Below are 72089 nucleotides of genomic sequence, written 5' to 3'. Positions count from 1 at the left end.
GGGAGCATCAAGGATAACCATTAAATAGCCTATGTACTCCATTAGCGTCCATGCAATATCAAGGAAAATCTGAGTTCAAATCCTGCCTCAGACATTTACCAGGACCCTGGGCCAGTCGCTTTCGACTCTCAGTTTCAGTTTCCTCATCTATACAATGGAGATAATAATAGCACCTATTTTGCAGGGTTGCTGTAAGGATCAAATGAGATAACCTATGGAAAGTTATTTCCAAATTTAACATGCTATATAAATGAAGACTGTCAGCATGCTGTGGGGACCTCCAGGGGAGGATTGATGGGAAGTCAAGGACAAAATTTGTGCAGGATGGCAAATGCATGGATGAGTTCTCTTCTGCAAATACACCTGGATTTCAGTCCTCTTCACACCTAGTTGACTTGATGAAGAAAACTTTGATAGGATAATATCATTATCAAATAAATAGCCCTTGTCTCTCCTCCTACCTCATCTTAAAGTAGAGTAGAAAGTTGAATGCTGCTATTCAAGAGGATACATGATAACCATAGTTAGAAAGAAAGCAAACCAAAGGAGTACTGATGAAACATACTATCCACCTCCAAAGAAAGAACTGATATTGATGCAACATAGACTGAAGCAGGCTATTTTTCACTTTCTTTCATTTTTTCTTTTATTCAAGTTTTCTTGTACAAAATGACTAATATGGTCATGTTTAACATAATTTCTCGTGTATAACCCATATCTAATTGCTTACTGCCTCAGGGAGGGGTGAGGGGAGGGAGGGAAGGAGGGATAAAAATTGGAACCAGAAACTGTAAATAAAAATGTTTATTACTTTTTTAAAAAGGAAGGAAGGAAACAAATGTGTATTATGTGCTAAATGCTAGGAATGCTAAAGCAAGCAGAAAGAAAGACAGTCCCTGACTTCAAGGAGCTTATATTCTAATGGAGGAAAATAATATAAAAGGGAACTAAAAAGTAAGGGGTTGGGGTTGGGGTGGATATAAATGTACCCAGAATGGGGAGTGGGTTTTTTTTTTGTGAGGCAATTGGAGTTAAGAGATGTTCCCAGGGTCACACAGCTAGTAAGTGTTAAGTGTCTGAGGCTGGATTTGAACTCAGGTCCTCCTGACTCCAGGGCCAGTGCTCTATCCACTGTGCCACCTAGCTGCCCCCAGAGTGGTTTTAAAGTAAGGAACAGAGCCAGGAAAGGAATGAAGGTGGGCCAGCCTGAGCCCATCCAAAAACTGGTGGTACCAGGAGCAATTCACCAATGGGAGAAAGAGGCTGGCTTTGTGGGGAGGTATTTCAGGGTGAGAAGGTAGCAAAAATAGTTGGATATTAAAAGAAGAGGTGGCCTCAGGCTCTTAGGGAAGTTCCAGCTGGGGCATGGTCTTACAGTCTATAGTCAGGAGTAGAGCTGAGAGGGGAATGAAGTTTCAGAAAGCATTTTATCAACAAATGTAAAATGTTAGGGCAGAGATTAGATTCATATGTTCTGGGAGGATGCTGAGTAGAGAAGTGGTCACAGTGGGATGTAGTTAATTAGAGAAGGTTTCATAGAGTAGGTAAATCACTCCAGGTTTTGAAGAAGCAGATAGATATGGATTGGTAGAGAGGAGGGAAGATATCCCAGGCAAGGGAGAAGGGGGCAGAGAACCAAGCTGGAGTTAAGGAGGTCTGGGTCCCAGTCTCAATATTGCCACTGGCTGGGTAGAACTTGGGCAAGTGATTTCTCTTCTCTGAGCACCAGTTTCCTTATTTATAATGTAAAGGGTTGGACTAGCTCATCTACAGTCCCATCCTGTGAATATAGGAATATGATGGACAGAGTCACAGACAGAGATGGGAATAAGCAAGTCATGTGTAGGGAACCAGATTAGCTTGACTGCGAGGAAAGAGAAACAAGGAGCAGTGGTATACTTCTGTGTTTCATTCCAGGGCTCAGAGATATCTTCGGTAGTTTTTGGCCACCTTGATATCAACATTTCTTTTTTGTTTGTTTTGTTTTGTTTTGTTTTTGTTGGGCAACGGGAGTTAAGTTACTTGCCCAGGGTCACACAGCTAGTAAGTGTCAAATGACTGAGGCTGGATTTGAACTCAGGTCCTCCTGAATCCAGGGCCAGTGCTTTATTCACTGTGCCACCTAGCTGCCCCCGATATCAACATTTCTATCATTCATTCAATAAATATTTTCATTACTCAACCAACCAACAACTATCTAAGTGCCTATTATGTTCTAGATACTGTTTTAAAAGCTAGAAATAAAAAAATTAAAATGGGCCATTTCCTGCCTTTTAAGAGCTTCAGGACAGGCATTTATATACATACACACATATAACTATGTATGTAGTTATATGTAGTTACAAACAAAATAAATACAAGATAATTCCAAGGTGTGTGTGTGTGTGTGGGAAAATATTAGTAGCTAGGGGGAAGGAATAAGAAAAAGCTTTATATAGACAGTAGCCCTTAATGGAAACTAGATTCTAACTGGTAGAGGTGATCAGGGGAGTTTACTCTAGTCATAAAGTATAGCCACTGCAAAGGCATGGAGATGGGAGATGGAGATGAGAGTTGGAGTGTCATGTAGGAGGAACAGTAAGAAGACCAGTTTGGCCAGACCATTAAGCGGGTGAAGGGTTGTAATACATAAGGCTGAGGAATTAGTTTGGGGGCAAGTTATCAAGTACATTGTGCCAGGTTTGGGAGAGAGGGCTACAAAATAGAGATGAGTCAGAGCCTTTGTCCTTGTGCAGCTTAGTCTCCTACTAACAGTAGCTCACAGGTATATAGCACTTTGAAATATACAAAGCACTTGACAAATATTATCTCACTTGATCCTCTCTACAATAACCCAGTGAAGTGGGTGGTCCTATTATCTTGATTTTACAAATACGGATATTGAAGGAGACATAGATTAAGCGACTTGCCCAGGGTCACATGCGATCAGAAATAGGACTTGAACCCATGCCTTGGTGACTCCAAGTTAGTGCTCTATCCACTAAACTCCCTCCCTTGGAGCTTACTGCTACTGCAAAATCTGGGTGAGTGTCCTTGTCTTGGAGACCTGAAGAGCTTGACAGTACCTTGGCCATCCTCCATCCCCATCCTCATCCCTCTTAGTCAGCTGCCTGTGTCCTAGGGCATGAGAAGGACCAAAAGAAGTATCTCTCCTGCAGCATGAAATCAGATGTGACTCTACTCAATGGCCACCTCCCCGCCTCACCACAGGAAACACTGACCAGCCGGTGGACCTGACACACGGCAATACTCTGAGTGACGGCTTCAATTTTGACTTTTTTCTCTAATCCAGGGCTGGAGAGCCAGTTACTTTAAAAGTGTCCCTGGATCATAGATCAGCCCAAAGAGACTCAGTCCAGGACAGCTAATAACCCTCTGGAAATGCTATCAATCATGGTGGGGGAGGAGAGGAGGAGACACACCTCATAGCAAACTCTGTAGTGCTTTCCGTGCCTACTCCTGTCAGAGATGGATGGGTCTGCAGTTCTTTGCAGTGGCTCTCAGCCCTCATTCTGCATTGCCTTCCTTCTCTCTCCCAGCCCTTGGAATTCATATCCTACCAAGGAGGAGCTGGGTGGGCCCTGTGCTCCGCTCAGGGTGAGAGCAGTGAGTAGCAAATAGGAGGCAGAGTTGAGACACAGAGTGCTCTGTTAAGGTCACTTATAGAGAGACAAACTAGTGAGACTCCCTATTTCTTCTTCTTCTTCTTCTCCTTCTACTTCTTCTCCTCCTTCTTCTTCTTCTCTTCTTCTTCTTCTTCTTCTTCTTCTTCTTCTTCTTCTTCTTCTTCTTCTTCTCCTTCTCCTTCTCCTTCTCCTTCTCCTTCTCCTTCTCCTTCTCCTTCTCCTTCTCCTTCTCCTTCTCCTTCTCCTTCTCCTTCTTGGAAATGAAGGTTAAGTGATTAGCCCAGGGTCACACAGCTAGCACGTGTCAAGTGTCTGAGGCTGGATTTGAACTCTGGTCTTCCTGAATCCAGGGCCAGTGCTTTATCCACTATGCCACCTAGCTTCCCCCTCTCCCTATGTCTTCTTAACAAGACTCGCTCAGTTTTCCTTCCTGACCCCAAACTAGAAAAGTTCTGGACTTCAAGCAGATCTCTGGACCCCAAATTCCCTGATTTCTAGGACCAGCTCAGCTGCTACCTCAGCCTTGGTCTGGGGCCAGTCAAATGGCTCCTATGCAAGTCACTACCATTCTTTCCCTTGGGAAGAAGGACATTCCTCTTAAGCAGTTTCAGTGAGGCATCAACTCATCTATTCAAAGGAAGGTAGGCCATGGAGTTGGAAGAGATATTAGAGGTTATTTAGTCCAATGCATTCATGTTTCAGATGAGGAAACCTCGCTCTAAGGTTTGGAAATGACTTTCCCAGGGTCATATAGATAGTAAGTAGTAGAGCCAAGATTTGAATCCAGACCAAATTCAAGATTTGCATCTGAAGCTGAAGTCAGGCTTTGCGTTATATTCCAAGGAAAAAGAAGAGATCTCCTATTAGCTGACAGTTACAAATTTGAATATTATGTTCTCATGGTGGCTGGACTGAGGGTCACTTTGGTCCTCACTTTAGAAGGAATCTGGCTTCAGTTTGTGTTTCCAGTGACTTTCTTTTCAATGCTCATTACTTCAGAACCATACTATTGAAGGAAGCTTATAACTGCCTCAGATATCTTCCCATCTCCAGTCCATTTGGCACATGGGAATCTTCCCCAAACACTTTCCTTCCTTGCTCAGAAAAGTTTCTGTGGCTCTGTATTGCTTATGGGCTTCTTAGCCCGGCATTCAATGCTCTCCATGATCTGGTAATCAACCTAACAGTCTCTTCTCTTGCTTCTCCTTTGTACTGGTTCTCCACTAGGGCTGCGAGAAGACAAATACCCCCTATACAGTGAAAGAAGCTGTGTACTGGTTGAACTATTTTAGCAAACAAATTTCAATTAAGATAAAAATGTGGCTAAAATGTCCAGAATCTTTGACCCATACATTCCACTGCCAGGCATATTGTTGTTCAGTTGTGTCTGACTGTGACCCCATTTGGGGTTTTCTTGGCAGATATTGCAGTGGTTTGCCATTTCCTTCTCCAGCTTATTTGACAGATGAGGAAACTGAGGCAAACAGGTTTAAAGGGTTAAATGATTTGCCCAGGGTCACACAGCCAGTAAGTGTCTGAGGTCAGATTTGAACTCAGGTCTTCCTGCCTCCAGGCCTGGCAGTCTATCCACTGTACCACCTAGCTGCCCCAACCACAAAGCATACCAAAAATGTAAATAGGGCTATACTGGTAAATGTTTAACAACTATTTTTCTGGGTGGGAGGGGAGGGTATATCCATAAACACAATACACTTTTAAGTTTGAAGTGCATTATTAATTTTTTCTATTACTTATTTAAGTCTAGACAACAAAATAAGAAATCGAGCTCTGATTTGTAGTATTTGCCTGTTTCTTTTTCTTTTTTGTGTGCGAGGCAATTGGGGTTAAGTGACTTGCCTAGGGTCACACAGCTAGTAAGTGTCAAGTATCTGAGGCCATACTTGAACTCAGGTCCTCCTGAATCCAGGGCTGGTGCTTTATCCACTGTGCCACCTAGCTGCTCCTGTATTTGCCTATTTCTAAGGTGTAAATACTCACACTGAAAATTTAACAATTGGCTTCTGACAGCCTGATCCATCTGGCTCTAGTATACTTCTGGATTTCAAACATTATAGATATATGGTATCCTAAAAGCCTTACCTAGTATTTCCTAGTACTGAACAAGAACTTTGGGGATACCCTGTATATGCAAATGAGTACAGAATGCACATATGGAATATATAAATATGTACACACATATGCTGACATATACTGAATATATATGTATATTTGTGTGTGAAATATTCATAGCATCACTCTTTCAATAGCAAAGAAATGGAACCAGAGGAGACGCCTGATGATTGAGGTATGTCTAGACAAAATAGTGGTACATGAATGTAATGAACTAATACAGCACCATAAGAAGTGATGAATGTGGAGAGTTCAGCGAAATGTAGGGTGACATATGAACTGATCTAGAGAGGGGTAAGCAGAAGCAGGGAAACACAATACACAATGACTGCGACAGTGTGAAAGGAGAGAGCAATAAAAACAAACCTTGACTGTGTTGCTATAATGAACATGATTGGTCCCAGAGAAGGATTGAGAAAATGCACCTCCCTCCCTTCACGGCTAAGGTGAAGGACTATGGATGGGAATATTGTACACACTGTCAGATTAGGATCTAAGTGGTAGCTGTTTTTTTCAGGATGCTTGTTTTCCTGTTCAGTTGCTTTTCAGTCATGTCAGACTCTTCACGACCCCATTTGGGGTTTTCTTGCAAAGATACTAGAGTGTTTTGTCATTTTCTTCTCCAGCTCAGTTTACAGATGGGGAAACTGAGGCAAACAGGGTGAAGTGCCTTACCCAGGGTCACACAGCTAGGAAGTGTCTGTGGCCAGATTTGAGCTCAGGAAGATGAGTCTTCCTGACTCCAGGCCCAGCCCTCTATCCAGCTGCTTGCTTTTACACTTCTTTTAAAATATCCATTATAAAAGAAGTCTTGCTTGATAAGGGAGGAGGAATGAATATATTAGGAAATCATTGTATTCTCAGCAGTTGCTCTAATGCTAAACTGAATGAATTGATAACTGGTCATTCTGGCCTCTCTTCCTAAGTAAATTTGGAGCAAACCCCAACAAAATCGAAAGAGGAAGGGAGAGACCAGCACAAATCCATCTGCTATTAAGAACAGAGAAGCATAACATTTAGAGATGACAGAGACCTCATTTTATAGATAAGAAGTGAAGTCTGGAACTGGACTTGTGGGCAGAGGACCTGGGTTCGAATCTCAGATCTGCCACTTGCTACGTGGGTGACCCTGGGCAAGTCACTTCCCTGCTATGGGCCTTAGTTTCTTCGCCTTTAAAATATGGAGATCAGACTAGATGACTGCTGGTATCCTTTTCCATTTAACTCCTCTGATCCTAAAACTACAACTCTCCCTACTCTTCTCCAATATTCTATCCAGACTCTCCTTTAAAAAGCCTCCGGGTTCTCCCCCAGGACCCGTGCTTTACTTTCCCCAGCATCTCTCTTCCCCTCTGCCTGCCTTTCAGAGCATACCAGGTATGGTGTGGTGACTGCAGAACCTTCCTGTGAAGCATCCAGAGTCACCCTGGCCAGATGGAACCCTAGGCTGAAGGCGGTAGTGGCAGCAGCAACAATTGCAGCTTCTGGCTCTCTGTGCACTGATGCAAATTGGGGCCAGACAGATTGCAGCTGAAAGTAGCCTCTGAGCTTCTGCTGTCTGGGGGGCAGAGGGAAGGGTGGGGGCAGACAGAGTGGGGCTGGAGAGAGGGGAAGCAGTGAAGCTGGGTAACTCTCCTGTCCTCCTATGCCATTGTCTGTTTTTTTTTAGGCTAGGTGTCTCAGGATTCACCTTGGATCCAAGGTTTCCAATAGCAATAACGCCAGGAGGGTTTGGTTTTCAAGAAGATTCCCTTCTCAGGGGCTCTGGTTCCCACAGTCAAATCAGCTGTGCCCTCCTCCCTGCTTTCATGACCTGGATGGAGAACAGAGAACTGAATGACTTTCTGGAGACTGACTTAGCAGACCCAGAACCAGAGAAAGGATATAAGGCATCACATCCATGTCCTGCTTGATGTCCTGAGTCTGGATTAAAATATACCCTTATCTGCTCTCCAAGAGGAGGGGAAAAGGATGAGCCAAATGAATAGAGCATAATCTGTAATACAGGGCAATCTTATACACACACTCACACACATGCACACACACAAGTGTGCAGACACAAAGAGGCAGTGTGGGAGGAATATGAGTAAGTAACAAACTCTCTGAGAGACTGATTTCTCTTTAAAATGGAGATAATACAAAGAGCACCTATTTTATGATATTGTTTTTAGGAAAGCATTTGACACACAGTTGAGTGCTGTGTAGAAATGTTAGGTGTGGTTATATAGGCTGTCCCCAAAGTCTTAGTGCAAGTTTAAACTATTAAAACTTAAACCTGCATTAAAACTTTTGGGGGAGAACCTTGTATATACACATATATTTAAATAAACACACACGTGCATATATATATATTATATATATATAAATGTGCAATCATATTGTGTGAGTATGTGTGTGCAGATGTGTTTTTATATCAGACTTGTGATTTCATTGGTGTAGGGAACTTTGATGAGGAAACTATATCATTGCAGACCCACAAGTACCTAGAGAATTCCCGCAGAGGGTGGTCTTGGCCAGCAGGACCATTGATTTAAAGTTGAAAGGAACCTTCAGAGGTTATTTACTTAAAACTTATTATTTTACAGGTGAGGAAACTGAGACTTGCAAAGTAGCAAGTAGCAAAGCCGGAGCTCAAAACTAGCTCTGACTCTATGTCCAGCACTCTATCTGCTCAAACCCCTCTGTGTCCCACAGACAGTGTGAGTTGGAAGTAGCACCCCCAGGCACAGACCATCCCAACCCTGAACCTGACTGGCTCATTCCAACACACTATGCTGGGCACACTCTCTCTCCACACGCATACATAATGTGTATATGTGTGCAGCAATATGTGCATGTGTGTATATTTATGTATATTTGTAGAGGAATATATATATACATGCATACATGCATGAAAGATCTGTGACTTCCTCAGTACAGGGAGCTTTCCATCAATACAGATCACAGACAATCTAGGACTTAGTAGATATGCAGAGATGTGACTAGCAATTCTGGCATCTAGGGCAAGCATCACAAATATTCTGGGGGCAAATTCAGGTGAAGGGAGAAGGTGGGAGAGAGGCAAAGGGAGGAGACAGAGATCCCAGGATACCAGTGCTCTTGTCTAGAGATACTAGACACATCACAAAACTGATGTTGAGGAAGTTGCTATGGAGGGGGATGGGAGCAAGGGGGCAGGGCTAGAAGGGCGAAGAGATAACTTGGATTGAATATGTTGTGATGGTGGGGGGGGGGAAAGAAGTCACCATCTTCTAGTTACCTATTTTAATTAATTACTCTGGTTTAGTAGGTGCCAAATCCAGCTGGTTTTGTCTGCATAAAGAATAACTCAAAATGTTGGGGCCTGGGGACAAAACTCTGATTGCTATGCCCTAGTTGAGCTGAGTCCTAGGGAGTTGTCTTAGGTACATAGAGCTCAATCGACCTGCTCAAATCTTGATCTTTCTCTCTTTTCCTTTCACTAAAGTCCCAACTTAAGGCCTCCTTGTGGCATGGAGGTCATCCTGGTTTCTCAAAAGTTAAATGAGTGACACAGAAGCTCCGGCAGATCCTCTCAAGCTGGAAAGCCTTCAGCCGGATCCTGGGGATAGACGATATGTCTGGAATAGTCTAACTTCAGAGAGGCTCATCAACAGAACAATGATCAGGAGGTGTCATAGGACACCTTGTCACATCCTTGTGTGCGCTGTGTTGTCTTGAGTGTCCTTGCAGCATAGAATGCTTGAGTTAGAAGAGACTTCACTAATCACCTCATAGAAACCCCTATCACATCCATCATCATATCATACCTCCATCATCATATCATTTACATAGCACTTTAAAGTTTGCAAACTGTTTTATAAATATCTCATTGATCCTCACAACAACCTGTGGAGTTAGATGTTCGTATTATCTCCAATTTACAGAAGAGGAAACTGAGGCTTCAAAAGCTTGTAACTTTAAATAAGAGGAAAAGAAAGAAACCCCCAAGCAAGCCCCTTGAGCTCGGTTTGGCTGTTACCTGTTATTGTTAGTATTCTCCTCCTCCACCCACATTTATTTGTTTGTTTACAAAAAGCTTTAAAGTATATAAAATGATTTCTATACATTATCTCCTTTGAGCCTGACAACCATCCTGGAAGGTAGGTTACTATATTTATTATTCTTCTCATTTTACAGATGGAGAAACTAAGGATGATAGATGATAAGTAACTTGCCCTTGATCACAGAAATCATGAGACAGAGGTGGGATTTGAACCTGGATCCAAGTTTAACACTCTCTCTGCTTTGCCATGGTGCCTTTGTTTTGCATGTGTAACACTAGGAACCAAGATAAAGATGAATAGTGATGGGGGGGGCAGCTAGGTGGGACAGTGGATAAAGCACTACGCCTGGATTCAGGAGGACCTGAGTTCAAATCTGGCCTGAGACACTTGACACTTACTAGCTGTGTGGACCTGGGCAATTCACTTAACCCCAAATGCCTCAAAAAAAAAAAAAAAAGATGAATAGCGACAACGTATCTAATTCTCCTATTTTACAGATGAGCAAACTGAGACTCAGAGAATGAAATAATATGCATGACATATGCTTTTCTCATCTCCCCTGCTGGATAAAGAAGTCTCTGAGCAGAGCATGTTATGTCCTTTCTTTGTCTCTTCATAGCATCAAGTGCTAGGCTCTGATGACAGATGATGTTCAGTTCAGGATGTTGACTAAATGCCAATTTCCTTAATACCTTTCTTTTTGTAGAATTCAAAGCCCTTTTCTACTGTGACAACTAAATGGTACAGTGGATAGGAGTCCTGGACCTGGATTCAGGAAGATTTTAGTTCAAATCTTGCTACTAATATGACCCTGGACATGTCATAACTTCACACAACCTCAGTTGTTTGGTTTTTTTTAATTTATAAAATGGAGATAATATTAGCATGTTTCTCACAGGGCCATTGTGGGGGAAAATGAGATGATATTTGTAAAGTATTCTGTAAACATTAAAACACTATATTAATGCTAGCTACTACTACTACTACTATCTTGGATCTCATTTATCTCTCCCTCAGCCTGAATTCACTTCCCCCCTCCCCCCCTTCCCTGCCCCCCCCTTGCCAATCCATGAGGTTTGAAAGAATAGGTAAGTGCTATAGCTGTTTTTGTAAGGGTGAGGGTCAATTGATCCAGTTAATCAAATCATTCCATCCCACTTAACATAAGCAGCAAAATGTTATATTTTGATACTTTTGTACGTCAGATGAGAAGACTCTATTGAATCAACCAATCAATCGTGGGCTATAGACTAAGTGTAAAAGAAAAGTTCTTGATTGGTTTAAATGTCCTTGAAAGCCACTGGTTGAACTCGAATGATATTGCAGAAAAAGCAACACTTGTTTTGGTTGAGGAAATTTTGTCATGCCCTGCAGTCCCATATAAAACAGAGGATGAGTTTGGAACCCAGAAACTTGAGTGCCTAGTGGCAAAGAAGATAAAATGCTATTTCTGAGAAGGAATTTCAGGGGGAGAAGGGAGTAGGAATGGTCTTGGCTTTTGTCTTTCTCTCCTTTCCCCCTCCTTGGCTAGAGAAGAAGCCTATGAACTTCAGAAAACTGTAGTATTTAGACTTTTCCATTAGTGTCCTAATTCTGGAAGCATCTGGAATAGCTGACAGTGTCCCCATTGGGAGCTGAGGACAAATTAGACACACTGAGAAAAAACATCTTCAAGATTCTACAAGAAACCCAGGAGAAAGTTAAAACCATGCCTAAGAGGAACTCCATGTGTTCCCCATGAAGGGGAGAAAAGAACTTCTAGAAACCAGGAGCTGTGTTGCAAATTTGCCACATGTAGTCTCCAACTTTGAATCCATTATACAATGGATTGTGTATATCTTGGTGGGGAAGAATATCACAGACTTTTGAGGGAATGTTTTGTGCCAATTTTTCTTACTATCCCACCTTAGTAAATACTCCTTTCTAAAATTCTAATTAAATCTGGCTAATTGATATAAACTGATAATCACTTGGGGGGGGGCGTGAAACACTGGTGGGGGCTCAAAAACTTGAAAAAGAAACTCCTAGCCACTTAAAGTCCCTAGAACCCTGAGGGGATATAGTAGCTACCCTCTGGGGACATGACCTGACAGTGTATGGGGGATTTGGAAGACTAGCTCCAGGGTTTATGTGTTACATTGATACATAATATAGCTGCTAAGAAATTTGAACATGAGTAAGGCAAAACCTCTTCTTTCTGTAGGAGGGAAGTAGGAGAGTGTGAATCATGGTGGAGGGTGGTAATATAGTTTTGACTCTCTCTCTCTTTTTTTGTGTGAGGCAATTGGGGTTAAGTGACTTGCCCCAGGTCACACAGCTAGTAAGTGTTAGGTGTCTGAGGCCGGATTTGAACTCAGGTCCTCCTGAATCCAGGGCTGGTGCTCTATCCACTGTGCCACCTAGCTGCTCCAACTCTCTTCTTTTCAATCTGGGCCCTATATTAGTCTAGATTTTAGCCTATGACTCTGAGGTTGAAATGACGATATTTGTTCTGACTGGATATTCTTTTTTGAGCCCACTACTTCTTAGTTGTTTGGATGTCAGGCATTGTGGTCAGAGTGCTTTGTAGAGATAGTGTAGTAGAGAGGGTCCTCTCTTCATGTCCATATGGCTCTTTGAGCAGCTACCTTGGTGCCACAATCAGAATGAGAGAGAAGTTGAGAAGGTTCTTTACAGATATATGGTAAGGCTCAGATATACTAAGTTTCTGGTTGTCTCGTGGGAGACAACCTTTTTTCTCAGATCAGCATAAAGGAGAAAAACCTAAAAGCCATTCCCTCCATTCTCATTCCCAGGGGATAGTGGTATGAGAGCTGGCACTGTTCTTCCAATCTAAATTGTATCTTAAATCCTTGATATTGTCCCAGGGCCAAAGACAAGATTCACACCCCACTCTTGATGCTAATCTGTGTTCTTACCCAGATCTGGCACTTAACACATGTGACGTTCTCTTCTCTGATCTTGGAATAGAGAAGAGTTACTACCTAGAACATCCCTTTGGAAAATAGATTTTATGGATAAAAAATATTGGTATAAAAGTCATAGAACTCATTTTCCTATCTAAAGGCAAGGACAATGTTAACATTTATCGAACACCTACTATGTGCTGGGTAGTAGGGAGATACAAATTTCAGATAAAGTAATTCTTGCCCTCTTGGACCTTACAGACTAGCATATATGAGCCATCAAGAAAAGTTGGTGCATTGTCGTTTTGGATTCCCAGAAAGAAGATTGCAGACTTCCCATTTCTCCCCTTCAAATACTCCCATATATTGTAGCCCCTGATGATATTAAGTATTGGAAAATCCTTCTCATTGTCTGACCTCCATTCTGCCTACTCTATTAGCCCATTTCTCTTATTCAGAAGGAGACTCCTGGTACTCTCTTCTGCATAGGCTGGCGCATGCAGCAGAGCTAGCTATGCCCACACATCTGCCAGTGCCCATTCCAGGCATTGAGTGAGTGCCTGATTATGGCTTTGTCTCCCTAGGCTGAGCTGGGAAAACACTTGTCTCTGTCTCGAGACTGCACCTGTAAATAAAGTGGGGGGATAAAAGAGGCCTTTCTATTTTGCAAATGGTGACAGGCACTTCCTGGTAAATTACCTTCATGCGTTTTTAATAGAAGTAAAAAGGTTTGGGTGGATTGCGTTGACTAATACAGAAGCACTTTTTCGTCATTTGAGGCTGCTATGGATGGGATAATGAAGGCATTTTATCACTGTCTCTAAACAAAACACAAAAAAGACCTAGATAGGGGAACTTTCCTTGTTTGTTTTTCTAGGAAAAATCTAGGAGAGGGGGCGAGGATGGCATTATGGGTCTTACCTCACCTTCTGCTGGAGAATCCAGCTTCATAGGGCAAATAGGTCCCCTTTTCTGACCACCTCAAAGATAAAATTAGGGAAGTCCTCGGTCCATCCTGTATCTGAACAAGAATCCCTTCTTTGGTATGCCCTACTAGGAGACATTTAGTTTCCAGGGAGGGGAACTTGACCACCTTTTGAAAACAGTCTATTGTTAGGGAGTTTATTAGCAGTGGTTATAGTGGCACAGTGATTGGAGTTCCAGCCCTGGAATCAAGAGATCCTGAGTCCAAATCCAGTCTCAGACACTTATTAGCTGAGTGACCCTGAACAACTCACTTCATCCTGTTTGCCTCAGTTTCCTCATCTGTAAAATGAGCTGGAGAAGGAAATGGAAAAGCACTCCAATATCTTTGCCAAGAAAACTCCAAATGGTGTCATGAAGAGTCAAATGTGACTGAAAATGACTTAACAACAACAAGGAAGTTTATAAGGGGGCAACCCAATCTAGTGGAATGGTATGCTGGCTCTCACTCTCCCATTCCTGTGCTTGTGTTCACACTGATCCCTGCACCTGAAATGTACTCCCTCCATCTCTTCACCTGTTCTATGCCAAGCCATTCTTTAACATGCATGTCCTCCAAGAAGCCTTTTCTGATAGCCAAGTAGAACAGTGGACAGAGCACTAGACTTGCCAATAGTAAGACGAGTTCAAATGCTGCTTCAAATACTTAAGAACCTGGGCTCATGATCCCGGGCAAACCACTTAAGCTCACCCAGCCTCATATTCCTCATCTGTAAAATAGGGCTAATAATAACACTTACCTCATACACCTATTGTGGGGACAAAAGGAAATAATATTTGTAAAGTGTTTTGCAAACCTTAAAGAAAAATGTAAATGTTGGCTGTTATTATCAGTAATTATTCTTCTCAGAAATGACCATCCCCTATGAACAGGCAGTTTTCAGATGAAGAAACCAAAGCTATCTATTGCCATATGAAAAAATGCTCTAAATCACTATTGATTAGAGAAATGCAAATTAAAACAACTCTGAGGTATCACCTTACACCTATCAGATTGGCTACTATGACCAAAAAGGAAAATAATAAATGTTGGAGACGCTGTGGAAAATTTGGAACACTAATGCATTGTTGGTGGAGCTGTGAATTGATCCAACCATTCTGGAGAGCAATTTGGTACTATGCCCAAAAGGCTATGGAACTGTGCATACCCTTTGACCCAGTGGTACCACTCCTAGGTCTGTATCCCAACGAGATCATAGAAGAGGGAAAAGGACCCACATATACAAAAATATTTATAGCAGCTCTCTTTGTGGTGGCAAAGAATTGGAAATCGAGGGGAAGTCCATCAATTGGGGAATGGCTGAACAAGTTGTGGTATATGAATGTAATGGAATTCTATTGTGCTGTAAGAAATGATGAGCAGGCAGATTTCAGAGAAACCTGGAAGGACTTACATGAATGGATGCTGAGTGAGAGGAGCAGAACCAGGAGAACATTGTACACAGTATCAACAACATTGTGTGGTGATCAACTGTGATAGACTTGGCTCTTCTCAGCAACACAATGATCCAAAACAATTTCAAAGAACTCATGTTAGAAAATGTTCTCCACATCCAGAAAAAAGAACTGTGGATTCTGAATGCAGATTAAACCATACTGCTTCTACTTTTGGGCTGTTTTTTTTTCCTTTTCTGAGGTTTTTCCCTTGTGTTCTGATTCTTCTTTCACAGTATCACTAATTCAGAAATATGTTTAATGAGATTGTACCTATATAACCTATATCAGACTGCTTTCTGTCTTGTGGAGGGGGGAGGGAGAAAAACTTGGAAATAAAAATCCTATGAAAACAAATGTTGAAAACTACTTTTACATGTAACTGGAAAATAATAAAATACTTTTATGATTAAAAAAAGAAATGACCATCCCCTTTAGAATTGCTATAGTGGTTTGTTTTGAAACCCCTTATCACACTTTTCATGTGCTATTGTGTGTGATAGTGGCAAAGACTGGCCAATGAGGGCCCAGTTGGAGAAGCATATGAAGGTAGTGATTTTGCTTCTGAAAGTCTGAGAGGATGTGGAATGGAAAGACCTGGCTTTCTACTTCGGAGCATATGTAGGTATTCTCTGATTTTCTCAGGAACTAGCTCTGTCATGAAGAAAAACTCTTTCTACTCAACAGGAAGGAAAGAGTTGGCTTCAGCACTGGGGCTTTTTGTATTCACTTTGTCTGACTCCAAATAGACTGTAAGCTTCATAGGGGGAGACCCTGTCTTATCCACATCTCTCCCAGTATCTAGCACCATGCTCTGTACATAGGAGGCACTGACCTAGGTCTTACCTAAACCTTATATCTCTCCCAGAACCTAGCAAAATGCCCTGTATGCTAAGTGCTTAATATTTGTTGAAAAAACGAATACCAATCCATGAACCTAGAGTCAGAAAACTCTAGCTCTGTTACATACTACTTCCACGAGTGTAGGTTTTTGTTGTTTGGTCATATTCAGTCGGGTTTGACTCTTTGCGACTGCATTTGGGGTTTTCTTGGCAAAGGTACCAGACTGCTTTGCCATTTCCTTCACTGGCTCATTGTACAGATGAGGTAACTGAGGCAGACAGGGTGACCTCTCCAGGGTCACTCAGCTGTTAAGTGTCTGAGCCTGGATTTGAACACAGGAAGATGTCTTCCTGACTCCAGGCCCAGCACTCTAACTATCCATGGTGCCACCTAGGTGCCCATGAATGTATGTAATTCACTTCATTTCTTGGCCCTCTTTCCTCATCCATAGAATGAAGGAGTTATATTACATGATTTCCGAGGTGTTTTTCAACTCTGATGATCTACAAATCTATTTCCAAATAAGGAAACTGAGGCAGAGGGAAGTTAAGTGACCCATCTTTAAGGTCAAATAAATAACATCATGGACAGGATTACAACTCCAATTTCCTAAATTTAGGTCATTTTCCTCCTACTATGCCACGTTATCTTCTCATTGTCCCTCTCAAGAGATTTTTTTTGGGGGTGGGGGTGGGGCAATGAGGGTTAAGTGACTTGCCCAGGGTCACACAGCTAATACATGTCAAGTGTCTGAGGTCAGATTTGAACTTAGATCCTCTTGAATCCAGGGCTGGTGCTTTATCCATTGCTCTACCTAGCTGCCCCTAAAGAGATTTTTTTTAAAATGACTCTTTGGTGCACCTAAAAAATATACCTCTTATATGGGAGAATCTCTGGTTTGGACCAGTTATACTGAAAGGGTAGTGAGTGCTTAGTGGCTATTTGCTGAGAAACCTCTGAAAGGTTCTACTTGTAGGGCATGCCCTTTATCCACAGGAGACCAACAGGAGTGTGTGAGCCAGGAGCTGAAGGCCAAATTCAAGGACAGCCAGAGCCCACCTTGCCACTGACTTACTTCCCTAAGTTCTTGGAGAATATGAATTCTGTTCCAGATGGAGCTGCATTTCTCTAGAAAATACAGTTCATCCGGGAATATGGTTCACTCCTGGAAATACGACGGCAGATTTTCTTCCTCACTGAACTTTGTTGGAAATAAAGGGCAATGGCCATTCGTATCTGGCAAGAAACCAGCCATTAAATGAGATTCCCTACCCTCTCCACTGTAACAATACAAACAAACAAAAATATCAACCTGCATTAAGCACCAGCTATGGGCATCAAAACGGTAACTGAGGCTCCATCTGGGAGAGACCTTGGGATGGCTGGCTGTGGTTTCTACAGCCTAAGGCCATGAAGGATGAGCTCTGACAGCAGGATGTACCTACAAAGCTTGAGAGGTTTCAAATGAAAGCTCGGTGACAGACTGTGCATGATAGCTTCTAAGGTCCCTAGATAATTATGCTTGGGACCTATCCCCAGAGATTTAGCCACAACAACCTGTGAAAAACATCTCTGAAGCATAGAGTGGTTGGGATCTGTGTTGTTGGGGGCAACCCCCCTCATCAATGAGATCTTAGATTCTTGAAGATCACTGAAGCATTGAACTATGAGCTGCGGATTCTTAGGAAAGATACATTCGATATTGCACAGTCCTTGTCTTCCAAAAGCTCTGAATCTAGTTGATACCTGTGTGACTTTGGGCAGGTCACTTAAGTTGTCTGGGACTCATTTTCATCATTTGTAGGATGAAAGGATTAGACTCAGTGAGTTCAAAGGTCCATTTAAGCTCTAAATTTATGATATAATTATAGGCTATATACACACAAAAAATTCAGTATTAAATGAATCATAGTAAGATCATGAGAGGAAACCAGTGGAGGGCCTAGCAAAGGCTCATTATCACTTTTCGTCCACCCTGACCGACAGTGTTTCTACTCTCTCCAGTACTGCTGGATCATCTTGTCTGGGTACCAACATCTGAGGGAGTTAATCCATCAGTCAACAAGCATTTATTTGTTAAGCACTTAGTATATGTTAGGACCTTGATGGGGTATGAAATGGTCTCTCTTTTCTGCCACTGGCTCAAGCCCCACACTGGCTGGTGTTCTCCCCAATTTAGAGGCCCAGCAACTAGCACCCCACCTGGATGGTATAGTGACGATAGAGAGAATGGGCCTCAGATTCAGGAAGATCTGAGTTCATATCCTGACTCGGGCTCCTGCCCCTGGAACAAATCACTTAATCTCTCAGTCTCAGTTTCCTAATCTGTAAAGTAAGAATGATGGGGATGGCACCTGCCTCATAGGGTCCTTGCAAAGAACAGATGAGGTAATATCTTCATAGAACTTTGCAAACCTTAAAGCATTAAACAAAAGCTAGTCCTGCTGCTTAGCTATCACTCTCTCCCCTGCATCAGAATTCTCTTTTTAGGTGTAAAATTCCCCATGACATTATCCCCCTTCCTGCCCAACTCCTTTGTCAGTGTCGACATCATTTCGGTTCAGCAGGGGTTGCAAAGGAAGGAGGCTCCCTTTGTTTAAATGAAGACTTACATCCTCGACTAGATGGATGATCTCATCTGGGTGGGTACTCCCTCTACTGTGCAGATGGTGATTCCGCCACATCTTTTCATCCTGGGCAAAACTTGTCCATGTTTCTGTAAATCCTCTGTGGAGGATCTGCCCAGTGTGCTGGAATCCTGCCACTGGTTTTTAAAAAATATTTCAGAAATAGAAAATATTAGACACATAATACTAAACACAATGTAATTTTGTTTCCAGGGAAGATGTGAGCCTGATAGCAAGTGGGTTAAGAGGAAAGAAATGAGTTGCTCTGTGTTGGCTGGTGCTGTTTATCAGTCTGCAAGGTCCACTCAGACGGCTGAGTGATTTCCTAAAGCACAGGTCCAAGTATGTCACACACACACACACACACACACACACACACACACACACACACACACACATGCCCCACAATGAATCCCTATCTCTTCCAGGATCAAATATAAATTTTGCTGGCATTAAAAATCCTTCATAACCTAGCAGCCACCCTGCCCCCTGCCCCTGCAAACACTTTTTTAGTCTTCTTACGCTTTATACTCCCCCCTTCCCTCCCCACATTTCTTTTGATCCTCTGACACTGACCTCCTTGCTGTTCCTCAAAAAAGACATTCACTCTCAGTTCAGGCATTTTCCCTGGCTGTACCCCATGCCTGGGATCTGTGTCTTCCTTATATCTGCCTCCTGACTTCCTTTAAGTCCCATTTAAAATCCCACCTTTTACAGAAAACCTTTCCCATTCCCCCCACATTCCAGTGCCTTCGCTCTATTATTTCCTATTTATACTAAATAACCTATTTGTCCATAGTCCTTTGCATGTTGTCATCCCCATTAGATTGTAAGTTCCTCAAGGGGAGAGGCTGCCTTTTGCCTTTCTTTGTATCCCCAGTGCTTACTTAGAACCTTGCCTGGTACATAGTAGGCACTTGATAAATGATTATTAACTGACTGAAGCATTCTATTCCCAGAAAGCAGTCTGCAATGAGAATAAGCTGTGGGCTGGGATGGGGACAGGAAAGTTCATGGTGAAGGTGGGAATATTTATTCAAGCTCCTTCAGAGTTAGGTCTTTACACTGTAGTTTGGTTACTTTGTCAGAAAGCATAAGCTAAGACAGTAAAGTGGTGCAGTGCATAGAGCACTGACCCTGGGGTCAGGAGGACCTGAGTTCAAATCTGTCCTCAGACACTTACTAGCTCTGTGAGCCTGGGCAAGTCATTTGACCCCATTTGCCTCCAACCAACATAAACAACAAAAAAGGACATAATATCAAAGGAATCCATATCTAGAGTTGGAGACAATCCTTAAAGATGATCCAGTCCCATCTTCTCATTTCACAAATCAAGTTAAGACCCAAGAGGGGGATTTGCCCAAGGTTGCACAGATCAATATAAGGCCCAGGCAGAGATGTAGCTAACAATTTCTGCACTTGGGGGAAATGGTGGTGATGGTTGTCTGAGTGAGAATAGGTATCTGGGGTGTGCTAAGGGGGAGAAAAATCCTTAAAGATTTTAGGAGATGGTCTTCATGGGCTGCTGTGGCTGAACTCTCTGGTGATGAGTCCCCCCAAATTTAGCTACCATGAGGTTTCAAAGCTGCTGGCAATGGAAGAAGGGCCGCTGGCACAAAGCAACTGCTGTCAGGGAGGTGGCACTGGTCGGAGGAGGAGGCATCCCCAAGACCATGCTATTGGTGCCCACTAAATTTCCTGCCCTTGGAAAAAAGCCCCACTCACCCCATTGTAGTTACAGCTCTGGAGACAGTATTGTGCATTTCCTAAGCATTAGATCCACCCACATTCAAACGAAAGGACAGAAATGCATTCTGTGGCCAAATGAAAATGAGTGTTGGATTATCCCCAGTTCAGGTTTCTCTGTGCCATGCTCCCTGGGATTAACTCTGGTCATGGATAGTTGCTGAGATGCATTTGCCTGGCTGGTTTAACCCCTCATATCCTGCTTCTTGATTCTTTCCCAAGGTTTTGCAATAAACCCAGGGAGGGACGCCTCGGCAGGCCACCTGCTTTCTGAAATGGAAATGTGTTTACAATGCAAGAAAAATGATTCTGGGCAGTGGAGTTGGCAAAAAGAGATAAAAGGGATTTGGTTAGGAGTGAGAGTTAAATGATAGTAAAGGTCTAGAGAAGCTCTGATCAATAAATATAAAGTTCAACCTCATTGCTTTCTGCCACTGAGGAGGGTGAGCTGAGTGCCTGCTTTCCAGGGCCGCAGGCTGCAGGTGCTGGAAATATGTTCAGCTGATGAAACTCCAAGCACTCACATTCATTTGGCTAAAATTCCACCCTCTCCAGTGAGAAGGCTCGAGGCTGGCTTTGCCGTCCTGCTGCCCTTGCTAGCCTAACAGAGCATGTCCTTAAGCATAGATAGGAAGGCGATGGGTGTGGGTCCCATAGGATTCAGTCTGGAGGTGCCATGGAACGAAGGGCACTGGAATTGGAGTCAGAAGATCTGGGTTCGTATCCAGCCTCAGCCTCCTGTCCTATGTGAACTTGGGTGCTCAACTTCTCTGGAACTCAGTTTCTTTGCATCTAAAATGGGGAGGTTGGGCTAGAATCAGCACCAGTTACAAAAACTCTCCAATTTGGGCCAGAACCAGATTAAGATGTAACTAGGAAATATTTAACAAAATAAATAAAAATAGAATACAACATAGACAATGTTAATTTGTGGTGTTCCAGGTCAACCATGTGGCCATCAGGGATCCCTTTCTATTTGCGTTTGATGCCCCTGGACAGATGAGGAAACTGAGACAAACAAGGTTAAGTGACTTGCTTAGGGTCAGATAGCTAATAAGTGTCTAAGGCCAGATTGGAGTAACATACCACTAGTCCAGACAACCCTTTAGGTATCTACCAGTTTTAAATTTATGATCCTTTGAACTCATCCACACTGGAAGACCATCACTTGGTCTTCATGAAATGTCTTCTATCTAAGATTGTCCAAATACATTCAACCATGACCCCAATTTTAGAGATGGAGAAGCTTAATTTCACAGAATAATAGAATGCTGGAACTTAAAGCGAATTTCGAGACTTTCTAGTAACCCCTTTATTTGACAGATAATGAAAACGAGGCCTAGAGAGGTTAAATAACCTTCCAGGAGTCACACAGCTAGTTAATTTCAGAGCTAGAACTTAGGTCTCCAGATTTTCAGTCAAATGATCATACTATGATTAGATCAAAGAGTCAGAGCCAGTGACCCTGTCTCTGAACAGGAGCATACTTAGCCATCTCAGAAGAATAACTATCTACATTTTATTTCTTAAAAATTTTTAAGAAAAGGAGATTTCCATAACCTTGAATCATAGAATACCAGGATTGGAAGAGGTTACTTAGCCAACTCATAGCTGAAGCATGAATTCCACTGACAGATTCCTTAAATTGTTACTCAGCTTGTTGGAAGACCTCTAGTCACAGGGAGCTTACTGCCTTATTCCAAAACAACCCATTTCAGTAGTCAGGTGGTTTTAACGAGATAATATATTTTTATAAAATATAGTTTGCAAAAATATTTTGCAAATATTTTTGCAGAAATCTACCTCCAGGCCACTTTCACCCAAGAAGACCTGGTATCCATGAAATGGTCCTGATCTTCAACCCATTACCTGTCCAAGCACTAGATGCATCTAAGATGGGGGAAAGGCATCCACTTTTTTTTTCCGCAGGGCAATGGGGGTTAAGTGACTTGCCCAGAGTCACCCAGCTAGTAAGTGTCTGAGGCTGGGTTTGAACTCAGGTCCTCCTGAATCCAAGGCTAGTGCCTTATCCACTTCGCCACCTAGCTGCCCCAAGGCTCCCACTTTTTATTGTTAATCCAAGGAAGGTGTCAGTTACCTTCTCCCATCTAAGGCAGTTGGTGGTGAAATGGATAGAGCCTGCGGCCTGGAGTGAGGAAAACCCAAGTTCAAATCTGGGCTTCCATTTACTAGCTATGTATCCCTGGGCAAGTTAGTTATTCTCTATTTGCTTCAGTTTCTTCATCTGTAAAATGGGGATAATAATACCCCCCACGGGGTTATTGTGAGGCTCAAATGAGATAATAATCATAAAGCACTTAGCACAGTGCACACACACAAAGTACGATATAACTGTTAGCTATTTATTATTATCTTTGTTTTGTTTTCATTTTTTTGTGGGGCAATGAAGGTTAAGTGACTTGCCTAGGGTCACACAGCTAGTAAGTGTCAAGTGTCTGAGGCCGGATTTGAACTCAGGTCCTCCTGACTCCAGGGTCCAGTGCTCTATCCACTGAACCACCTGGCTGCCCCCTATTATTATTTTTAATATATCTATAATAAGAAGCAATGGGAAGTCAGAGAGGGATTTAGGTGAGGTAGCAAGAAGAACTTTCAAAGTCCCATCAATCCTGCCTCTGAAGCATCCCTTACATTTGATCCATCCTCTTTGCAGCCATGGCAACCTCTGCAGAACAGACCTCCTTGTCACCCACTAGGACTCTAAAGTGGCCTCCACCCAGATCATAGGCGTGTAGACCTGCAGCTGAAAGCCATCAAATCCAACACTGTATTTTACAGATGAGGAAACTAAGGCCTTGCCCAAGGTCACACATTTGGCCTTTATAAGAAGCAGGACTTGAACAGGCCTCTGCCTGCAGATGGGTGGGTGTTCCTCCTCTGTACCACAATGCCCCCCCATCCCACCACCCCCAATCTTTTTCTCCTCAAATCTACTCTTTATGTCAGTGATAGAACAATCTTTCCTGAGCACAGATCAGGCCACCCCCCTCTTCTATTCAGAAATCCCCAGAGGTTCTCTTATCTAAAAAAGAAAGTTGAAATTCCTTCATCTGACTATGGGACACCAGCCTCCTCTCCAGTACTGCCCTATTTTTCTTGATTTAGCTCTATCACTTTTTAGTCAAACCGACAAGCATTTATTAAGTACCTACTTTTTTCCAGGAACTATGCTAAACACTGGGAATACGAAGAAAGGCAAAAGACAATCCCTACCTTCTAGGAGCTTAAAAAGACAAGATGCAAACAACTATTTACAAACAAGCTGTATACAGGATACACAGGATTAATTGGAGTTAATCGACAGAGGGTTATTGTTCAATCATCTCAGTTGTGTCTGTCTCTTTGTGTCCCCATTTGGGGCTTTCTTGGCAAAGATACTGGAGTGTTTGCCAAGTCTTTTTCCAGCTCATTTTACAGATAAGGAAAGTGAGATGAACAGGGTTAAATGACTCATCCAGGGTCACACCACTAGTAAGTAGCTGATGTCAGATTTGAACTCAGGTCTTTCTAACTCCGGACTTTGTGCTGTATTCACTGTGCTACCTAGCTGCCCTTACATGCTGGGTAATGTGCCTAACGGTACCTGTGGTGTTCTTGTTTTCACTTAGATGGAATCTGACCTAGAGGCAGGGAAATGAAGAGGATGCATTTAGAACAGCCCTTAGAGTCTCTTTCTCAGATGTCCCCACATCTGTCTGAGTAAAATTCTTATTGTTTTTAGAGGTGTGTGTGTGCTTGTCCATGCTGGTGGAGGGATGCTGTATAGAGGACAGCAGGGCAGTCTGGTATTCTCTGCCCTTCCATTCTCATGGGTCACAGGCAGAGAGAAAGGGAAAAAAAATATCAGCATCTCCAGTGATTGACATGTTTCTTCGAGGAGAGCGACAGACTAATAAATGGAGTAGTGAGAGCAGGGAGACCGTTTGAGCAGGATATTGCTTCCCCATCTCTCGTCTGTGGCGGCATCTCGGGAGACAGCTGTGGCAAGAGGACAATGACCTGCCCGGCCGATAGACTGGGAGTGATCACAAGTGATTTCGCTCTCTCTTCCCTCCATCCCTGACCTGTCCTTCAAAGCCAGATGGAGTGGGGGAAGGGCAGGGAGAAGGAAGGAACCTCAGAGACAGTGTGATACACTCTTTAGGAGGCAGTGGGGGCCAAAGGCCAATGAGCCAGGCAGGACTGCCCAGCCCGGGATGAGCTGACACTGCTTCTTTGATGAATATGCTTTTGGTCTTGGTGACATTTCACCATCTCCAGGGAGTTGCCGTAGCAGGTCTGGAAGTGGACAGGGAGGGAATTAACTTAAGGAGACTGTCAGACAGCTTCAAGGCCACAGGGGAGTTGGGGGTGGCAGGCAAGGCCTCTGCTCGTTATGTGCTTCACAGGAGTACAGATTGAAACAGGTGGGGGAGATGAGCCCACTGACAGAGGACTCAACCAAGGGAAAGGGCTTGAAGAGCAGAAAGGGTTAACTCAGGGAGATTAACCAAGGGGTACATCCTTCTCCTAAGGGGGCCACTCCAAGAAGCACAAAGGGTTAGGTCAACTTTTCTTTCTTTTTTTTTTTGAGAGGAAATGAGGGTTAAGTGACTTGCCCAGGGTCACACAGCTAGTAAATGTTAAGTGTCTGAGGCTGAATTTGAACTCAGGTCCTCTTGAATCCAGGGCCAGTGCTTTATCCACTGCTCCACCTAGCTGCCCTGGGTTAGGTCAACTTTTGATGGGAAGAAGGAAAAAAGTCAAGACTCTATAACAATTCAGATAATGTGGCATGGTGGTAGACCTTAAGTCAGCAGGAGCTGAGTTCAAACCCTACCTCTGACACCAAATCTTACCTTAGGATACATCAATTATGGTGTCTGAAACTCAGTTTCCTCATCTGCAAAATGGGGAAATACCTACTTCACAGAACTGTATGGCTTAAATGAGAAACCACATGGAATATTTTTTACGAGTTTTAAAGTTTTACATAAATATCAGTTGTTATCTATGGTTAAGCTACATTCTCAGAGACACTAGAACTGGAAGGTGCAATCCAGCACCCCAGATAACTTGCTAAGAATATGAGATATGAAGCAGATGCCAATCTGCATTGGTAGAAGGTAGGAAGAGTTTCCTAATGAGAAATTCCCTATACCAATGAAAGCTCAGGTGCTGTACAAAAAAAAAAAGAAAAGAAAATTCTCCTAGGTAATGGTGGATTTGAATCAATCAAAATTCATCATGTTACTCATGAATATCTCTTTGAATAAGGCCCTTTGTTAGGCACTACTGGGGCAGCTAGGGAATGCAGTACATAGAATACCATACCTGACATCAAGAAGTCCTGAGTTCAAATACTTACTAGGTGTGTGGCCCTGGGAAAGTCACTTAACCATGTTTGCCTCAGTTTCTTCTTTCGTAAAATGAGCTGGAGAAGGAAATGGCAAACCCCTCTGGCATTGCCAAGAAAACTCCAAATAGGGTCATGAAGAGTTGGACATGACTGAAATGACTCAACAACAACAACAACAACAACAACAACAAGGGGATAGATGAATAAACCACAGTCCCTGTCTTCAAGGAGCTTGCACACTAATATGGGATATAGGATTTATACCCAATCCTTGGAGCATGCATATCACCTTATGCCTACTACATGTTCTCATGAAGGTTTGGAGATCCTGTCTCCAGAAATGCATAATGGAAGTTTCTTCCTTCCCTACTTCAGCATGTGTTCAGGTATCTTATGACTGATTCTTGTTGACTTACTACATGGTGACAAAAAAGATTTTTAATTGGACGCAGAGACAGAACTGAGTGTGTCTACAAAAGATTTAGATAGATGAAATCTCTCTTTTCTTTCCTGGGGGTAAATAAAGCAAGATTCAATGCTGGAGCTGCTGAGTGGAGCAGGTTACCATATGACTGTGAATGCATGGTCCTGATGTTTTGCTGTCTTTGTTGCTTTTATTCTTTCCCTCACTTAGGTGGATGAGTATTAGAGTTAAAACAGACCAGGTTACAACCTTGTCTACTTCAAAGTGTCAGAAGCACCACCAGAGGTCCAGCAGCTAGGATCTATAGTAGACCAGGGACCAAGGTGGTAGAAAAGAGATGTTTCTATTTTGGGAGGTTGGAATACCTCCTATAACTTCTCAGTAAATATCCCTTTGTAAAAGCTAATCAGTGGTAATTTATATTAGAAAGATAGCTAATTAATAGTAATTGGTCAATTGATACTGAGTAGATAGCAACTAGTGATTGATAATGGGGAAAACATACAATATGGGAGCTCATAAGTGGTCATATTAGACATCTACCAGCTCCTCAGGGTTATCATAGAGCTGTGAAGAGAATTGTAACTAGCAGTCCTCTGGAAACCTGACCTAATAGTCTAAAAGGGGGGGGGGGCTTGGCTCAATAACTCCAGAGTCCATGATGTACTACACAAATAAATAGAGAGTGAGGTGGATTGTAACAAATATCCCAAGTGAGTTATAATAGATTGTGGCATAATAGATAGTGCACTAGAGTTGGGGTGAGAGGACCTGAGTTCAAATCCTATTTCTGTTATGATAAAAAAAAATATGCCCTAAAAAGAAACTGAGGCACAGCGTTCTAATCATGATCAATTTATTAGCAAGGCTAGCCATTGCCAACAAAAGGGATATAAGGGTCCCCAGTAGTCAAGGATGATACTGGGGGTTTTACAGGGCATTTTTGTAATCAATAAAGAGGAATCAAAAGTTACAGAATATTGAGTAACTTGTTTTGATTGATTTCTGATTAACCAGCTAAGACTGGAATGAGGAATTTGAGTGATTTGTATTATCAATCTGTTGGCTATGTCATGGGCAACTGTAAATACTCTTTATGTGATTGTTATAGCATTACAAAAATGATGATGAGTGGGATAATTGGCATCAGGGACTTTTAGAGCTAGCAGAAGGGAGAGGAACTAACAGAAAATGTGGAGCTTAACCTTAAAGAGTAGAACCTTAACTCATACAACAAAGAGAGCTGGGTGTGTCAGATTTTCACAAGCTTAGCTCAGCTGTGCAGGAGCTCAGTTCTGCAGAAATAGGGAACTTAATGCCTTACTGTAGCTGCTACAATTCTTCATCGAAAAGTTATCTTAATTAGGCCTTATAAGCTAAGGTGAATCAATAGGATAATCAATACTAACTTAATTAAGAATTGTTTCTTTCGCTTCTGTTACCTACTAGTCATATGACCATAAATGCCATTTCACCCATAAAAAGAGGGATAAACCATATAGCTTCTATGATTTTTCTAGCTCTAAACTGGTCCCGCAGGCCTGAATGTCCTGAGATTCAAAGGAGGGTGAGATTCCTTCTGTGTGTGTGTGTGTGTGTGTGTGTGTGTGTGTGTGTGTGTGTGTGTGTGTGTGTGTGTGTGTGTGGTGGGGTAGGAGATGGAAGAGCAGGAGCTGGTACGAATAAGAGATAGCATATGTCCTGGGCCTTCAAGAATTTTGATCTATTAAGGTGAGCTTCTTACAGGCAGTAGGATGATCGTGAACAATGGCTGGTGAAGAAACGTGCCTGGGGAATGATGCATGGTTCAGTTTAGCTAGAGCAAAGATTATATGTCAATTAACAAGGTAGCAAGCACTTATTAAGTGCTTACTATATGCCAGGCAATGTGCTAAGTGCTAGGGACATAAATTGTAAAGAATTAATTGTTATTTGAGGTCTGTTTTGAGGGAGGCTGCTGGTCTCCTTCCTTGCCCCAATATTGCGGCGAGCTGCTTAGCTAGCACTCCCCAATTAAAAATTGGTCCCCACAATTATATGTCAATTAACAAGGTAGCAAGCACTTATTAAGTGCTTACTATATGCCAGGCAATGTGCTAAGTGCTAGGGACATAAATACAAACTACAAGACAGTTCCTGTCATCAAGAAGTTCACATTTGAATAAGGGGAAGGAACACATAAAAAGGAATTGAAAAGCAGGGAGTAGGGAAATGTATTTATGCAGGGCCATGATAACACAGCTAGGAGTGAAATGAAGCATGGCTGACCTGGGCCTATCCCCAAAATGGAGGTCCTTGGAAAGATCTCACTAGTGGGGAAAGGGTGCTGAAATGAGGAGGGCTGTTACAGGGTGAGGAGGAAGATGAATCATACTGGCAATGTCCCAAGAGAGTCAGAAACATGGAATGAAGCCTGACCAGCTAGGAAGCCTCCCCAAAATGGAAGAAGAAGGCCAGCAGGGAAGAGGGACGATCTAGGATTAGAAGGCAACTGAGTCATGATGGTAAAGTTTGGTCAGAAGCAAAGCTTGGGCGGGGGGAAACAGAGTGGCAAGAAATGGCAAAAAAAATAATTGTTTTGGGACAAATTACAAAGAGCCTTGAATAACTCACTAAGAAATTAGGATTTTGTCTAGTAGGCATTTGGTTCAGTCATTTTTCAGTCATGTCTGACTCTTCATGACCCCATTTGGGGTTCTTTGGGTAGAGATACTAGAATGGTTTGCCATTTCCTTCTCCAGCTCATTTTACATATGAGAAAACTGAGGCAAACAGGGTGAAGTGACTTGCCCAGGGTCACACAGCTAGTAAATGTCTGGTCTGAGGCCAGATTTGAAATCAGGAAGATGAGTGTTCCTGAATCCAGGCCTGACACTCTATTCACTCCACCACCTAGCTGCCCCCCCCCCATTCCCCTAGGCATTTAAGATAACTGAGTAGGGAACTGATATAACTGGAGCTGTGGATTAGGAAGGTTATCCTGGCAGTGTTTTATATGATATAAACTGAAAGGGGGAAAAGTACAGGGGTGAAATAATGAGGGCCTCACTTAGGTGATGGCATTGAAGGGCTAGATTTGAGAGATACATTGAAGATACCATGGAAACAATCAGTCTGGCAACAATTGGAAGCAGGGGGAGGGGAGGAGTCCAAAAGGGTCTCAAGGCAGTGAGACTGGATCAAAGAGGGCTAGTGGTGTTTTTAGAAGAGACTGGATCATCAGAAGGTTGTTGTTGTTTGTCCTTTTTTCTTGAAAAGGACCATGATATTGGGAGGTAATATCGTGAGTTGCAGTGAACTGGACTTAAGTGAGGGAGGGCTGTGCAAAGTCACCAGCCTCACTCCTCCAGAGTTATCTGGATCCAGTGGCAAGATATATATCAGGATGACAGGAGTTGGCTCTGGATGTTTGAGGCAGTTGGGGTTAAGTGACCCACCCGGGGTCACATAGCTATGTGTATGAGGTCAGATTTGAACTCTAGTCTTCCTAACTCCAGGGCCAGTGCTCTATTCACTGAACCACCTAGCTGCCCCATCAGAAGGAGGAATACATTTTCCGGGGGAGGGGGGTGTATGGAAAGGAGCTACTGAGTTGGGTTTTACACATGTTAAATTTGATTCACTAGTGGGTCAATCAGGTGAAAGCAACCAACAGATCATTGGAAAGGTAGGTCTGATGCTTTAGAAAGAGGTTGGGGTTGGAGAGTATTCTGCATAGATATGATAACTAAAACTATGGCAGGGCTATGATTGCTAAAGGAGGAAGTATAGAGAATTGGAGAGAAGAAATAACAGGCAATCCAAAAACAATCTCTATTTGGCAACAGATTCTAATTTTGTACTTGCATTTAGAAATGGGTCTACCTGATGTTCTGGGAATTCACAACTCATCAGACCAAATGATAATATCACAGTGTGAAGCCCCAAACCAGGAAACGCTAGAAAGCTGTCCTTTCCTGGGAACAGAGCCTGGAATCAAGGAAGAAACGTGAAGTCTCCTTTTCTAAATCCAAAGTGTGGTGACAAAAGAACTGAATTTAGAGTCAGAAGAGCTCTTTGTTAGAATCCCAACTCTATATTTTACTGCTGGTGTGACCTTGGGTAAATAATTTCTTTTCCCTGTTCTATAAAAAAGAAGGGATTGTCCTAGATGTTCTCTACCCCCTTCCAGTTCTAAATCCTATAAATGTGAACAGGAGGCAGTGGACACAGTTCTTTCCTATAGTAGGCAATTAGTAAATTCTTGATTGCATCTCTGCACCATTCCCATACATACTATCTTTACTTTTGAGGTATTTTCATGAATTTAAAGGAAATAGGGACAATAAGAGCAGAACTTTTTATTTTGTTTTTTCAGGGCAATGAGGGTTAAGTGACTTGCCCAGGGTCACACAGCTAGTAAGTGTCAAGTGTCTGAGGCCAGATTTGAACTCAGGTCCTCCTGAATCCAGGGCCAGTGCTTTATCCACTGTGCCACCTAGCTGCCCCAATAAGAGCAGAACTAAAGGTTCAGGGCTGGTAAAATATTTAACAACCACCTCTCAGAAAACAGCAGGAAAAACTTTTAAGTTTAATTTTCATTATTACCATTTTCTCCATCATTTTCTTAAGTCTTTACAATCAACAAAACAATAAATCAAACTTTGATTTGTAAGTTTGCCAATTTCTGAAGTGTAAATGCTCATACTGAAAATTTTACAATCACTCCAGTTGGCCCTGGTCTGGAGTTTGAAGAGTCTTGGTAGGAATTTGTGGGGAAACTCTGAAGGCCTAGTTTGGTTTTTGTTTGGTTTTGTTATTGGGGTTTTTTGTTTTGTTTTTTGGTAAACCAATTTCTTTTTTCTTTCTTTCTTTCCTTTTTTTTTTTGGTTGTAAATCAATTTCTTTTTTTTTCTTTCTTTCTTTTTTTTTGTGGGACAATGAGGGTTAAGTAACTTGCTCAGGGTCACACAGCTAGTAAGTGTCAAGTGTCTGAGGCCAGATTTGAACTCAGGTCCTCCTGAATGCAGGGCTGGTGTCTTATCCACTGTGACACCTAGCCCCCTGCAAAACAATTTCTTGAAGAGCTTTCACTTATGATTTCTCATCCCACTTTTCTGAAAACATGAGATCACTTGAGAGAACTGGGAAAGTGACAGGGGATATGTAGCATGAGGAACTTTAGACCTCCCCAGTTTGCTCTCACTTTGGATCTATAGGATCTAAACCAGTGGCATTAAGCTCAGTTCTCCGAGGGCTACATTGGTGTTGTTTGTCCTTCATTCTGCAAGAGGACCTTGACATTGGGGTGATGTCATAATTTGCAGTGAATTGGATTTAAGTGTGGGAGGGCTGTGAAACTTCACTCTCTCCTCCAGAGCCACCTAGATCCAGTGTCAAGATTATATCTCTAACTCTTAACTCTATCTCCATCTCCATCTCCATCTCCATCTCCATCTCCATCTCCATCTCCATCTCCATCTCCATCTCCATCTCCATCTCCATCTCCATCTCCATCTCTATCTCTATCTCTATCTCTATCTCTATCTCTATCTCTATCTCTATCTCTATCTCTATCTCTATCTCTCCTCTATCTCCATCTTTGTCATAACTATCTGTCTATGTATGTATGTATGTATGTATGTATGTATGTATGTATGTATGTATCTATCTATCTATCTATCTATCTATCTATCTCTTTATCTCTGGATGACTGCAGATGGCCCTGGATGTTTAAGGCAATTGGGGTTAAGTGACTTGCCTAGAGTCACACAGCTAGGAAGTGTCTGAGGTCACATTTGAACTCAGGTCTTCCCAAATTCAGGGCCAGTATTCTATCTACTGTCTCATGTACTTGCCCCATGAGGGCTGCATATTGACTTAGAAAACCACAAATTAACATTATCTGCATTTCATTGTATTTTTATTTATTTTGTTAAACATTTTCCAATTACATTTTAATCTGGTTAGGGGATTTTTGCTGGCTTTATGAGGATGGAGGGGTGGTGCAGTTTTGATGCCTTTGATAAACCACTGTACCTCTATTCAGGGAAACTACTAGAATTAGAAGGAAAAGACTTAGGTTCAAATCTTGCCACTGACAATAACTAGCTGTGTGACCACAGGCATCACTTCATTTTTCAGTCTTAGTTTATTTATCTGTAAGATGGGTTAATACTTGCCCTGCCTAGCTTCACAGGGTTATTGTGAGGAAAATGCTTTATAAATTTTCATGTGCTCTAGAAAGGGAAGGCATCAGCATTATTCTCTTTCTTGCAGGGTCACCTATTTTGAGGGGCTGCTCATTGAGTCACCTCAACATTGATTTCTAAACACCATAGCTAGATTAAGATGAGAGAGTGGAGGCATTTGCCTGAAACCTCTCTTGGTGTCTTTTTCTTTTCCCCCCCATTTCCTTGCATCTCTATGCATGTCCCGTAGGACAAGACTGGGGTGAGACACTGCTTCCCTTTCCCCTAGAGGTCTAGCCAGTAACCATAGTCACTTCACATCCTTGCCTGTGGCTGGCATCTGGAGACAAGGCTGTCAGATCAAATCATATCATCTTTCTTTGGGGCTGTTCCAGCCCAGTGAAGTGACCTTGTAAATGGGGAGGGGGTATCTGAAGGGGGACGAAATAAAGAGCATGGCCTGGTTGAACCTTTACAGACTGACCCAGCTTTTTCAGTCTTGCGCAGCTACTTTCTGTTCACTGAAATGACTCCCATAGGGCCATATCTCTTCCTGCTCCTTCCTGATGTGAGGTGAGCCTCATGGGGCCTCACAGGAAATATCACCAATGACTTTGAGGTTGAACCTTGAACAGACTAATCACCTCCCTCCCTCAACGGATATCTTTCCAGCTGCTGAATTCTGTCTGGACTCATTGCTCAATTCCTAGTATATTTCTATCCCCTTAAATTCTCCCCATCCCAGTGATTCTGAACTCTGGCTGCTCATCTCCAATCCTCATTTCCCATAACCAACTGCCTTCTCCCTCCCTTCCATCCCCCTCCCCACCCAATGTCCCATTTCAGTTCTCCCAGCACCCTCCATTGTGCCCTCTGGAATGCCTGCTCCATAATGAACAAACTTACTTCTGTCTTAGACCTTTTCCTTTCTTGCTCTCCATTTTCTGGCAGTCAGTTATACCCAGTTCTCTCATGATGACACTGCATCCATGACCTAGAGAGACTATGCGGGATTGTCAGAGACAATTGTTAGAAAGGATGAAGATTGGGAAAAGGCCATCAAATATGGTAATTAAGAAATCATGATTGGGGGCGGCTAGGTGGCACAGTGGATAAAGCACCGGCCCTGGATTCAGGAGTACCTGAGTTCAAATCCGGCCTCAGACACTTGATACTTACTAGCTGTGTGACCCTGGGCAAGTCACTTAACTCCCATTGCCCCGCAAAAAAACAAACAAACAAAAAACCCAACCAAACAAAAAAGAAATCATGATTGGAGGATTCATAATATTCCTTGGATTGCCACTATCAGACTCTTCTTTTACATTAATTATTCTGCAGCCTCTCCTCCTTTGAGATTCATGAAACCCAATCCAGATCTCAGCGTCTGTTATCTGTTGGACTTCCCCCCCCCCCCCCGCCCCGGGATATTCTCCTACTTTCTTCAATGTGCTTCATGCCTGACTTAGAATGTTTCTCTTCACTTTAACTCTTATACAAATATATGGGGACTTTGACATATATATATATATATAAATGTTCCCTCAATAATCAGTACCTCAATTTACTCAATTCCCATGACTTCTTCCTCAATTTTGCCTTAGCTCCCCACAGAAATGATAATACCCTTGATCTTGTCATAATCCACAAGGAGTCAATGTCCATGTTCATAGACTTAAAAATTCCTTTACTCATGATAATCTTTTATCATTACATTTTCCCTAAATCTTATGATCCCTAATCCTGCTCTTTGTTCTCCTTGTGACCCCCAGTTCCTCCAAACCCTTAGTTCTTTCCTAGATCATCACCTCTTCAGTGGTTCTTCTCCCTTCCTTTATTTCCACTCCTTTGATGAACCAGTTCAATTCTACCCTGGAATCCCTTGCTCCCTTGTCCTATTGCCAATCTATTTTGACAAACCTCAATGCTGATTTATTTCCATTGGTCCTATTCACATGCTATTGGATTGGAATGGAAGAAAACCATAAGATTATGCTGATAGGGTCTATTATACATTTATGTTATGTAATCTTAACAGGACCCTCACTGCCACAAGGTGATCCTTTTATATCTCCACAATTTGCTCACCTACCTAGCACAGATAAAATTCAAAACCTTTTTATTCTTCTTTAAGAACCACCCCCATTTCCCAATACACAGTACCACTTTCTCTACTATCTCAACTGTGGACCTCCCTTTTACTTTTTTTTTTTTAAATGGGGCAATGAGGGTGAAGTGACTTGCCCAGGGTCACACAGCTAGTGTCAAGTGTCTGAAGTCGAATTTGAACTCAGATCCTCCTGAATCCAGGGCTGATGCTCTATCCACTATGCCACCTAGCTGCCCCCAACCTCCCTTTTACTTTGCCAAAAAACATTGAAGCCATTTTCTGAGAACTCCCTCTTTTCCTTTCCTTCTCTTTTTTCATCATGCACACATCTCATCCAACCATCTCCTCCTTCACATATGTTTCACATGAAGGAGTAGTCTTTCTCTTTGACAAGACAAACCTATTTATATTCATCCTTGATCCCATCCCCTCATGCTCTCTCTAGGAAATTGATCCCTTTATCATTACCCCCTGCCCCTTCCTCTACTCTTCAATATTTTTCTATCTACTGGCTTCTTCTCTACTATCTACAAACCCACCCATTTCTCCACAGTCCTTAAAAATTCTCACTTTACCCAGCCATTCTTTCTTTTTCTTTTTCTTTCTTTTCTTTTCTTTTTTTTTGTGAGGCAATGAGGGTTAAGTGACTTGCCCAGGGTCACACAGCTAGTACGTGTCAAGTGTCTGAGGCCGGATTTGAACTCAGGTCCTCCTGAATCCAGATCCAGTGTATCCAACCATTCTTAGTGTCTATCTTCCTATGTCTCCTCTAGTCCCTCACCCAACTTCTCAACCAAACTTGAGAATGCTAAGTTCCTCTCCTTCCTCTCCTCTCATTTACTTTAAAATTCTCCACAATCTGGCTTCCAACCTCATCATTCTACTGAAACTCTTCTCTCCAAAGTCACCAGAGTCTTTTCTGAATCTGCATCTTTCTTGACTTCTCTGCAGCCTTTGACACTGTGAATCACCCTTTCATTCTGGATACTCTCTCCTCTCCCTAGCTTTTCATGACATGCTCTCTCCTGACTCTCCTTCTAACTGTCCAACTGCTCCTTCTGTCCCCTTTTCTACATCTTTATCCATTCACTAACCAGGGATGTTCTGCCATAGACCTTCTTCTATACCAGTTCACTTGGTGATCTCATCAGCTTGGATGAGTTCGACTGTCATATTTATGCAGACATCCAGCCCCAAACTCTCTTCTCAGCCACAGTCCCCCATCACCAACTTCCTTGAGTTGGATAGCCCATAGGTTGCTCAAACAGAACTCATTCTTTTTACCCCTATACCCTCCCCTCTTACCAGTATTTCTATTATTATCAAGGGCACCATCCTCCTCCTAGTTACCTGGGCTTGAAACTTTGGTATTATCATTGATTCCTCATTCTTATTCATTCTACATATCCAATCAGTCGTCAAATGTGTGTGTATATATGTATGTATACATATGTATATATATATATATGTGTGTATATGTATATATGTATATATATTTACTTTCACCTCATATATTTTTTTCTCTTTACTCATATAGCTAACACCTTTATGCAGACTTTCATCACCTCTCACCAGACTATTATAATAGCTTTCTAGTTGGTCTCCCTGACTCAAGTCTCTTCCTACTTCAGCACACACTCCATTGAGTTGCCAAAGTAATTTTCCTAACATAGGGAAGTCAACTGACCATATCACACCCTTTCTCAGTATATGGCAACTTATTCCTTAGTACTTTCAATTTCAAACAAAATCCCCTGTTGGTGTCAAAAGCTCTTCATCTTTTATCTTCCTTGTTTTTTCACACTCAATTCACACTCTGTGACCCAGCTACATTGGCCTTCTTGTTGTTCCTCTTATATGTTATTCCATTTCCCATCTTGATGCATTTTCCCTGACTGTCCCCTGTGCCCAGGATGTTCTTGCTCCTCATCTCCTAGCTTCTCTGATTATCTTGAAGGTTCAAATCAAATGCCATTTATTGCAGGAGGCTTTTCCTGGTTGCCCCCACTGCTAGAGCCTTCCTTCCAAGGTTTCCATCCATCAATTTTGTATGTATCTTCTATGTAGCATATATCTATCTCTATCTAATATATCCACACACACCATATATATACACCATATGTATGTATCTTATATTTATGTGCTATGTGTGTGTATAGATGGCTATGGCTAGAGAGGAAGAGAGAGAGAGAGAGAGAGAGAGAGAGAGAGAGAGAGAGAGAGAGAGAGAGAGAGAGATTGATTGAGATTCTCCTTTTAGGACAGTAACTCTTTGAGATCAGGGCCTGGGTTTTTGCCTTTCTTTGTATCCCTGGTGCTTAGCATAGTGCCAAATGCTTAATCACTGCTTGCTAACTGACTGATTTGCTACAGATGGTGTCTCAGTTGACTAATTTTCCTGTTCTATTTCTGTTTACTCAGATTAAGATGGAATTCTCAGATCATGATGTCTCAGATAAGATTCTAGGAGCCCAGGCTCTTCTTCATTGACAACAGCCTTGCTGACCTCACATAAATATGTGTTATGATATTCATCCACTAAGGGCCCCAAGAACATAAGTAGGATTGTAGGGCCCCCAAAAGAATCTCCCAGGGACATAGGTAGCAAAATTCCATTGTTCTAAATCACTGACCACAGTCACTGGCCTGGAGCTGGGTAAATGAAATTTACAGTACAAGTGTGGGCTGGTCAGACAACAAAGGGACAGGACTCTTCCATGATGTAATCCTGCCCAGCACTTTCTCTGCACAAACAGCTCAGGGTTATATCAGGACTCTAAATGATATAAACAAACTGAGGTAGTTGTGTTCCTAGAAGTCATCTCCAGACACACCATAACTAGTCATTCCACAATTGGGAGAAAGCGACATGAAAGGAATCTTTACATCAAATCAACTTTTTAAGACAAATTCACTTGAGGTGAGGAAATCTGGAGATTAGTGCCAGCAGCTCAACTGTAAAACAGTTCTTCAACTGTAAAATGAAGATGGCAATAGTGGCACCTACCTACCACGGTTGTTGTGAGAATCAAATCAGGTAATATTTGTAAAGCAGACACACACATATAAATATATCATTTCACATACACATATCTACAAAGCTATACCTATATCATAGTGTCTGTACACATTAGGTGCCTAATAAATGCCTATTTCTTTCCTTCCTCCCCTTTTGCTCTTCCTTATGGATACTATTGCTATGGTGGGGAGTTAGGTTAGTTATCAAGGCGATCTTTCTGACTCAAACATTGTGAACATTGCCTTCCCAAAGGAATACGTGACTTCTCCTTCTTTGGAGAATGAGATAGTTAGTTGGGGTCACTCAGGTCTAGGACTCTTCATTCTTTGGTGATGTATTGAATTCTGAGAACTTAAAATTGTCTTCTCTTGCTCCAGAGTGCAGAATTAGGAGAGTTTTGAAAAGTTTCTAAGATATAAATTTTGGCTCATTCTAAGGCTCTATCTAACAGTTAGAGCTATCTAAATGTTGAATTGGGCAGCTAGCTGGCCCAGTGGATAGAGCACTGGCCCTAGAGTCAGGAGGACCTGAGTTCAAATCCAGCCTCGAACACTTGACAGTTACTAGCAGTGTGACCCTAGGTAAGTCAGTTATAACACAACAACAACAAATACCCAGTGTGTAGTACACTGTCTGCCACACAGTAGATGTTTAATAAATAATGCTTGTCCTTGCATGGAGAACTAGCTAGCTGGTATAGTAGATAGAGTACTAGACTTGGAGTGAGGAAGAGATGAGTTTGAATGCTATCTCAGACACTAACTGTGTAACTCTAGACAAGTCACTTAATGTCACTTGGTCTCAGTTTCCTCATTTGTCAAATGGGACTAGTAATAGCATCCACCTCACAGGGTTGTTGTGAAGATCAAACCAGAAAACATATATAAAGAGCTTTGTAAACCCTAAATGCCATCTATTATTTCTGATGGATCTCAGCTTTCTTTCAGAAAAAAAAAAAGATGCCATCATTTGTTTGTCTTTTTCTTTTCTTTTCCTGGATCATTTGATTGAATGTGGACAATGTGGAGAATGAAGGTTATTCAAATGAGATACTAGCTATCTAATCTAGGCCAACTTCTTGGAAGAGGTGGGCAGGAAGGAGGCTGGACAGATGGGAAACGGGAGGCTGCTCTGAATGCCAGGAAGAAAGATACAGAGGTGGGAGGATGAGGAGGACAGATTGTAAGGAGGCTTGAGTGGAAAGAATGGCGACACCCTTTCTGTTGCCGACTAATGAATGGATTCTGCTTGCTAGAGCCCTAGCTCCGTGATCTCTCAGTCATCTGTTCCCTTGGCACTAGGTGCTCCCCCATATCTTCTCTTCCTCTTTGGTACCATTGCAGCAGAATGAATTTTAATCAAACTTTGGTGGGGGAACTTCCCAAGTCTTCCGCTAAGTGTTGTCTTGGATGGATTTAGCTCTTCCAATGGGATTATAATGTGTCCCTTTCCCCAACTCTTGCAATTATGTTTAGCCTGGGCCTGTTCTCCTCTTGCCCTTTCCATTTGTTTTCTTTCCCGAATCATCCATGGGCTTCCCCAATGCAGAGTAATCACTGCGCTGAGGGCACCTCAGAGATAGAGGGGCGGAGCAGCATGGGTACAGGGGGCTACAGTGACATAATCTCGAGAAAGCTCCATCTGTCATCTCTGGCCTTTTACTGCTATAGCAGCACTTATGGTCCCAGCCAACTGCTGAGGAATCTGTCTGTGGTTTAATTAGCCCATAACTCCCAGTCTCTCTCTCTCTCTCTCTCTCTCTCTCTCTCTCTCTCTCTCTCTCTCTCTCTCTCTCTCTCTCTCTCTCTCTCCCCATGTGAAAAGCAATAAACAGCTTCCATCTACTTAGAGGAACTGGGAAGCCATGGCTTGAGCCTATGGTGACTTTGGATTATTTCAGGCCTCAGGGGAGGACTAGGATCTTTGGGATACATGGAAAATATCCCCATGCCTGTGTCTTTCTGATCCCCAAATGGACTAATAAACAATGGAACAGAGCTGTGGAGAAATCAGGCAGTAGATGCGACAAAATAAGACAGTGGCCACAAAGAAATCAGTGAGTACTTCAATGAATGAACCCTACCTCTTCTTTCCAACTCTGATTTGATTTGGACAGAATCTCTAGTAAAGAATGAAGAGGAATAAATTGGTAATGCTTGCTGCCAGCATGTGATTGTGTCTTCTTAGCCTAGTGTCTTGTAGAGTCAGGTGGGAGAGGACTAGAAGGGAAGCAGGAAGCATTAGTGAATATGAGCATGGATTGTGAAAATGTGTTAATTTGGTCAAGTATGGAGGATTTCAGAAGGAAATAAATGTTTATCGAGTGCCTACTATGTGCGAGTCAATGTGTTAAATACTTTCCATATATTATCTCATTTGGTCTTCATAACAACCCTGGGAGGTATTTGCTATTATTATCCCCATTTTACAGTTGAGGAAACTGATACAAACAGGTGAAGTGACTTGCCCAGGGTCACACAGCAAGTATCTGAGGCTGGATTATGAATTCAGGTCTTCCTGACTCCAGGACCAGTGCTATATGCACTGTCTCACCCAGCAGGCTTTGTCATGCTATCCCCACTCAAAGACATACATTTTGATATGGAAACTAACCTAATGTCTTAAGGATAGTTGCTAGTGCCATCTCCCATATTACTTAGTATATATTTTGTATATACAGGGTGGGTCAAAAGTCAAGAAGGTTTTTCAATATTTAATAACTCCTTTATTTTTTGTTTTTAATTTATGACACCATAGCAGCATATAAAGTATATATAGGAAATAAATACATATATATATGAAATAAATAAAAAACATTTTCAAAAAGTTATTAAAACATCAAACCCCTTCATAACTCTTGGTCCACCTTGTATTTATGTATGTGCTGTCCCCCTCTACCTAATGAATGTAAGCTCCTTGAAGGCAGGGACTATTTCCTTTTTTCTTCTTTGGTATCATCAGTATGTAGCAAATATTAGTCACCTGACACATGCTCGTTGAAGAGATGCATAAATAAGCAGATGAATGAATTGGGCAACTTCGGGTTCAACAATATGTTCTAAGCCCTATATCTTCATTTGAGGATCTCCAGGAAACCTATGTTCACGAATGAATCGTGGCTATGAGGTCACCTGCAAAAATATATAGAAGGAGAGTAATTGATGTGTCAAAGGATGAGGTGGGAGTGAGACTAGAAAGGGGACTTGGGAGGTCTTATTTCCCAGATCCTGCTTCAGCCTCTGTGCCATGGGAGAATTGGGTTATAGGACAATGAAAAGGATATGAAACTGATGTTCCTTCCCTAAGTTAATTCTTTTGGGGGGGGGGGGCAACGGGGTTTAAGTGACTTGCCTAGGGTCACACAGCTAGTTAAGTATCAAGTGTCTGAGGCTGAATTTGAACTCGGGTCCTCCTAAATCCAGGGCTGGTGCTTTATCCACTGCACCGCCTAGCTGCCACAGTGTTAACTCCTTTTCAGTGGTGAAGCTGGACTCTTTCCTCACATTCTACCACCTTTCTTTGCTTGATTCCACCACCTTATAGCTTGTGATGGATGCCCTGGAATGTGGAGGGGCGATTCGATCGGGATTTTCAATCTCCTCTGGATGCACTGCAGCCAAAATACAATACCCAATTACAGGAACACAATACATCAGTGATCATGGAGTGAGAGAAATGCCATTTGGACACAAAAACCAATGTCTGATCTATAGTGCTATGGTTGTGGTCCGACCGGGACCTGTCCATTTCCCTCTTCATGGCTGGGGTCTATCAGATCAAGATTCTCCCATTGGATTTTGGGAGGAGATTGGTGAAGAGAGGTGCTGCCTCAAATAGTAGTGGCCAGGAAAGGGGGCAGGGAGAAGGGCAACATTGGCTTTATAATGAAGAGTCCAGGTGCTTTGTGGGAAATAGGCTGTTTGAAGGAGAAGCTGAAGTGGACCGTAAGAGAGATTCTCATTGCCTCCTGTAATAATCAATGATAGCAAATTGCACTAAGAATGTCTGAAAAGTATATGAAATATAATAAAAAAAGATTATCCATCCCATGGGAAGCAATTGTCCTGACTTTCTGAAGCCAAAAATACTTCACCTCTTCCTGCTCCTGTCTGATTCTTTAGTTTTCACAGAAGTCCCAGGATCGCTGGGATAATAGAATAGCAAAAGGATTGGACTTATTAGAAAAAGGCTGAGATTTAGGATTTCCCCTCTACCAAGTGGATGTGTAGAATGTTGAATGTGAGGAACTATTTTAACTCAAAAAACACAGGGGGATGTAGTGGAAAAGGAATTTGGAGTCACATCCTGGTGCAAATATCATGCCCAAGAGAACATGGGAAAGCCACAAAATCTCCAAGCCTCAGTTTCTTCATCTGTGAAATGCAGATGGTAGTAAGCTGACTGTAACAATAAGGTTGCTGTAAGGGAAGTGAGTAATAAACTTTAAAGGGCTATAGAAATGTGAGCTATTACTCTTAGTCTTATTATTAGAGGACAATTGTGTCAAGGCAGTTGACTCAATCCATTTCTCATATGAAGTATACTATCTTATGAAGGAGACTGATCTTATGCACATTGCAAAGATTTAGGAACATTTTCAATAAAACCATGTTTAAAGTGGACACCAGAAGTCTGAAATGTGTAATAGGACAGGGCAAATGTGATTCTTACTGAGTAATCTAAACATTCAGAAATGGGTCTGGCAGTTTTGGTATATTGAATGTTTATGATATTATATAATATAGAGCTACTGTGCATTCTTCTATTTTTATTAACTTGTATCAGTGTACTTATTAGCATCTATTTATAGCTTAATTTATATTAACTATAATACTTAAAAGTAATAAAATTTCATTAAAAATGTCTACTATTGGGAGAGAAATATCTGCCCTACTTATTCCCTAAGTATAGTAAACAGTTTACTAATTTTACATTTATTCATATATATTACTTTGAAGCACAGGAGAGGCCTCAGATCATGCTCTTGGACATGAGTCTACAGACTAAACAGAGGTTAGTTCTTATCAATGGTCGCTGACCACTAGTAAATTGACAACCCTGAGACATCCCTCTAGAACCTTGAAGATCTACCCATCCCCAAATGTAGAAAATTTTTAAAGGATTTGAAATGGATTTCTGCTATTATAAGGACACAAGTTACCAGACTCATCTTCCCTGACTCAATCCAAAATACTGGTCCAGGAAGAAACACCCAAACACAACACAAGGTATGGTGGTTGTGTTCTTTGATTGAGGGAAAGTTAGGGGCTTAATTAGGGCATGCTATGGAACAGGTTGTAGTTCTATGATGGGTGGGAACAAACATAAGTTGCTCTGGTACTTTATCAGAAGCATGACTGCAATTACTCTTCACTGGATAGAGAGGGGGCATTGCTTTATTATCACCAATATGTTGAGCTGGTTATTAATTTCACAAATATCATTCAGCATGGTCTAGTGGATAAAGTGTTAGACTTTGAATCAGGAAGAACTGGGCTCAAATTTTGTTTCCAGCATTTACTAGTTGTGTTACCTTGGGCAAAACCCTTAAAGTCTTTGGATTTCAGTGTCCACACCTGTAAAAATTAGAATCATAATTCATATAGTGCCTACTGTACTTCATAGGACTGTTGTGGGACTCAGATGAGATAATATCTGTGAAGCACTTTGTAAGCTTTAAAGTATTATATCATGTCAGTTATTATTATTATTAAAAGGAAGGGAAGCTTCCTTCATTGTGCTTACAAGCACAAGTTAGAACAGGTAGTTAGAACAGTAGTGGCTGCCCTGAAGTTCCACAGTTGGTCCAAGCCATAGAATCCCAGAGCTAGAAAGGACAATAGTAGTTCTTGTGAATTGTCTCTGTGCCTGTATGGGACCTTGCACAACTTGTCATAGCTTCAACTCCTTGTTGCTCCCTCTACTTTCTCCTGAATTAGATTGTTTTTGCTACATAGACACCCATGAATAAACATATTATTATATATTATTAGGAGGCAATATACAAGGCTATATGTGCAGAAATAAGCATATTTGTAGATGGACCACCTCATCTTCAGTTTGCACATGTACCATAGAGTGCTACAACTCTTATTCAACTCCTCATAGCATTTCCACTGAAACCTGTCTTTCTTTCTAACCCCTGACTTTCTGTGTGGGTACTTTACTACCATCTTTCCAATCATCCAGTTTTGGAACCATGGGATCATCCATGACATTACTCTCTTTCACCCCCTCACATTCAATCAGCTGTCAAGTCTTCTCTAGTTTACCCCCATATTAGTCACACATATCACATTCATTCTACTCACATGGATGTCACTCTTGTTCAGTTCCTCATCATCTCTCATTTGGACTGTTGCAATAGCCTGTTAATTGTTTTTTCTGCTTCCGCTCTCTTTCCACTTCAATCTATTCTCTCCATATGCTGTCAAAATAATTTTGCTCTAGTACCAATCTGACCATGTTGCTCCCCTCCTCAAGAACCTGCAAAGACCCCTTCTCCCTCCAGGACAAAATACAAACTCTCATTTGGCTTCTTATGCTCTTTGTGATTCAGGTTACCTTTCTAAACTTAGTTCAGATTTCACTCCTCTATGTCCCAGGCAAAGTTACTTAATTGCTGTTTCTTGTACATGAGATTTTCATGTCCTACTTCCATGCCTTTTTGTAGGCTGTTTCCTACGTCTAGAATATCCTCTCTCTTCACCTCCATTTCTTGGAATTCTTATATGTCTTCAGTTGTTATGTTAGGTAACATCACTGATGTAAAATGTTTTCTCATCCTCCTGTAGTTAGAGACATGTTGTTTATAAAGTACTTAGGACAGTGCCTGGCAACATAGAGGATGCTAAAAATAACCCTACTCATTCCATTCCCTTTACTCCCCTTCTCTTCCCCTTCCTCTCTCACTGAAATTACATTTATTCTCTATCCACTTTCTATTTACTCTCTGTCCATATGTTGTTTCCACCAAGCAAACTCCTTGAGGGCAAGGATTATTTAATTTTTGTCTTTGTATTCCTAGTGCCTAGCACAGAGCTGTAATAGATGGTTGTTGAATGAATGAATGGCAACTACCCTGAACAATTGTAATAATCTCCTCACTGACCTTCTGGCTTCTAGTTTCTCTTCTTCTCCCATCCATCCTCCAAATAGCTGTTAAAATATTTCCCCTAAGTTATAGGTCTGATAAAACATGCTCTGAGCAAAGGCTTTTGGTAGCTTCCCATTTCCTGTAGAATGAAATACAATCTCTTTTAGTCTGGTATTCAAGGCCTTCCATGGTTTGACTCCAGTCTTCTTTCGAGACTAATTTCGCTCTACTTCATGTACTCAATATTACAGGCAAACTGGAGTACAGGCTGTTGCCATCTCCTGACAAAATGCATTTCTGCTCTGTATCCCTACCATCTTCTTCATCTTTGTTTAAATCCTTCCCTTCTTTCCAAGACCAGCTTTGGTGGTCTCTCTTTAAGAGGTCTTCCCTGATTCCTCCGTAGTGAAGGATGCCCCTTACATGTAGCATGATGGTGTCATCATGTGGCTTGAAGGGAATTGAATAGACATCTCTAGCTTCTGTTCCCCTACCTTTCTCTAGGAGAGACTTTAATTCCTGCCAGGAGGGGAAGTAGGAGGTTGGGGTCAGAAGCTTGGCCACTCTGCTCTCCTCACAGAGAGGGGTTGCTGGCTAGAATTATATCTAGGTGCTCTCTTAAATATGTGGTTTTTAGTTTTAAATAAGTTTTTTGTTGATATTTTCTGTTTTTCTCATCACCAAAGTATCCCAAATGTTCTCCTTCCCCTTTCAAAGAGTCATCCCATAAGACAAATAGATTTTAGAGATGAACAGAAAAACAGTTGGTACAACTGATCGATATATTGAAAAACTCTGAAAAGATATGCAAGTGTAACACCTGTGGATCTCCTACCTCCACAAAAGGGTAAGTTATGGGTACATTTTAATATCTCTTTGTTTGAATTGTGCTTGATCTTTATGTTTTTGTTGCATTGACTTTTGATTTTTTAAAATGTTATTCTTTCCATTTACATTGTTGTAGTTACTATGTATATTCATATCATGTCTCTGCTTACTTCACTCCGCATCAGGTCATATAGCTCTTTAAATGCTTCTCTGTATTCTCATATATCATTTCTTATGGCATAGTAATAGTCCAATACATTCATGTACCATAATTTGTTTAGTTATCCCCAATGGATAGACTTCTTTGTTTCTAATTCTCAGCTTTTGCAAAAAGTGCTGCTATAAATATTTTGAAGTATATGGGGAATTTTTTCTTACCAATGGCTTCCTTGGGGGTATAAACTCACTAATGGAGTCTCTGGTTCTAAAGGTATGAATATTTTAGTTACTTTATTTGCATAATTCCAAATTACTTTCCGAAATAGTTGTACCATTTCAGAGCTCTACCAACGGTGTATTAGTATGTATCATTCTACAAGTATTGTATATCGTCAACAGTTATTTTAGGTGGAATTTCTCAAACTGTACCTGATCTTAATCTGTATTATATTTCTTCCAGTATCAGATTGTTTTGCTAATTACCATTTTATAATACAGTTTGAGATTTGGTACTGCTAGACCACCTTCTTTTGCATTGTTTTTGGTGTTGATTCCCTTGATATCCTTGAGCTTTTGTTCTTCCAGATGAATTTTGTTATTATTTTTTTCTAGCTCTATGAAATTTTTTTGATGGTTTAATTGCTATGGCACTAAATAAATAGATTAATTTAGGTGTGATAGTCATTTTTATTATATTGGTTTGGCCTACCCAAGAGCAATTAATATTTTTCCAATTGTTTGGATCTGACTTTATTTGTGTGAAAAGTATTTTATAGTTGTGTTCCCATAGTTCTTGGGTTTGTCTTGGCAGGTAGACTCTCCCAAATTTTATATTTATATTTTTTATATTTATAATTTTATATTTATATTGTTGACAGTTATTTTCAATGCTATTTCTCTTTCTATCTGTTGCTGCTCAACTTTGTTTGTAATATCTAGAAATGCTGATGATTTGTGTAGCTTTATTTTGTATCCTGCAACTTTGTTTACTCATTGCCTATTCTAATTCCTTTAATTTCATTTTCTTCTCTTATTGTTATAGCTAACATTTCTAGTGCGATACTAAATAATGTTGTCTACATGTTATATCCTCATTCTCTGATTCATGACTACTGTAATTATCTGGTCTCTCCCTTTTCTCTGTGTTCTTCTTGTGAAGAAAATTTTCTAGGTATCCATTCTAGGTTCTCCCTTCTAGCACTTTCTGTCAGTGCTTTGTAGGACTTTCCTCCTGGAGTACCCTTTTCCATTATGCCTCACTTCCAAAACAATGCCAATTATTGCAGGTGTCAGAGAGGACACTGGTCCATAGTAGGGCCCCTTCCCCACCATGTCCCTGATTGTGGAATCTACCACTGATCTATATGCTCTTGTTGATTTTTTACACATTAACGTTGCATTACCTTTTTTACATTACATTTACGTTAATGATTACATTAGCATGGTAAGTAGAGAGGGATTATAGAGTGAGCTCAGGGTGAGTAAGCATCAATTCCTGGTTTTTATTTTTACTTTCTTTGGATTCTGGGTATCCTAGGCAATGAAGACAGCTAATGTTCCTTTATCTTTAATGCATAATTTCTGTTTTGGAGAAGTTTGCAAGGTCATGGGGATTGGAGATCATTTAATTGTTCAAATAACCTGAAAGTCTCAGCTCCCTTAAATATTGTTAGTCTAGGGGACAGCTAGGTGGCACAGGGGATAAAACACCTGCTCTGGATTCAGGAGGACCTAAACTCAAATCCAGCCTCAGACACTTGACACTTACCAGCTGTGTGACCCTGGGCAAGTCACTTAACCCTCATTGTCCTGCTCCCCCCCCAAAAAATATATCATTAGTCTAAGGGATTTCAGGTTAAAACTAAATTTCTGATAGCTATTTCTTAATGGAGAAAGGAGTACCCCAAGTTTTATATCCAAGACTTGACTCCCTTCCCATCAAAGGGCAGCTAAGTGATGCAGTGGATAGAGCACTGGCCCTGAAGTTGGGAGACCTGAGCTCAAATTTCACCTAAGACACTTATCAGCTGTGTGACCCTGGGCAAGTCATGTAACCCCAATTGCCTTAAACACTTGGGACCATCTCCAGTTGTCCTGATCTATATCTTGTCATTGGGCCCAGATGGTTCCGGAGGAAAGAGTGGGGTTGGTGACCTTGCACAGCCCTCCTTCACTTACATCCAATTCAATGCAAGTCATGATGATCACTCTGATGTCATGATCCTCTTCAGGAATGAAGGACAAACAACAACAAGCCTTCCCATCAAATATCAGTTCCACGATGAACTCACATAGCAATTAGCAAAGAAACTCATTTATCAAACAGAAATCAAAGAAGGTATATGGAGGAAAATATATACCAAAAATACAAAATGAAGGAGCTTTCAAGAGAGGAGAGGACTGGAGAGGAGAAAAGAGGAAGAAACACAGTGAATCGCAGTTCTCACCCAATGGAGAATTCACTGAAGTCTCTAGTGTAGCAAGCTGGGGACATGGACATGATGGAGATTGCCAACTTCTCTGTGTCAGTTTCTCTCCAGAGTCTTTTCCTTCAGCAACCTGAAGTGAGGTTGGCATCGTCCATCTCTCTGAAAGCTGGAAACCAGAAGAGCCTGGAAGAAAGTAAACATCTTCTCCCTGTGCCCAACTCCACCCCACCCCTTAACACAGTTGCAGGGCACTGATTTCCAACAAAGAGAGAGTCCTATTCCAACAGGCTTTGGGATTTGAGTTAAGAGATATTCTCTTTAGTCTCATGAACTTCTGTACTTTCCTAGGCCTTTTTTTCCATTCTAACTGGCCTAATTTTTATTTGCATATATATATATATGTGTGTGTGTGTGTGTGTGTGTGTGTGTGTGTGTGTGTGTGTGTGTGTATTTCATTCCCCCATTCCTAAACTATATACTTATGGAGGGCAGAGACTTTGACATTTCATAGGGCCTTACACTTAGTAGTTTCTTTCAAAAGGTTTATTGAATTGAAATGAATTGTTCTGTGATTGGAACTCAATTTAAGGCTAAGAAGCCAACAACATTCATCTAAAATCACCTTTGTTGAGCTTTAAAACAGTGAGTTCAAAGGTAATTCTGTTAATAAAACAGTTTCATTTTTTAGCTCAATGAGTGCATTTTAAAATCAATCTATTTTAAAAAACCTTACTATTAGCACAACAAAGATGTATTTTTATTAACTTAATTGCTTTTGGATGGACTGTTTTTGAACTCTATTCAATTCAGCTGAACAAGGGTCAGGCCATGAGAGACTCGTTAGATAGGAATGAGGCTGGTTAAATTACAAAACTGAGTCATCCTTATGACTAGATAAGGATGATCTTTGGACAAGTTTCCTACAGTATGAACAGTTAAATTTGACACAACAAATATTTATTAATATTAGGATGAAGAGCACTTTGTGGGGCAGGTGGGTGGCACAGTGGATAAAGCACCAGCCCTGGAGTCAGGAGTATCTGAGTTCAAATTCAGCCTCAGACATGTAACACTTACTAGCTGTGTGACCCTGGGCAAGTCACTTAACCCCAATTGCCTCACTAAAAAAAAAAAAAAAAAGAGCACTTTGATAGGCACTGGGGAAGATGTGAATTTAGACAAAGCATAGTCCTTGACCTCCAGTATAGTAGGGGATAATATAAATAAATAATATACAAATACATCTATAATATATAAATAATAATATAAATAAAATAATGTCTGCTAAGTGGAGAAGCGTGATGGAATCTCAGAGTTATATGAGGTCCAAGGAGTGAATGAGCTGGAGTTATCAGAATTGGTTTCTTTGAGGAGATGGAATTTGAGATGGGACTTAAAGGGAGGGTAAGATTTAAACAGGCAGAAAGAGAGGCAAGAGAAGTTAATCATGGGAAGCAGCATAGGCAAAAGCATCAACAAGGCAGAAAAATGCCAGACATGTGTGACCACTTACCAATAGCCCAGTTAGAGTGGCATCAAATTGTAGAAAGCCTCGAATTCCAGGGGTTCCAATTTATTTCAGGAGAAAATAGAGCATTTAAGGTGTTCTAGTGAAGCAGAGGGGTGGCATGACAAAACCCACCTGTGAAGAATGGAACAGGGGAATAGGGAGTTCATTGGTCTAGGAAACTCCCAGAGTTACCGATTCAGGCCAGTGCCCTCTCTGCAATTATAGTCTTAGAGAATTAGCTGAAGCAATGAGAGTTTGCATCTTTCCCAGAGTCAAACAAGCAGTATGTGTCAGAGGCAAGATGCAGGAAGAAAATTCATTTTAATTTTTTGAAAATATTATTTTTAAAGCCTGGAATCAGTTTGTTTGTTTTTTTTTTCCCTCTCTGCACTGGAGTATGTTCTCTTTGCTAATTTGGGGATACTGGCTTCAACACTTCAAAGATCCATGATTTCATCTATGTTGTGGGAGGACCCCCCACATTGGTAGATTTTAATCCCCCCCAATTTAGCAGCTGAACGTTATGAGTTGCCACAGCTAAAACTATTCATGGCCCATTCTTTGCTGATCAATCTCTGCTAACTTAGCTAGGTTGGCATTTAGATGCCAGAAATAAAGTTCAGCACTTGACCTTGACAAAGCCTTTCCAGTTTGGAAAGACCCTTCCAGGGGCAGCTAGGTGGTGCATTGGATAGAGTTCCAGGAGTCAGGAAGACTCATCTTCTTGAGTTCAAATCTGGCCTCAGACACTTACTAGTTGTGTGACCCCAGGCAAGTCACTTAGCCCTGTTGGCCTCAGTTTCCTAATGTATAAAATGAGCTGGAGAAGGAAATGGCAAACCACTTCAGTATCTTTGCCAAGAAAACCCAACATGGGGACATGAAGAATTGGACCCAACTGAACAACAACAACAACCTCAATCTAGAGCTTGAGTAGTTACTTAGAATCCATGGTGACCTTCATACCAGGATTTTAGCAGAGAAATTTGTAGTTGTTTGGGATTATTTGAAAACGGACCTGTGTTTGTATAGGGGTCTTAGTACATATAGCTAGTGCTACCCTTCCCACAACTCACACTTGTGGACTGAGTGCCCCAGAAGCTGATTAGCCCAGGTTCAAGGTATTCTGTGGCTCTAAACAGAGGGTGCTTTCCATGAATCTAAAGAAGATAAGCTTACATCTCACTACTTTTATTCTATTAAGAAAAGTATTTATTTTATCCATCTGTGTACATAGAACATTGAAAATAAAAGAATAATGGGATAGTGACTTGTCCCAGGAATACTTCTATCTGAATTTCATCAAACTATGAGAAAAATTAGATGAAAATGACAACTCATATTTATAGAATGCTTGAATATTTACAAAGTGCTTCACATATATTGATTTCCACAGTGACTCTGGGAGGTAAATGCTATAGTATCCCCATTTTGCAGATGAGGAAACTGAGGCAAAGAGTGGTTTTTTTTTTTTTTAAAGTGACTTGCCCAGGGTCACATAGTCTAGGAAGTATCAGAGGCAGGATTGGAATTCAAGTATTTCTACTCTGAGTCCAACATTAAATCCATGGTATTTCAAATACCGAACACAGGTCTGAGGGTACTTAAAGTTAAAATCTCCTTCCAGATTCTCTTAGGCACAGAGAGATGGCCTTCAGACCCATTGCGTGTTACCTGGACATTGCTTCCAGTAAGACTGACTCCTTGCCAGAAGAAAGCCCTAAGTTCCTTTCCTATCCATCAAGCTTCTGGGAGATGGCATCCCCACCAAAAACAACAAACAAACAAACAAACAAAAACCCAAATCCACAAAAGAGTACAACCCTGGAAGGTGATGGAAATGAGGAAGCATTCCCAAGATAGGCTGATAAATACTGTAGCTATTCAGCCCCTTGAAGATGGCCTGATCTCTGTTGAACCACCTAATCTACTTATCTAATTATTACTATTTTCCCTTTAAGATCTGCTTCTCTCTTCCCTTCTCCCTCTCCCTTCCTCATCAGGATGTGGCACTTCAGAGAGTCTCGAAGGAGTTTCAAGGAGCCGGCTGGTGCCTCAGCAGAGTACACCACATTATCTCATTATGCTCTTGCCTGGCGATAGGATTCCGTTAGCTGACTCTCTTTATTAGCAGGCGAAGGCAAAGTTATGAAATACCTTTAAACCTGGATTTCCTTAACAATACATCATTGGGGAACTGGCAGTTCTAGCTCGCTTTTCCCTGCCAGAAAGAATTAAGATTGTTCCTAATTTAATCTCTCTTCCGCATCAGAGGCAGATATTTGTGTTTCAGCAGCAAACTTGTATTAAAGACTCTAGAGGTAGGGTGTGGGGTGGGAGGCTTTGCTTTGTCCTTGTCGAATAAAAAGCCTGATAAGATTATTGACTGTGTGCTTCCAGGGCTGGGTTCATCTTCTAAAATCAACATGTGGGCCTTTGTTAAGCCTTGACCTTGGGGCAATGGGGTTGTAACTCACTGGCCCTGTCTGTGAGAAGGGAAAAGAGTACAACTGGAACTGTGAGCTACCAGTCCATCTTTTCCATTTTTGTTTTTTTCTTCTGTCTTTGCAGTTTCAGGAAAAAAAATAAGATGGGGGTGTAAACAGTGATACAGGAGACTTTTACAGGTGCTGGTCTTCTCCACAAGTGTGAAGAAAGGTCTCCCTATCCCAGGCTTACAGAAGCTGAAACAGCCTTTCTTGTGAGATCTCCTCTAATATATCCAGCTCAGCTTTGGTCCTCCTTGGTCCTTCTTGTATAATGGAAGGATTGACCAATGAAGGGCCGGTCCTTGGAGCATGCTCATAGTAGCCTTTCCTGGGAGATTCTTACCTCTACATAACCTCCCAGGAAAGGCAAGCCTATTCAGAGTTTCCTGGCTGCTGTCAATGCAATTCACTGAAGCTTGATGAGCCTTCCAGCCATGAATGACTGAAGAAATGATGATGGGTTTCATGGTTGTCGGAGGAGCTGGAAGTGAGTTTGAATACAAGTTTCAAGTGCATGATTTCTCATTCTCATCCCTGTGGTTTCCCAGATTGCTTTTGAGGCCTGGGGAAGGAGGTAGGGACAGATGTTGTCCACTAGAATTTAGGTTTGAGCTAACTCTCCCTAGGATCCTTGCTTTTTCTGAGATCATGATTGCTACTCCACCTTTTTTTTTTTAACCTCAGCTTAAGCATAATAGATTCTTCTCCAGACCCTTATTTTAACTCTGTGTGTGTCTTTCTATTTCAAGTGTATTTCTTTCTTTTTTTTTTTTTTTAGTGAGGCAATTGGGGTTAAGTGACTTGCCCAGGGTCACACAGCTAGTAAGTGGCAAGTGTCTGAGGCCGGATTTGAACTCAGGTCCTCCTGAATCCAGGGCCAGTGCTCTATCCACTGCGCCATCTAGCTGCCCCTCAAGTGTATTTCTTATAAATGAAATATTGTTGGATTCTGATTTACAATCCATTCTGTCTACTTGTTTTATAGGATGAGTTTATCCCATTCACATTCATGGTTATAATTACTATGTTCCTCCTGTTCTATTTTATTTTGTTTATCCTTCTCTCTCTCTTTTTACCCTGTCCTTCCTCAAAAATCTATATGCTTCTGATCATTGCCTCCCTTAATGCACCCTCCCTTTATTATCCCCCTTTCTCTTGTCCCCTTCCTCTCCTAGTTCTTTGTTGGGGAAGATAGATTTCTATACCCAACTGAGTGTGTATACATATTCTTCCATCTTTGAACTTTTTATTGTTGTTGTTATTATTATTTGTCCTTCATTCTCAAAAGAGGACCATGACATTGGGTGATGTCATGACTTGCAGTGAATTGGATTTAAGTGAGACAGGGCTGTGCAGAGTTAATAGCCTCACCCTCTCCTCTAGAACCAGCTGGGTCAAGTGGCAAGATATATATATATATCAGAATGACTGGAGATGGCACTGGATATTTAAGAGAATTGGGGTTAAGTGACTTGTCCAGGGTCACATAGCTAGTAAGTGTCTGAGGTGAGATTGAACTCAGGTCCTCCCAACGTCAGGGCCAGTGCTCCCTTCACTACATGACCTAGCTTCCCCTCTCTAAACTGGTTCAGATGAGAGTGAGGTTCAAGCATTGCCTGCTTGAATTTCCCCTCCACTGTAAAAGCTCTTCCTTGTGCATATATGAGAAAATTTCCCTATACTTTCTCTCCCTTCTGCCTTCTCCTAGTGTACCCACCTTTCTTACCTCTTAATTTTTTTTTGAGATTGTCACAACATAGATTCACATCCATGCCCTCAATTTATGTAAACTCATTCTCACTGCCCTAATAATGATAATTTTTAGGAGTTACATGTATCATCTTCCCATGTGTAAATATAAACAGTTTAACCTTATGAAATCCCTTATGATTTCTCTTTCATGTTTAACTTTTTATCCTTCTCTTGAGTATAACTTTTGAATATCAGATTTTCTATTTAGCTCTGGTCTTTTTGTCAGGAATGCTTGAAAATCCTCTATTTCATTAAATGTTCATTTCCCCCCTCCCCCGAATAATCATACTCAGTTTTGTTGGGTAGGTTATTCTTGGTTGTAATCCTACCTTTTGCCTTCTACAATATCATATCCCAAGCCCTCAGCTCTTTTAATGTGGAATTTGTTAAATCTTGTGTGATCCTGACTATGGCTCCACAACATTTAAATAGTTTCCTTCTGGCTGTTTGCAATATTTGCTCCTTGACATGGGAGCTCAGGACTTTGGCTGTAATGTTCCTGGGAGTATTGATTTTGGTATTTCTTTCAGGAAGTGGTCAGTGGTTTCTTTCAATTTTTATTTAACACTCTAGATCTAAAATATTGAGGCAATTTTCATTGATAATTTTTTTTGAAATATGCTGTCTAGGCTTTGTGCGTGTGTGTGTGTGTGTGTGTGTGTGTGTGTGTGTGTGTGTGTGTGTGTTGGGGGCGGGGGATCCTGGCTTTCAGGCAGTCTAATAATTCTTAAATTCTCTTTGATGTTTTCCAGATCAGTTGTTTTTCTGATGAGACAATTCACATTTCTTCCATTTTTTTTTCATTCTTTTGACTTTGCTTTATTATTTCTTGATATCTCATGGAGTCATTAGCTTCCACTTGCCCAATTCTAATTTTTAAGAAATTATTTTCTGTAATGAGCTTTTGTACCTCTTTTTCCATTTGGCAAATTCTGGGTTATAAGGCATGCTTTTCTTCAGTGAATTGTGCCTATTACTATTTGACCAATTCTGGTTTTTAAGGTGTTATTTTCTTCAGTTTTTTTTTGGGGGGTGTCTTTTTTATTTTTTACCATGCTGTTCATTCTCTTTACATAATTTCTTGTATCACTCTTTCCTCAATTTTTCCTTTACCACTCTTATCTTTTCTTTAACTCTTCCAGGAATTTTTGTTGGGATTATATCCAAGTTGAATTTTTAATTTGAAGCTTTGCTTATTGCTGTTTTCATGCTGTTGTCTTCTGAGTTTGTGTCTTGTTCTTTCCAACCACCATAGTAGCTTTGTATGGTCAGGTTCCTTTTTCCCTTCCTTCCTTCCTTTTGTTTCATTTGCTCATTTTTTCCAGCCTATTTTTAAACTTTGAACTTTATGTTAAAGTTGGGTTCTGCTCACTGAGGGGCAAAGGAGGCACTGTCCCAAACTTCATACTTTTTTTGTGATACTTTTTTTTTCAGAGCTAGGTCTGGGGGGTCTGCAAATTTTTGGTGCTTCCAAGGTGGAGTTACTGCCTTCCTGGTCTTCACTCTGGTCTTTACCCAGGAAGGGCCCCTGCTCCCCTACAGTCACAAGCACTCCTCTCTACCCTTAAATTGTGACAAGGTCCCCTGATTACTTGCAATAGCAAACACTAGTGCTCCTCTCCACCCTGGAACAGTGATCAGGGCCTCTGATCTCTTGTGACCAACCACAAGCATTCCTTTCTACCCTTGAACTTCAACTAAGAACTGCATATGGGCAATTGAGTTACCAAGCAGCACCTAGTCCTACATCTAATGTCACCCTGTAATGTCTTTCTGACCAGTTGTCTGAACCTCTCACTGTCTCTGGGCTGAGAGCTCCTTAAGCTGGTTTTGCCATCACATCTGCCTCTAAAGTCTACCACTGTTGCTGCTGTGTACAATCTAGGCTATCTATGACCTCGGTATCACAGACCTCTCCTGTCAATCTTCTAAGTTGTCTTTGGCTAGAAAATGTCTCTTTCTGACCTTTTGTTGGCTATGCCATTCCAGAATTTGACTTCACCTCTTGCTTTAAAGTTGTTTGGAGGAGAATTTGGGGAGAGTTCAGCCTGTTTGCTGCCTCTACTCTACCATCTTCTCTTGCTTTTCTTTCAAGAATATTCAGTGGCTAATCTATAATTAAGTCCCTTAATTGTCCACTAATCTTCTTAATCAACCATGAAGACCCCTCTTTGAGGTCTGAACCATATTCCCTAGATCGGAATCACCCCAAGCCTAAGGAAAGCAAGAAAACCTGAGTAAATCTCCTTCCATCAAGCAAATCTTATACTCCCTGCTCCTTGTACTTAGCAAGGAGAATTAGGCTGCTGGAGAAAAGAAGAAAGAACCATATCAGAAAATTCTATTATCTAGTCAGACCACCATTGATAGGCCATGCATGAAACCAATTTACAAAGTATGAACCCAAAACTCCCAGATTGTATGCTCTCACAAGGGGAATCTGGCTATGCTGTATTCTCCCATCCATCTCTAATGGCATCCTATTATGCCTTCTGACCATTGAATGCCTTGGCTCCAGTTGAGTCATTCAGTCTTTGGTCCTCACCTGTACCCTTTCTGATAATATTTTTGACCAAGTCAGAAATTTACTTTGGGCTGAACATGAAAACTTTTGGATATTTATTTCATTGTCCATGTGAGCATGGACAATGCAAATTCTTTGGTTTGGAAGGTATTCTGATAATCATGTTGCCCAACTCCACACAGCCTAAACTTAAATTCACAAAGACCAATGGAGGTTTCTCCTGTCCTGACAACTTGTAATTCAATTTAGCAAGAATTTATTATGCACCACCAGTGTGCAAATACTCTGTAGGGAAAATGCTGCTGCTACTTTGCTAGGGAATCTCTCTTGGTTGTCAATATGGGTCTGCCAAGAAGCTCCATTTTGTACTTAACCATAATTTCTCTCAGCATATGAGAAACTCATTCACTAGACTTTCTAATGTCTAAGGCAAGCATCACAAATTATGTCACAAGGCAAGCATGGAAATTGTCTTCTAATCAATTTTTTAAAAGAAATTCCATTGATAGGACTAGGATGTGAGTAAGGAAGGAGAGTGAAGGTCTAGGTGAGGAAGTAGAATGTGGTTCAGTTTTGGAGAAGTTTCTTGGTTGGAGGTAGGAGTAGTGGTAAGTGAGTTATCAGTAACTTTCCAGTTCAAATAATTATTCCCTTGAAATAGGTGTTAATCCATTTACATTCTCATTTCTTAGTTTAGGCTCTCCTCATATCTTGCCTAGATTCTTTATAGTAGCTTCCTGAGGGCAGCTAGGTGGCACAGTGGATATAGCACAGGCCCTGGATTCAGGAGGACCTAATTTCAAATCCAGCCTCAAACACTTGACACTTACTAGCTGTGTGACTCTGGACAAGTCACTTAACCCTCATTACCCTGGAAAAAAAAGAATATAGTAGCTTCCTAACTAATCTCCTTGCATCCAGTCTCCTAGTCTTCCTCCTCCTCATGTCCCAGAGAGCCATCTCATATAACAAATAACATTTTTAAAGTAAAAAAGAAAAAGAGGGAGAGGAAAAAAGTAAAAAAAAAATCATATGAAATTATGTCCAATGTGCTACTCCCATGGACCTTCTACCACTGCAGAGGAATGGAGTGGGGGTGGGGTGTTCTCATATCACTTCTTTGGGGCCATGTTATCCCTTATAATGATGTGATATACACATTTGATTGTTTTTCATTGTTATTATTTTCATTTACACTATTGTCGCCATTGTGTATATTGCTTTCCTGGCTCTGCTTACTCACTCTACATTGGTTTATATAGTTCTTTCCATGCTTCTCTGTATTCATCATATTTGTCATTTCTTACAACCAAATAATATTCTATCACATCCATGTACCATGATTTATTTGTTGTTGTTGATTTGTTTCAATTGTTTCAGTTGTGTCCAACTCTTTTTGACCCTATTTTCTTGGTAAAGATGCTAGAGTGGTTTCCCATTTCCTTCTCCAACTCATTTTATAGATGAGGAAACCAGGGTAAACAGTGTTAAGTGACTCGCCCTGGGTCACACAGCTATTAAGTATCTGAGGCCAAATTTGAACTCAGAAAGATGAGGCTTTCTGACTCCAGGCCCAGCCTTCTGTCCACTTCATCACTACTGCCCATAATTTGTTTAGTCATTCACCAATCAATGAGCATCCATTTTGTTTCTAAATCTTTGCTACCACAAAAAGTGCTTAGCTAATTATTTTCTTGAAATAGGTGCTAAACTCAATTGTTTCTCTCTTCTAATGGAATAAAAGTGCTCTCAGAGTGCTCTAAATTTTGGCATGTTGGACAGAACCCCAGCTGCCCATTTCTATGTCTTAGCTCATTTATTCATATTCTTATTCCTTTCCAGAGGTGGATGACAGATATCACAGAGGGAATACAAACATGCCTAATGAAAACAATATCGTTATATATCAGTTCAGTCTTTAGTTTTCTTAAGCTTTCTGTAGCATTTTATGCTGCTGACCACCCATTCTTCTGCATACTGTCTTCTCCCCTGGTTTCTAAGATACTGCTCACTCCTAGTCCTTCTAAAATATGCTTCTACCTCTTTTCACTGGTCCTCTTCATTGGTTCATCTTTCTCCTCCCATCTCCTGAGTGGGGAGTTTTCCTCAAGTTTCTGTCCTTGGCCCTCCTCTCTTCTTTTTACCTTATCTTCCCTAGCAATCTCATTAGCTCCATTGGCCTCATTTACCACAGATGACTGCAAAATCCATATGTTTCACTCCGATCCCTCACCTGAATGCTAGTCCTGTTTCTCAATGGGCCTGATAGACATCTCTAACCTGCATGTCTCCCTAGCATCTCAAACTCTGAATATATGGTGTGGTGTTTTTTTTTTTAAACCAAACAGCTGAGTTTATCATCTTTCCCCTAAACCTCCTCCCAGCTTTCTTATTTCTATTGATGATACCATCATTCTACTAGTCAGATGTTATAATGGGTTAAATGAGTCCTTAGCCTGGCACTTCAGGTTCTGCATAATCTACCTCCAGTCTCCTTCATTCCTCCCCTTCTCATACTCTATATGTATATTCCTACTCCCAAAGGATGATTTATAAGGCGTCATGTTATCCTTCCTCCCCCCACCTATATTTCTATTGGTCTCTATTGTATCTCTAATATACTTTCTCAACATCTTTGCCTTTTGTACCTTTGTCTTTTGTAGGCTTATTTCAGGTTTCATTTCTGCCATGGAACCTTCTCTGATCCCGCAGGTGAAAGTGACCTTTTCTGCCTGAAATTTTCTTAAGACCACTTTCAATCTCTTCTTTGCTCTTCCCATGTCATCATTTATATTATACTTATTTAATTAGCATGCTTTAGTTATTCTAGCTAGTGGGTTGCAAATATTTTGGAAACAGGAGCTATTTCATTTTTCCTTTCCTTCATACCTAACATATTGCCTTGCAAATAATGGTTGCTTAATGAATGTTTATTGAATTGGGGTACATATGGTTCGTTGAGTATTTGACCTGCAGAACTGAATGTTTTCCCTACATCTTTTCAGTCTGGTTTCAAATAGAATAAAGATATCCCTACTTAGTGAACTTAGACCCAAACCAGTGTTTCTCTGCAGATATTTGTCCCTAAATCAGGGTACTAGGGAAGGACTAAGTCTCTAATCCAAGTGTCTGTTCATTGGATTGTGTTGCCCACTGTCCTCAAAGGGGAGGAAGGAAACAAGCTTCCTCTCTCTCCCCCTCTCTCTCCCCCTCTCTCTCCCCCTCTCTCTCCCCCTCTCTTTCCTCCCTCTCCTCCCTCTCTCCCTCTCTCTTTCTTTCTTTCTTGGGCAATGAAGGTTAAGTGACTTTCCCAGGGTCACACAGCTAGTAAGTGTCAAGTGTCTGAGGCTGGATTTGAACTCAGGCTCTCCTGAATCTAAGGCCAGTGCTTTATACACTGTGCCACCTAGCTGCCCCAGGAACAAGCATTTCTTAAGCACTTACTATATGCCAGGTACTGTGCTAAGTGCCTTATAGATATTTTATTTGATCAAACAAGCTAACTGGATCTATGCCAATTTTCTTCCCTTGATAATATATGTGTATATTTTGTATACATACAGACACATCCATCCATCCATCCATTTATCCATCCATCCATCCATCCACCTATCTACCCATCCACCCATCTACCACACACATATATATATGATATTATACAATGGCTGAGAGTTTCCTGGTGCTCTCTTAGCTGGTCGATAGAAAGTCAAATGCTCCAAGAGGTCCAGTATCTCATCAACTGGCATGTCTACTCTAGTGGTTTAGATCATAAGCCACCCATATGTGAGCATCTTGTGTGACTTTTGTTCATGGGATCCCATAAGCTTGCCATAGGCCATCAACCTTCCTCACTTTCTCTGGACATCACAAGGTACTGATGTAACATTCTAACCATTCACCTGTCATCCATCTCTCTGACTTTGTGACCAGAGCATTGTGCACATAATGTTGTTAGGAAAAGCCTGAAAAGAATCACAGCCTCAGAGCTGAAAGGTACCTTGGAGACTACTTAATCCAACCCATGCCTGGAAGGGAATCACTTCTTCAATGCTGATGGCAAGTGTTGATCCAGCGTTTAGTGAAAGTCCCCAATTGTAGAAAGAATCACTGTCCATGTAGCTCATTCCACTTTTGGTTAGTTCCAAATGTTAAGGATATTTTTTAATCTTTCAGCAATCTTAAACCCAACTTTCTGAAGCTTCTATTTTCGTTGTTGTTAAATCATTTTTCAGTCGTGACTGATTCTTCATGAACCCATTTGGGTTTTCTTGGCAGAGATACTAGAGCTGAATACTCCCATCTGATTTTACAGATGAGAAAACTGAAGCAAATAAGGTTAAGTGACTTGCCCAGGTCACACAGCTAGTAAGTGTCTAAGGCTGGATTTGAACTCAGGAAGATGAGTCTTCCTGGCTCCAGTCCCAGTATTCTGTCAACTTAAGCCACCTAGCTGCCCACAGCTTCTTTTACTGTCATTGTTTTCCCTCTCAGGCTAAGCAGAATCGCTTTAATCACTGTTGAACATGACAGTTCTTCAAATACTAGAAAATAGTCACATGTTCCTTTCCTCTGCCCCCAGTCTTCTTTTCTAAACATTTTAGTTCCTTCAATTGAATCTAATATGGGCAACTAATTATAGGAATGCTTTAGCACAGCATCATACACCTACAGTGATAAGGTGGGGAAGGCCATTGACTTTTATTTGAAGATATTTCACGTCATCAGAATGTCAGAAGACTTATATGAAGACAAGGGATTGTTTCAGTACTTGAAAACTTGGAAAAAAACAAACGGAGGGAGAGAGAATATGTAAGGAGAAAAAAAGGAAGTAAGAGATAAGGAGAGGCATGGTGAGCCAACTGGGTACATCTGGGGGGGTCTTTGAGTGTGCTTGAGCTGCTCCAAGATGGAGACCTATGGACTCCATCAAAGCAGAGAGAAAGGAAGGAGAAAAATAGAGGTACTAACATGGCATCCCTGAACCTGGAGGAATTCTGACTAGCCTGCAACCAAGCTGAAAAGCCCCACTATAGTCTAGATTGCTCTGAAAGGTTAGCTCTCAGTGCTGGCTGCTGAAAGCAAATTTAGAGGAAACAGAGGGGAACCCTTCAAAGTTTCCTTGGGGGATTTCTATAACATCCACCTCCTCAAGACACTTAAACTGTTAAATAATTCTTTATGTGTGAGGGAAAGAGAATGACTCTACCACTTGATTCCCTCTTACTTTTAAAAATATTTTAATGAAATATTCTTGCTTTTAGATTAGTGATTTGTATTGTCTGGTCACATTTAATGGGTGTACTGGATGGAGGCACAGGCTGTGATTTACATAATTTATTATGCAAAACAGCCATGCTGAACCTGAGAAATTTGAGATGGGATACAGCGTGAGAGTTTTGGAGATTTCAGGGGCCTAGTTACTATATAGCCTCCCCTTCCCTAGCCTGGTTGCCCTTTGCTAGATACTTTCCAGCTCATCAATATCCTTCTCAAAAAAATGTGGGACGAGGATACAATTCTGAACATAAAACTGAGCACCATTCTCCAGAAAGAAGAAAGTAGAGATTCACAAGCCAGTCCACTAGCCACTAGCTGTGTCCCCAAGGGGTATAATTTGGGCAGGAGTCCCTGAGTGGCATCATAAGCATACCCAGTGCAGGAGCTAGTCATTTAGATCCTAGGGAGAAGCGTTCAAGAGGCAGAGAGCCCAATCGAGCCAGACACCAAGCTGGAAAATGTGCTGTCTTTCTACTGCCTGGTTCACCAAGCACATCCATAAAAAATTCATCTTGTTGTTAAATGGGGCCATAAAGTTCAGCCCATTAAAATCAATGTGGCGGCCTCCTCCCTGAGTGGGGCTTGTGTCGCTGAGCAGCCCTGCTACAGTGGCAGCTCTGAGCCTCAGTCGTAGGCCTTCTGGGCTAGGGTGGAGAAGGGGATGAGAAGGGGCTTGAGATCATGGGCTCCTAAAAGATGAGCTTCCCTCAGGTGGGTCCTGGGAGACAAAATCCAAAGGGATTAAAAAGTGACCTTCGGGTCTCCCCATCTCGTTTCTCTCCTCTCAAAATACACCCTCCATTCAGCTGCAAAGGTGATTTTTCTAAGGGGCAGCAGGTCTGATGGTCTTAATTGCCCCTCCCTCTTTCACTCCATTCGCTATTGGATGCAGTACAAAATGTAAAGGCCTCTCTGGGCCCCATTTCTGACTCTCCAGAACGCTTTCACCCCAATTCCAGCAGCCTTATCATCTTGAAAGAACCTTCTTTATAGTTTCCTCATGCTGGGAGAGCCCTCCTCTCTGTAGTCTCTAATTGGTCATTTTTTCCCAGAAACTCCATTTTAAGGACAGGACACCAGACCAGCCATATTTACTCCTTCATTCATCTCAGGGTCCTTCCCTTATCTTGCTGGACTTCTTTTTCTACCATTTCCTCAAGTGAGTATCTCCATCCCTACACTTCCTTTTTCCACCTTCCTTTTATGTGCTGTTTTCCTCTATTAGAATGTAAGTTCCTTGAGGGAAGGCACTGTCTTTTTTGCTTCTTTTTTGTATTTCCAGTGTTTACAGCAGCTCTTGGCACACAATAAGCATTTCATAAATGCTTGTTGATTTGATCTGACCTAGTTATTTAAAGCTTTTCTTGACCTAATCCCTATTTACCTTCCTGTTCTTCTTATGCTGCATACCTCTCCAAGTATTCCATGAACTAGCTACATCTATCTATTTGCTGATCCTTCCCACCCAATATTCTAATTCCCCATCTCTGTACTGTCTGCCCCCATGCCTGGAGAATTTTCCATCCTCACCCTTGTCTTTTAGCTTCCCTGGCTTCCTTCAAGATGCTGCTCACATCCTAATTTCTGTGGGAGGCTTTTTATGGTCTTGTCTGAAGGCTAATGTCTTTCTCTTAGAGATTAAGTGTATATCTTACATGGACTCAGGGCAGCTAGGTGGTTCAGTGGATAAAGCACCAGGACTGGAGTCAGCAAGATTCATCTTCCTGAGTTCAAATCTGGCTTCAGACATTTACTGCCTGTGTGACCCTGGGCAAGTCACTTAAACCCTGTTTTCCTCGGTTTCTTCTTCTGTAAAAGGAGATGGAGAAGAAAATAGCAAACCTCTCCAGTATCTTTGCCAAGAAAACCCCAAATGGGGTCATGGAGAGTCAGACACGACTGAAAATAATTGAACAACAACAACAAATTTCTATGTCCAAGGGTGCTGTGAGGCTCAGTGAAATAGTGGGTATAAAGCATATTATAAATCTTAAAGTGAGATATAAATGCCAGTCATTATTATTATTATTATTATTATTATTATTATTATTATTATTAGCCTTCTGTATAGTGATGACTTCATTCTCTGAACCTTCTACTGCAATTTGACTTCAAGCAATCTTTATAGAGTAAGACAGGGGTATGCTGGTAAATGTTTAACAACAAGACTTTTTTGGAGAAAATGTGTGCACACATACTTTTAAATTTAATCTGTATAATTAATGCTTCTTTAAGTCTAGAAATTCAACAAAATAAATCAGGGTCTGATTTGTGCCGATTGTTGATTTCTGAGGTATAAATGCTCACACCCAAAGTCTAACGATGGATTTGTAAGTCAGTTAGAGCTGGCATAACTCCATCTTTACTTGTCTCTGTGTTTGCTCACTCCTTTGACTAATTCAGATCAGAGTGAGTGTCACCTGCTTTCCCCACCCCTGTACAGATTTCTACTTTTACACTCTGATTATGTGAGATAATTTCCCCTAATGTTTCTTTCCCTTCCCCTCTACTTAATGTATCCCTCTTCTCTTCCCACTCCATTCTTCCTTTAAGATCATAACACATAATAGAACACAACAGAACCACTTTCCTCTTACTGTGGAGGATAGCACCATCTTCCCAGTCACCCCGACTTACAACTTAGATGTCATTCTCAACTCCTCACCCTCTCTCAACTCCCTTCTCCATTCTGTTGCCTGTTGTTTCTACCTTTGTAACATCTCTTGTATATGCCCCATATCTCTTTTAACAATTCCATCACTTTGATGAAGGCCTTTATCATCTCATGTCTGGTTATTGTAATAGCCCGCCAGTTGGTCACCCTACTACAAGTCTCTCCCTACTAAATTCTATCCTACACTCAGCTGTCAAAAGTGATCTTCCTAAAGTACAGGTCTAACTATGTTACTGTGTTCCTCCCTACTCAAGAAACTCTGATGGCTCCCTATCACCTCCAGGATTGAATATAAAATCCTCTGTTGGACATCCAAAACCCTTCATAACCTACAACATCCTCCCCCACATACACAAATACCTCTTCCCACACCTTACCATCATATACTCTAAGATCTAGTGATATTAGCCCCCCCCCATGTCCCTGACACAAAAGGGGGAATTTCTTAATGAGGAATTGTCTACACCAATGACATCACAGGTCTGGACCCCCCAAAAAGGAGATGATTCTCATGTGAGGAATTCAGAGAAACATGGGAACACTTACATAAACTGATGCATAATGAAGTAAGCGTATAAGTATTTCTTTGAGCTCACTATCCCAGAACCGGGCTGACTACAGCCACTTCTCAGGGATCTAAGGATGCCCCCTGAGGAATTGGGATACCTCTTCTTAAATGCCATTAGCTAAAGTCCTAACCACTTGTATCCCTCCACTGTTAAGTGTCAATGACTAGCACTTGAGTTTTAGCACTTAACCAATTAAAGTCAGTAAGCTTTTGCAAAAGGTTATTTACATCAAAGATATATGAAGACCAGGAGTACAAACATTCCTTCTCCATCCCAACCCCCAAATCTTCAGGCTCTTATTTTCCCCTATACCACCCTAATCTCTGATAAACCATGCTCAAACTTAGCATAGTTTCTACATATTATTGGTCCCATCAAGTTCATGTCCAATGGTAGCCAGAGGTATCCTTGTCTCAGCTGGGCTCAGTCTTGAAGGTCACTTGTCAATCCTTGGGGTATAACTACTGGGATGGTTGCAAAACCTGACTTGAATCTACTCCCACACACTCTATTTTTGAACAGACTCCTGTACTCCCAGACTCCCAAATGGCTTAATTTCTCGACCTTTAGAAATTCACAGTCATAGCCTCCAACTTCCTTCAATGAAAACAAATAAACAAATAAGAAGACAAGCTAAGAACTGAGGTCTGTATTTTGGGGGCTATATATCCATTTCTTATGGAGACAAAGTTTAAGGCCCTTCTCCCTATAGCAGTGTCTCTCAATGAATGACATCAGCAAAGAAATTAGCATGAAGAAAAGCAGTCAAAACCAAGAAACAGAGGCCAAGCTGACTAATGAACTTTTCTGGGGAGGAGGACAGGGAGGCATTTGGGATTAAGTGATTTTCCAGGGTCACACAGATAGTAAGTATCTGAGGCCAGATTTGAACTCAAATCCTCCTGACTCCAAAGCTCATGCTCTTTTCATTGTGCTGACCAATGACTTTTGAAGGCACTGCCAGTTCCAATTCTATAACTGCAGCCAATCAAAGAAGCTGTTATTCAACACATGGGTAAAAGACCCAAACCAGTTACAGAATGTTTAAACATACTCCAAAGTCTCTCCAAGGGACTTTGATTACATATCATCACTATTCTATGAAAATCAGGCCCTCTGAGCTCTTCACCATGGGGAATTGTGTCAATGGTACTCTTTGATTGATGGTTGAGATTGGGCTCATTGGGCAGTCCCCTTTTCCATAAGAAAGCAAGGAAAGCAACATACACAATGACTACAACAATGTAAACCTAAAGCTATGGAATTGAACACCATCTAAGTGTAATAACCAATATTGTCTTGGGAGAAGGGATGAAAAAATGAACCTCACTGCTCTCAATGGAGAGAATGAAGTACAGGTATGAAATATTGCATACACTGTACAATGAGGCTACCATGTTGATTGGTTATCTTAACTGTTTTTGTTACAAGGGAAAGCTTAATGTGTAGATAAGGGAAATCTAACTGGAAATTACAAGGATGTGAAAACAAAAGGGCAGCTAGGTGGTAGATATATAGAGCACCCAGATTGGAGTCAGGATGATATTAATTCAAATCTGACCTCAGATACTTACTAGCTGCATGACCGTGGACAAGTCATTTAACCTCTACTTGTCTCAGTTCCTCATCTGTAAAAATAGGGGCATACCAGAGAAGGAAATGGCAAACCATTCCAGTATCTTGACCAAGAAAACCCCATGGACAAAAATCCATGGGGTCATGTAGAGTTGAATATGACTGAACAACAATAACAAAACAAAAAACCCCAATAAAGTTTTCAAAATAAATACAAAGGATATTTGAAATGAAAAAATGATGTTTGAAATCCAAGGACTCTATTTTAATTATACATTTACAACAAATTATTTTCAACATAATTAAAAAAACAACCAAAGTTAGCTCCACATTTTTAGTGGAGGTCTAGCCCATTTGAGGAAAGACAATGATAATAATTTACAGTGATATATTTAGCACTTTAAGGTTACTCAGCTGTTATGGCCAATAAGCCCTATTTAAAATAAAGAAAATACTTAAGAATCACCTGAAATATCAGAACATGCTGAATGAGTTTTCCTAATGAAACAAATAGGAAGTTGCTTGCATTTGTGATAAGAACTGCAACCAAAAACAAAGAGTTCTATTTGAAGGCACTTGCTAGACATTCCAGTTTTGAAACTTGGCTTTAGTAAGTTAGAAAGTTAGAGAAAGACAGCAGGAGTGATCTTTCATTTGGATAAGGGTTTGTTTATCCTGCTTATCTGAATTCCGAACCAGCAATCTTAATGGTTTTGAATGGCCTTAAGTGTTTTTCCATATTTAATTATACTTATCTACAAATGGGCCAATTTATAGATATGGACTGAAAGACACACATGGTCAGTATGCATATTAATGATTCCCATTTCTGGCTTTATAACATTGGAGTGTTTTATGCATTGATCATATTCTAATTCACGTTCTATTTAATTCACATTATAGCAGATATGGTAGATGGCAAGGAGTCGATGGCTATTGATGATGAGTGTGAAGACTGGAGCTTGGGAAGATGGCTGGAGCCATGTGAGTGATCTGGGTCATTCACACACTCTGATTTTGAGCAGAATACTTAATAGCTTCCATTTTTGTTAGATATTTGATATTAATATTTTGTTCTCTATTTCAATATTAGATATTAGATATTTTGTTAGATATTTCAATATTAGATATTTTATATTAGATATTTCAATATTTGTTAGATATCAAAGTACTGATTTCTCTCTGTGTCCTTCATTAAAGGCATAGAATCATAGCTTTAGAACTGGACGGGACCTTAGATGTCATTTAGACCAGACCAGCTAGCAACACTCCGAAGTGCCTCTGAACCAGATTAAATAAAATTGGGAAATATTAAGTAAAATTAATAAAAATGCAACACAGATCATTTTAATTTGTGACTTTCTTGGTTGATATGTCCTTGACCCCATTGATCTAGACCAATCCTCTCCTTTTACAAGTGAGGGAACTGAGCCCCTTTGAGGTTGAATCACTTGTCACACAGATAGTAAGTGGCAGAGTTAGAATTTGAACCCATGTCCTGGGATCCAAATCTAGTGTTATCTACACTCAGAATCACAGATCATAGGTTTAGAGTTGGGAGGGACCACAGAGATAATGTACTCCAATCCCCTTGCTTCATAGGTGATGAAAATGAGGCCTAGAGATGTTGACTGACTTGCCCAAGGACAGATGGGCAGCAAATAGCAGAGCTGGGGTTTGAACCCAAGTGCTTGGATTCCTAATTCTCTATCTTTTCTATTACAGCATGCTGCTTCATCCAATGACTCCTCATGGAAGGTTGGTGATACCAACAGTGGACTGAATGCCACAGCAGGTTCTATCAAGCTGGAAAAGCCTCAAAAACAGGCCAGATGAGGCAATGTATTTATATTGTAGATGGACTGACATAGCTAAACTCAGAAAAAACTGTCATCACATGACAAACTTGGCAAGCCAGAGCAACCTTCAAAGACCATTTACTAAGTCATAGATGGATTGTGATCTGTTTCAATGGATAAGGGACAGAACCAACAAAATTAAAGTTCCCTGAAATGTTTTAAGTATTAATCCACGTATATGCCTTATTTGCATCTGCTGTGTTGTGAACTTCTCACAGGTAGGCACCAGGCCTTATTTATCTTTCTACTTCCTCTAGCTCTGAACATGGTGCATTGCACATAGCAGGTAGTTGATAAATATTTATTGAGTGATTGAGCATTTTTCACATTGCAGTTTTGGGAAGTCTGTCTAAAATATTTATGGGCTACCCATCCAACTGCATGCCATAATCTGGGCAACATGTATTCTTTATCTATTCGTTTGTTTTTTGTATGAGTAACTAGACTGATCTCCTTTAAGGAGCTATGGATGGATGCCATTGAGAAGGCCATGTGGTGTTCTGGGGTTTGATGCAACTGTACAATATCATCCACTAACAAGAATATATGGAGGATTTCATCATATACAGAAAACCCCTTTTTCATTTGGACTCCATGATAATGGAGGACACTTTCAGCCAGCATACATCTCCTATGGCATTCCATGATACCATGCTTGATATTGATCAGGGGAAAATTAATGAAAATTGTCTTCTGGGCTGATGCAGCAATTCTGATACTCAGGACAAAGTCATTGGGATGGGTGGGAAGGAAGGGAATTTGGACACAGAGATCTGGGGTATGGACATTCCTTTGGGTAGGTGAGGTAGACTAGAAACAGAGGTCATGAGAGTAGAGGAGGAAAAGGTCCCAGGAAGCCAGTATGTTCAAAGAGGACATGGGATAGGGACAGAGAAGAGAGAGGCAGTATGGAATCATAGCTAGGGCACTGCATTTGGAGTCAGGAAGTCCTGGGCTCAAATTAAGTTTCAGTTACTTATTAGCTACGTGGTTCTAGAAAAGTAATTTAATACCTCTGTGCCTCAGTTTCCTCATCTGTAAAATGAGGGCCTGGACTTGGTGGCATCCAAGTTCCTTTCCACCTCTAAATCTATTGTTCTATGATAAGAAATAAGTCAGGGACTGAACTTATTGGTTAGGATGGTTTAGTGACCTGGAGGTGCACATGGAATAGGAAGAAGGATCTAGACAGGATGGAGTGAATTTTAAATGGAGCAAAGTTATTGCTGAAAAAAATGGTGTTGTGTTGGAGTATGAAAATGGCACTGGAAAACAAAGAATCTGTTTGCTTGGTCTCTGGCCTTTTGGTCAGGGCTGTGAGGGCAGCTGATGTCCGTGTTGAAGGGGTTGCTATGAGGTGAGGTGTGTTCAGGAGAAAGATAGATTTCAGTTTCCAGAAGATGGAAGGAGTGAAGGATTGTGAGTGTTTTAGGATAAAGAAGAGTTTAACAAGAGAGGATGGCAGATATGAAAAAATGCTCTAAATCACTATTGATTAGAGAAATGCAAATTAAAACAACTCTGAGGTACCACCTCACACCTATCAGTTTGGCTAATATGACAAAAAAGGAAAATGATAAATGTTGGAGAAGCTGTGGAAAAATTGGAACACTAATGCATTGTTGGTAGAGTTGTGAACTGATCCAACCATTCTGGAGAGCAATTTGGAACTATGCCCAAAGGGCTATAGAACTGTGCATACACTTTGATCCACCAATACCACTACTAGGTTTATATCCCAAAGACATCCCAAAAAAGGGAAAAGGACCCACATATACAAAAATATTTATAGCAGCTCCCTTTGTGGTGGCAAAAAATTGGAATTCGAGGGAATGCCCATCAATTAGGGAATGACTGAGCAAGTTGTGGTATATGAATGTAATGGAATACTACTGTGCTATAAGAAATTATGAGCAGGCAGATTTCAGAAAAACCTAGAAAGACTTAAGTGGATTGATGCTGAGTGAAGTGAGCAGAACCAGGAGAACATTATACATAGTAATAGTCATGATGTATGACGATCAACTGTGATAGACTTGCCTCTTCTCAGCAATGCAATGATCCAAGACAATTCCAAAGAAATTCATGATGGAAAATGTTCTCCACATCCAGAAAAAAGAACTGTGGATTCTGAATAGAGATTGGACTATAGTGTTTCTACTTTTTTTTGAGGTTTTCCATTTTGTTCTGATTCTTTCACAACATGACTAATGCAGAAATATGTTTAATGTGATTGTACATACATAACCTATATCAAATTGCTTTCTGTCTTGGAGAGGAGGGAGGGAGGGAGAAAAATTTGGAACTAAAAATCTTATGAAAACAAACGTCGAAAAGTATTTTTACATGTAACTGGAAAATAATAAAATACTTTTATGATTAAAAAATTTTTAAAAGAGAGAGAGGATGGAAGAAGAAGCCATGTTAGGAAAGGAGTGGAGACTTGTTAACAGGGAAAAATTCATAACAACCAAGTTGTCCCCAAGTGGCATGGGATGCCTGTGGAGGTAGTTGGCTCTTCCACCCTGAAGGCCTTCAAGCAGAGGCTAGATGACCATTTATCAGTGAAGATTCCTTTAATATAGAAGTTGAACAAAGTGGCTGCTGGGATCTCTTTCAGCTCCCAAATTCTGTGATTCCTGGAGGTCAGGGCCATTCTGGTCTATCAGAGGTTGGTGTGACCCTACAATGGTAGATTTGAGGTTGTCTAGAGTTGGTTGCTACAGGCACTAAAATGGCTACTTACAGCTCTAATAACCACCCTAGTATGAAGGAGAGAATGTTGTCAAAAAATTAAATAGTGAAAGGTATCACAACTCAAAAACATTGGAAAATCCAGGTCAGAACTGGACTAATTTCTGCTTAAAAGATATAAATACCCATGATGCCTAACCATAAAGAGTTGCAATGGATTTATATATCATTCATATGTGGTATCATTGGGGGTGGGAAAGTGGAGCATAGCGTCATAGATTTAGAACTAAAAGAGACCTCAGAAGCCATTAAGTCCAACCTCCCATTTTACAGATGAGGAAACTGAAACATGGAAAAGTTAAGTTACTTGCTTAGGGTTAGACAACAAGTAAATATATGAAGCAAGACTTAAACTTAGGTTTTCCTTTTTCCAAATGCAGAACTCTCGATGGAGCAAAAGAGCCCATTTCTCTGCCCCTTCCCCCATCCACTAGATAAGCACCATCTGCTTTGCAGGCCAGCAAACACATACCCCAAAGCCCTCCAGCATCAATTCCATCTTCCTCTAGGTCTATTAGTTTAGCCCACCTTTGGAGCCATACATCCCTGCTGGATAGCTAGGGCAGCCTGGAGATTGCCAAGAACAGGATCTATTTACCAGGACAATGTGCCGCGTGAAATTCTCTTTCCCCAAGGCTTTCAGCAGGAGGAGGCTGAACAGGTGTGAGATAATGCAACCGGACTGTGTGTATAACATCCTCATCGTGTAAATGCTTAGCATGAAATACCCCAAGGCTCCCTGAAGCCAGCTGCCTTTGAGTATGAGCTGAGTGGCCTTCACCTTGGGGAAAAAAAAATTTAAAAATCCATTAAGTCCCAAAGTGCTCTCTTGCTCTCTTAATAAGTATATTAATTTTAAATGCCAAAGACAGAATCATAAACTCCTTCTTAGGTGATTATGACTAGGACCCTGCTCACAGGGAAGAGTTGAACCCAACTGCTCCCCTCCTCTCCTCTTTTAGATTTGGCGGGGAAGGAAATCGGCTACTTCATGGGGGGAATTTGAAAAGGTCATTGCCGCTGCTGAGGTTTGCAGGGCAAAAGGGGAGGAGGGAAGGTTTTGCAACTATTCCAGATCTCTTTTTTTTCTTCCTTCCTTCCTTTTCTCTCCTGACAAGTCTAGTAAGCATTCTCCAGCTGCATCCGGACTCCCATTGTGGATTGTCAAACATTAAAATAGATGACCAAAGG

This window comes from Dromiciops gliroides, chromosome 3, assembly GCF_019393635.1.
Source record: "Dromiciops gliroides isolate mDroGli1 chromosome 3, mDroGli1.pri, whole genome shotgun sequence".
Lineage (NCBI taxonomy): Eukaryota > Metazoa > Chordata > Mammalia > Microbiotheria > Microbiotheriidae > Dromiciops > Dromiciops gliroides.
The sequence above is the reverse complement of the archived record's forward strand: the minus strand, read 5'-3'. Positions refer to the sequence as shown.